General features: G+C 39.9%; 4 protein-coding genes across 5 annotated transcripts; 2 read left to right on the top strand and 2 right to left on the bottom strand.

The window, feature by feature from the left end:
* Window positions 1-23978: 23978 nt before the first annotated feature.
* On the bottom strand, window positions 23979-30233 carry creld2 (cysteine-rich with EGF-like domains 2). Its single transcript, XM_079551391.1, has 10 exons — window positions 29904-30233; window positions 29710-29792; window positions 27987-28097; window positions 27311-27402; window positions 27072-27248; window positions 26881-26979; window positions 26718-26801; window positions 24695-24790; window positions 24421-24561; window positions 23979-24286 (listed from the first exon to the last, which is right to left on the bottom strand). The coding sequence occupies exons 1-10, from the start codon at window positions 30039-30041 to the stop codon at window positions 24225-24227; spliced, it is 1083 nt and encodes a 360-aa protein (XP_079407517.1). The 5' UTR covers window positions 30042-30233; the 3' UTR covers window positions 23979-24224.
* Window positions 30234-30468: 235 nt separating this feature from the next.
* Window positions 30469-33268, top strand: alg12 (ALG12 alpha-1,6-mannosyltransferase). Its single transcript, XM_079551781.1, has 9 exons — window positions 30469-30742; window positions 30930-31062; window positions 31151-31324; window positions 31399-31593; window positions 31732-31836; window positions 31921-32143; window positions 32285-32454; window positions 32525-32600; window positions 32670-33268. Exons 1-9 carry the CDS (start codon window positions 30584-30586, stop codon window positions 32896-32898), a joined length of 1464 nt encoding a protein of 487 aa, XP_079407907.1. The 5' UTR covers window positions 30469-30583; the 3' UTR covers window positions 32899-33268.
* Window positions 33269-33856: 588 nt separating this feature from the next.
* Window positions 33857-41355, bottom strand: zbed4 (zinc finger, BED-type containing 4). The gene is made up of 3 exons (XM_079552102.1): window positions 41337-41355; window positions 40448-40572; window positions 33857-38501 (listed from the first exon to the last, which is right to left on the bottom strand). The coding sequence occupies exon 3, from the start codon at window positions 38333-38335 to the stop codon at window positions 34655-34657; it is 3681 nt and encodes a 1226-aa protein (XP_079408228.1). The 5' UTR covers window positions 38336-38501; window positions 40448-40572; window positions 41337-41355; the 3' UTR covers window positions 33857-34654.
* A 23-nt stretch (window positions 41356-41378) lies between these two features.
* Window positions 41379-53838, top strand: brd1a (bromodomain containing 1a). Of its 2 annotated transcripts, none has more exons than XM_079552101.1 (13): window positions 41379-41866; window positions 43166-44576; window positions 44686-44842; window positions 45508-45639; window positions 45723-45851; window positions 46115-46427; window positions 46750-47037; window positions 47504-48055; window positions 49366-49507; window positions 49581-49714; window positions 50779-50888; window positions 52146-52300; window positions 53525-53838. In XM_079552101.1, exons 2-13 carry the CDS (start codon window positions 43183-43185, stop codon window positions 53706-53708), a joined length of 3690 nt encoding a protein of 1229 aa, XP_079408227.1. In that variant the 5' UTR covers window positions 41379-41866; window positions 43166-43182; the 3' UTR covers window positions 53709-53838. The 2 variants fall into 2 exon arrangements, with proteins under 2 accessions (XP_079408227.1, XP_079408226.1); XM_079552100.1 differs by having other exon boundaries at window positions 44686-44854.
* Window positions 53839-65515: the final 11677 nt, after the last annotated feature.

Raw genomic sequence — 65515 nt, 5'->3', positions numbered from 1 at the left:
TTTCTTTCCTTCTACTGCTCCTATCCCTGTCTGCTTTCCCGTACCCTTGCAGCCCCTCCTCTTTGCTGTTTACCTGGAGCAACGTAGCCAGAGCAATGGTTGTCACGGTGATCGTGTTACAACTAGGACAGCCAGTTCTGAGAATGAGCAGGAGGCAAGGGACTCCCGATAATAAGCATCCATTGTTCCCAAAAGGCCCTCTCATCTCACCCACAGCGCATAGCAGGAGTGTGTATGTGCCTGGTTCCCAGAAACACAAACACGCGGACTCACACCTGATACTACAACCACACAACAAGAGAAAAACACACGGGTCACTCTGATGCAGATACAGGAGAGTTTGTTTTCAAAACACGGATTCATCTTATGTCGCACTAGGTGAAGTATTACTAAATTAAAAGACTTTTAATTCCATTTTACTGCATTACAATTCATTAATTTCCATTGTCATCATTATTTCCCCTAAACTAAAGAACTTTTCAAGAGGGAGGTGACGGGAACTTGGGCCTATTTGTTTGTTTTTGTGTTTGTTTTGTATTTTCTCCTGTAAAGCCATCTTGCTTATCTATTTTTGTGAGCTGCTAAAACCTAAATAAATCAACATTACCTTACACTCTATGAAACAACAGTTATCTTTGGTATCATTTCACTTTGTAGTAAAGAGTGACTCGTGACACTGGAGTATGTAATTGACACACACAATTGAGTCTTGGCCTGATTCATAGTGGACTATTTCATGCCCCTCTCGCTGCAGATACGAGCACGTGAAAGGTTAATTTGGGTCCTGACTCTTTTGGGGGGGTCTCAATTGTGGATACATATGTGTGGATCTGAGCACTAGTTTGCAAAAGTGGTATAATCTCTTCATCAAACTCAGACACAGGTAATTTACAATCATTTGGCAATCATCATGACACAGTGTGTGTTTACGAAGCATCTAATAAAACCATCCATTTTAGGGTTTCTCCCTCTCTGATTGAAGTATGCTGTATCTTTGAGCAGTCCCGATATGGTATTTCCACTGCATGATGCTGTTGTCTCCACTGCAGCTCATAAAACTTTCCCACCAGACATTTTTTTTTATATTACTATCCTGCAGTCGGACCTTAGGAAGACAGGACGGGGCTACAGTTTCATTGGAGAGAAGGAGGAGTGCAGTGGGAACTCAGGCTGAAGTAGGTCAAAGCCTGCATCACAACAGCAAAAGAGAAAATGCAGACAATGATTACGACCTAGATTTCTGCCTCATTCCTGCAATGGGAACGTTTTATAAAGATGTATGACACACAAACTAGCCTGACTCAGAATGGGCTTACTTATATGAACTCTCCACATTAGGCACTCAAAACACATTACATCAAGGAACCACTCATCTCACACTCACAAGGTGGGTGAAGTGTCTTACCAAAGGGCACAGTGACAGTGTGCACCTACGGGATATGAACCGCCGACACTCCAGTCCTACTATCTACGACCCTCTCTACTATTTCTAAGTGCTGTGTTCCCAATCATCGTTTGTATCAAAGAATGACCATGTTGCTACCCAATAAACAGAGTTGATGTAAATGTGGAAAGATATCATACTGAAAACATTAAAGAGGCTCCAAGTTGTTTTCATAGAATCTGTTAAATTGGTCAAATAATGCATAATAACAACAGTCGTAAACTAAGAGCAAAACCCAATAAAAAATATCTACACTACACAAAAGGAAAGGCAAGAGAGGCAAAAGAACCCACAATCAAAACTGACTTTTCACTTCCCATTGAGGGAGATTCCTCATGGCTGGTGTGGGTTACAGCTCAGACACATGGGTGGAGACTAATGGGCGAGGAAAGTTCATAGCGGGGAGCCGACATTCCTGCAATAGCACCCCCTGGTGGACACAGGCGACTCCAAAAGAAGCTTTTTAAAATGGATTGAAATGGAGTCTTTACACCTCCCAAACACAGCTTAACAGCCTGGCTTCAAAAACATTCTTTTTTGGTTAAAAAAAAAAAAATCCATGTGACAACCCGAACCATGCTGTTTTTTGTTCTGTAGACTTAAAAAGTTTTAGCCTGGCCTTAGCTATCCGTAAATCCCGGTCAATTATAATTCCCCACATGTATGTCTGGGTCTGATCTCAGTGGCCGCGTTACGTCATTTGAATTTAAACCTGGCTCCCAAATATCCAGAAATTAAAATTGAAGCCTTGGAATGCGCAAGAAATACCCCCAAGAGTTAGAGATAGAGTTATGATAGAGTTATGATAGAGCTATGATAGAGTTATGATAGAGCTATGATAGAGTTGTGATAGAGTTATGATAGAGTTATGATAGAGCTATGATAGAGTTATGATAGAGTTATGATAGAGTTATGATAGAGTTATGATAGAGCTATGATAGAGCTATAATAGAGTTGTGACAGAGTTATGATAGAGTTATGATAGAGCTATGATAGAGCTATGATAGAGTTATGATAGAGTTATGATAGAGTTATGATAGAGCTATGATAGAGCTAGTTATGATAGAGTTGTGACATAATTATGATAGAGTTATGATAGAGCTATGATAGAGCTATGATAGAGTTATGATAGAGTTATGATAGAGCTATGATAGAGCTATGATAGAGCTATGATAGAGCTATGATAGAGTTGTGACATAATTATGATAGAGCTATGATAGAGCTATGATAGAGCTATGATAGAGTTATGATAGAGTTATGATAGAGTTATGATAGAGCTATGATAGAGTTATGATAGAGTTATGATAGAGTTATGATAGAGCTATGATAGAGCGATGATAGAGTTATGATAGAGTTATGATAGAGCTATGATAGAGTTATGATAGAGTTATGATAGAGTTATGATAGAGCTATGATAGAGCTATGATAGAGTTATGATAGAGCTATGATAGAGCTATGATAGAGTTATGATAGAGTTATGATAGAGCTATGATAGAGTTATGATAGAGTTATGATAGAGCTATGATATAGCTATGATAGAGTTATGATAGAGTTGTGACAGAGTTATGACAGAGTTATGATAGAGTTATGATAGAGCTATGATAGAGCTATGATAGAGTTATGATAGAGTTATGATAGAGTTATGATAGAGCTATGATAGAGTTATGATAGAGTTGTGACAGAGTTATGATAGAGTTATGATAGTTATGATAGAGCTATTATAGAGTTATGATAGAGTTATGATAGAGTTATGATAGAGCTATGATAGAGTTATGATAGAGTTATGATAGAGTTATGATAGAGCTATGATAGAGTTATGATAGAGTTATGATAGAGTTATGATAGAGCTATGATAGAGTTATGATAGAGTTATGATAGAGTTATGATAGAGCTATGATAGAGCTATGATAGAGTTATGATAGAGTTATGATAGAGTTATGATAGAGTTATGATAGAGTTGTGACAGAGTTATGACAGAGCTATGATAGAGTTATGATAGAGTTGTGACAGAGTTATTATAGAGCTATGATAGAGTTATGATAGAGTTATGATAGAGCTATGATAGAGTTATGATAGAGTTATGATAGAGCTATGATAGAGTTATGATAGAGTTATGACAGAGTTATGATAGAGTTATGATAGAGTTGTGACAGAGTTATTATAGAGCTATGATAGAGTTATGATAGAGTTATGATAGAGCTATGATAGAGTTATGATAGAGTTATGATAGAGCTATGATAGAGTTATGATAGAGTTATGACAGAGTTATGATAGAGTTATGATAGAGTTGTGACAGAGTTATGATGGAGTTATGATAAAGTTATGATAGAGTTATGATAGAGCTATGATAGAGTTATGATAGAGTTATGATAGAGTTATGATAGAGTTATGATAGAGCTATGATAGAGTTATGATAGAGAGTTATGATAGAGTTATGATAGAGTTATGATAGAGCTATGATAGAGTTATGATACAGTTGTGATAGAGTTATGATAGAGTTATGATAGAGTTATGATAGAGCTATGATAGAGTTATGATAGAGTTATGATAGAGTTATGATAGAGCTATGATAGAGTTATGATAGAGAGTTATGATAGAGTTATGATAGAGTTATGATAAAGCTATGATAGAGTTATGATAGAGCTATGATAGAGTTATGATAGAGTTATGATAGAGCTATGATAGAGTTATGATAGAGTTGTGATAGAGTTATGATAGAGTTATGATGGCTGCTTCACTCACTCGGGTGCATTACATATGTCACGACCAAACGCTAGCGAAAATCAGATACAATCATTTCAAAGGAGTTCACCCCTCGCACCTGACAATGGAGCTCAATTGTGAAGGTCCTGACCCTTGTAGGAAACACAATGAGTATGAGGGTATGGTAAAACCAGGCTAAAAAGGTTTAAGCCTGAGACGTTGCTTAACAGGCCTTGGACTACTGTGGAGGCTTGTTACTGCTCAGCCCACCTCACGGGGCGGAGTTTCATGCCTTTTTTGGAACCTGCTCTGTTGGAGGAGAGCTGCCATCATGGCTTCTCTCTCGAATGGAGTAATTAATGTAAATGAGGAGGAGTGAGCACAAGATGTCTACCAATATTAAGTCTATGGTTGAGACATGCCATGTCTCCAAACCATGTTCGGGGCATCGTCAGGGCTCTATCCCAGGTGTGGCATGGAAACACTGTCCTCCATATGTTTGAGGGCCCCGCGACGTGCAGGTTGATCTTCCATACACTGTCGCTTCACCCCTTTTTCAAACCTTTACCCAGCTGGAACATGGGATGTCACCAGTCACAGCCACAAGGAAGCTCCCTAGATGGAGGGTGAAACCTCGGCTTCTCCTTTAAGTAAGTTCAGTTGTTTTGTTTTAAAGAGGGGGTATTATGCTTTTTTCAATCACATAGCACCAGTCTATATCACACTACAATGATGAGGAAACCTTCTGTTGGTCTGTAAATGCAGTAAATTAAAATAACTGCCTTGAATAAAATTGCTCTCTCAAAATGGCTGTAGCGAATGTCTTGAAATAGGCCTCTGTCTCTTTAAGAACCTCTGACCCTTTCCGACACGCCCCCTCCACACGCTGTCTGTGGCATCAGTGGGGGGGAGGGGGTTCTGCTGAGGAGCAGTGATTGGTTACTCGGCTGGTGACGAAAGGTCGGAGGCGTCTCCAGGAGGTGGAGGCGTTCCTAGGAGGACTCAGGCAAACCTATCCCTAAAATGGCTGCCATCAGAGTTTTTACAGATTACTCAAAAATACGTGAATGTGCCAAGGCAACACTTCAAGCATGTTTTTAATGAGGGAATGACATAATAACATGATGTAAAGCTTGAAAAAGTGGATTTTGCATAATACCCCCCTTTAATGTTAGAGGGTCATAGTGCCATAGAAACATTTCAGCTATTGTCAGATTGAGCCAAATATTTGTTCTCCAAAACACTACCCAACTATTTATACTATGTTTTTTCTTTTTTTCTTCCCAGAAGCAAGAAAGATTGGCATGTACAGGGTTGAGTACACATGGCCACATTAAAAATATCCTCACTACCATGTGAGTTATAAAAAAAAGTGGGTGTATGGACTCAGGTGCATGACTCCGTTACCCAACAGTGTATGACGATGCCAAAGACACTTCAAGAGCCAACTCTGTTTAGTATGAGACCAAGAACAGGAAGTACTGAGCTGGTTATATCAGCAGATAGAAGGGCTTTATACAGTGGGAATATCCCGTCATTGTTTGTGCTTCAGGGACTAGATGGCTGTGCTCCTTTTCAGATTAGGAAGGGCAAAAATAGAGCCATGGAGCAAATGAATATCACAAAAATCTCGCAGGCCGTCATGCAGTGTGTATGTCTTGTGCCTATTTAGCAGGATGCAGCAGTATGTTTGGATTTGAGCTCATTTCTGCATACTGTACTCTAGTGTGACAATGTTACCAGTTAAGCGCCATATAAAAACTACCAAGTTGCAGTAAACCTCAGTGATTGACACAAAAATACATGCTAAATGAATTGAAGCTTTATTTAGTGTTTTTTCCCCTCCACTATATGGGCTTGTCATGAATTCCCCATTTTATATTATAGAAATGTACCTTTGTAGGTTTAAAATTGCTTTGGGGCAAGTGTAAAGGATATTGCCTTTACCGCCTGCAGTTAGTCATGAATTCTGCGCCACAGATTTTAACAGGAACTAAAAAAGTATGAGCACATTTCTTCCATTCTTCCATTCTTGCATCTCTTGCATCTCTTGCATCGCTGGCTTCCTCATCATTTTAGAATTGATTTAAAGATTTCACTGTTTGTTTTTAAAGCTTGGAATGGATTGGCCCCTCAGTACATTGTGGGCCTCCTTCAGATGTGAGCGCGTGCACTAGAGCCAGGAAATCAGGGGGGACAGAGCGTTCCACCACCTTGGGTGGACAACGGAGAACGCTCCGTAATGTACTGAGGGGCCAATCCATGTCCAAACAGCCCCGACTGTGGATACTGTCAGTCTTGTGATCCTCTTTAATTCTCTGGCTTTAAACACTGTGTGACTTGTGTGGTTCACTGTTCTCTTTTATTTATTTGATCTAATTTCATTGTTTTAATGATTTTTTTTTTTTAGTTTAAGTATTTCCGTGTGTTTTTTAGAAGAAGAAGAGCTTTATTTGAATAGATCCAGAGTTAATTCATTTAAAGGCACAGGTTGCAAAACGTTTAAAGCAGGAAAAAAAAGGAAATGAGTTGCATATCAGGGAAAAATAATATGCGAAGTTCTAACATTAGCTGAAGGTTTCATAGAGCTTACCTTCTCAGCGCAAAAATCTTCGTCTACTGCCTGCATTTAGAAACATGCTGCTGATTCTTTCTACTCAGCAAGCAGTGGGGTTCATCTACAGGACACAAAGTACAACTATTGGTCAGGAGAAGCTGGAGGGGGAATTTAAAGATAGGATATATACATCATCTCCACAATCAGGGCCATAATATGTCTTTCAAAATTGGTCAACAGAGCATGAACAGACCAGGCAGAAGGGGTATACGGGGGTGAGGAGTGGGACTGTAAGGGACATGGATTGACCCTGGGCTATACTGATCATGATATAATTGGTAATGACAGCACATTAGGTGTTGATATGAGATAATACCTGAGAGACAGGAGACAGTACATCCTGTATACAGTACAGCACATTTGAAATACATTTGATATGCCTAAATGCTGCACAAGTTTCAAAAAAAGAAATAGACAATCAATAAATAATAAATGATTGAATAAGCATGATTGAAATCAATACAAAATTCAATTAAATATACAATGGAACAAAATATATACATATATAAAGAAGCTAAAAAATAAGAGCAATGAAATGCAATATTCAGCTCTGTTTGTGTTGAAAGCCAACATGACTTAAAACTCTTTCATAAAGGCCAGATTTGTGCAGTGTACGACGAATAGTTGCTCTGTGGACAGTTTCCCCCACCTGAGCTGTAGCTCTCTGCAGTTCATCCAGGGTCATCATAGGCTTCATTTCACTTTACGATTGTGTGTCACTTAGTGTGTGTCTTTCACATAAAAATTCAATTAAATATATTTATGTTTATGGTCCATAGCGTGGCAAAATGTCCAAATGTCGAAGATCATATACTGTACATCAAAAAGAAGTAGTTCTATGTGTCTACGTTTTTAAAGTTTAGTGATGTTATGGCCGTTAAAAGTAATTGATGATACTGTTCCATACTGATCACCTGTTTCTTCCTTCCCGGAGCGTCTCCATTGAGCCAATGAGCTGTGCATGTGTGGTCCTTTGGTGCATTTCATTTCATTTCATTTTCAAAGAGCCTTTGATAAGAAATTAAGATTTCCTTTTCCGTTGCTTTCTTTGTGAGCACATTATGCAGATCTTATACACCAGCGTCCAATTTGATCCGGCATGCTGCATTATATTGGGTGGAGTTTGGCATTTAAATGTTATGGTAACTCAAGTTACTTGAAATGTAATGACTAATATAGTCACATATTTTGTGTAAGTAATATGATATATTCCTTAGTTGCTGAAAAACTTGTTTTAATACATTACCCCCAGTGCTTTATTTGATCCCCCGTTTATTTGATCCCCCTCAGTTTTTCAGGGCAAATGATCCAAGAAATATTTAGGAGGATCTGGCAAAGATTTGATCTGATATAATGGTTTTTAATGAGAGTATTCCGGCAAATGTTTTGGCTTGTTTCCCGAATCCATCACATCGGACCAAAAGTGTTCCTGAAAATACTTATTTACAAATTAAACACTGGTTACCCCCAACACTGGTGACAGGTTAAATGTACTGGAGCATGTTCTGTACTGCTCCACAGATACAGACGGCATCGCGTCATAGAAGGGGGCGTGGCCTCGCCCAGGGGGAAAGTAGAATCTTTTGGGAAACACAATTGTTCACTCCTTTTAGCCATTTTCTGGCTAAATATGAACTTATTTATCACATACAAATAAAGTCAAGCCTAAATCGGGTCCACATGGATGTTTATTCACAGCAGATTGTTCAGTAGTAGCAGAAAAAATGGCAGTTGTAGCTAGCGCAAGCGTTAGCATTAGCACACATCATCATTCTTATATTTTTTATGTATTTATGGGCTGTTGAACCACTTTGCTCCTCTCAATGTCTTTGTATCTTTATTTAGTAGAAAACTATATTCATAATTCAGCATTTGTTAAAGTAGTTTTTGAATAATTAGAGAAAGCTTAGATTTTTCTCCCCCTTAACTGTTCGGCTATTTGTACAGCCATTGCTATTTCAACTTGTAAATTGATGTTTGTCTTTTGGTAGATTTTGTTTGGCCACTCTTGTTTTTGTTTGAATCTTAAGATTGTTTTTCATTTCAGTCTGTTGTGTCACTTAGTATTATTTACCTTTTACATGACCTTTTCTTGGTTTTCCTATATATTTTAAATACAATATTTCTAAGTTGCTCACTGCCTCTCATTTGACCACCCATGAGCTTTAAATGGGTTTTTGGTTGCAAAATTAATTCAGGTATGGTCTGCTCGGTTACATATGGAATTTTAGTCCATGGTGAATGATGAGTCAGAGCGGCATGTACAGGATGAACAGCAAGGGGTGAAGCAGAGCACAGAGCCTTGAGAGACTCCGCGGTTTACGGGAAGGGTGTGGGATTTGCAAATGATGGAGATTGATCTGTCAGTGAGGTAAGAACCAGGAAAGAGTCACATGTAACACGATTTGCAAGGGAAACCTTCAGAGCAGATCTTAGCATACACATCATGAAAATAATCACTCTATTGAGAAAGATTTATAGTTCCTGTTTTGTTCAGAGTTCCTCTACGTGACTGTAACTCATCATTCAACCATTAGACAGAGACTGTGCTTTCTTTTTATATCAGTGCACAATGCGCATATTTATCAAGTATATGATTTTCTATTTGTTTATATGAACCCTGTGTACTGACTCACTGCAGAGAAGCTAGTGATCAGCCCACTGAACTGCTCAACATTGCTTTAATTATTCAAGAGCTGGAAAGAGCAGGGGTGTGCCCTCTCTCTCTCTCCCTGGTGTGTTTTTTTCCGGGATGTGACGAGGAGGAGACTGATTCTGCGTCACTGATCGCTCCGCGTCACGGTTTGCTCACTGGCCACAAGCAGTTCCTGTGGTGGGAAGGGTAAGTCACAAGATCACACTGATATGCATTAGAGGAAGTCTATTTGATAATCATTTATTTTCCACTCAGTTGGTAGGCCTACAGCGCTATGCTTTGTTCATATTGTAAGATACAATAAGTCATGTAGATATTCCTCTGCTTCAACACAGGTTGAGGATTCTGTGAATTTTTATCATCAATCATTTTCAAATCATTTTAAGTCATTTTTTTAAATGACAAGACAAAATGTAATGAATGCATTTAAGTTTTCTTAGAACAATCGTGAAGCCGTCCTTCCGTGGACCCACCACCTGCAGGAGGAGCCATAAGGGGCTGGTGCAATGTGACTTGGGCAGCTCCAACAGCCCCATGACCCGGAAACGGAAAAGTGGAAGAAAATGGATGGATGGATAGAACTATTAACTAACATGACTACTGTCGATATTCTTTAAACCTCACATAAATTTAATCGTCATCATCATCTAACTATCACAGATATATATTGTTGTTAAAGTAGTTCTTTATGGTTTTTTTTTTATTCTTTAAAATATTTATATTATAAATATAAATAATATATTTTGAATTAAATATCAAAATGATAACACATCAAAACAGTCATTTCATCACATTTATAGGAAGGCACTAACTAACTAACCATCCATCCATCCATCCATCCATCCATCCACTGTATCTATAGATGGAAGGACACAGGGTGCTGCTTCTGAGTTACAAACTTTGATATCCCCCCAAAAGAGCTTTTGCATATTAATATTACTGTGCTAGTGAATTTTGCACCGTAATACCAATCTGGCGTTCATTGGGGCCCAATCCATTCTCCAGCATATTCTGTATCGTATGGCCCTCGTGAGTATTTTGAGAAATACAGCAGACAAAAGAGCCACCAAAACCTGCCACCAAGCTTTTTTGTTTTGTATTAATCAATCTACCAAAAGGAATTCTACCAAATCACCAGATAAAATGCAGACTGAGAGTGAGTTGTCATTATATGCTGGTGACCGTAGAAGGTGTTAACAGAGGTTTTGACGTGTCCATTCTGCAGAGGTGGTCAGTATGCGTGCAAAATACACGTTTTCGAGCTATTGCTATTACATTATTGGGGAACTCTTATTTTACATTACCTTTGATACATTGTACCTAACTAACCAACTAGTACAATGTAATCTGCTTTTAAACAATCTGTAATAACTTATACCTATGTCCTACATACAGAATGGAATAAAAAGCATTTGTACTTTGGAGATACATAATGTAATAAGACCCTTAGGGTTAAGGCTTAAGATTAGGGTAAAGCAGTTTTAGTACAAACATCCATGTTTACAGTGGGACTGGTCTTTACCCTATATGAAACACAATGAAATGTGTGCCTCAGTGAAAGACAACATGCTACAAATGTGTTGTCAAATAATGTATTGGACAAATATTGCTTCTGGCTGCTGCCTGCTCTGATGTTGTATGTATGGAGTTAAATCACACACATTTTATTTAGTCTTAGAAGTGTCATATTTTCGAAGTATGGAGCTGATTTATGGTTTGTATGTGTTATTCCTAGGCCTATCTACAGGAAACAAAAACTGACACAAAGTTATGTGTCTTCTGTCTGTGTATTTCCTCATAATATTATCAATACATATTCCTCAAAGTCGCTTTACAATTTCATGCATCACTCAGTGCCATGTTAGTTGTATATATTGTCCTATGGGTTTGCCCTCAATCCCCTCTGAACCCCACTGAACCCCAAACAAACAGACAGGCATGAAAGGAATGCCTACATGTGGCACTCATCATGTTTGTGCAACAGTCACATTTGGAGCATTTGTTTGGTTAATCATCCATGTACATGCACAGCACTCTTTTGTTATTGGCTTGGGGCTCAGGGCGGGGCTTGTGAACTATAAAGATCCTATGGGCCTCAGCAACATCCTGGTCTTTTCAAATGTCTAATACAAAGATGCATACCAAACCATTGTGTTTCCACACAATACTGCAGTGAACTGGGGGAGAGGCCATTTGTCACTGTCATGCATACAGACCTTCATATTCAATCCAACTGAAGATACCATCGATGTAAGTGCTTTCTTGTCAGTAAAATGTACTTGTGTGTTATTGACGTTCACTTATGGGAGGAGTGGATTCTGGATTGTCCATGCCATCTGGCATGTGTCAATGAGTGAACGTCAGGCTGCACTGATGGGTGGTTACTTGTATTTCATGTGGATAGATAGTCAGTCAAATTGTAATACAATGAAAACAAACAGTGCTTCTATTTTTGCTTTACATTCTCTGTGACATTTGGGTTTGGGCAATACTTGGTCTTGTTTTGTAAACAATGAGAAAATAAAACATGTTTCTGTGTATTAAGTCACAGTAGTTTTACCTTTATTCCTGTTTGTGATTGAATCGTCTCATCATTTGAATCTATGAACACAACCTCTACCTCTGTACCACATTTTGATATGTCAAATGCAAAGATATGTGTATAATGGAGACTCTAAACCAATAGTGCCCAAAAAGAGGCCCAAGCCAATTTTTCTCATTGATTTGGCACACATCGCTCGAGATGGTACTTTTTACCTTAAGTTTAATGATTCCACTCAATTAAAATATCAAAAACATGTTTTGGTGCAACAGAGTTGCGTTAAGGCTCTAAGCCTTGTTATTAACATAACAGTGAATCTCTAAAGCAGCATGGAAAAGGTTAAATGCCATAATAAAGTACAGAACTCGTCCATCCTTTCATCAATCTGAAATTACTTTGGAGCACTTTTGTGATCAATGACTTTGACATTATATACATTGACACTTTACTGGCTTCAGATTTGTTTTGAGTTTAACTACATCGAGCAGTGAAAGGTAATGAAATGTGTTTTTGCCATGTGCTGTTAAACCTTCATTTCAGAGAGTGGCTTTTTGCTTCAGCAGAGTCATATGCTGGGAGTATGTCATGTCACTTTGGATGCCAGCTTGCCTTTTGTGAGAATGCCAGAACACTGTGTTCTTGAACATTTTTTGCTGTTTTCAGTTTTGTATAATTAGAAGTGAAGCTGCGAGAGATACTGGTGGATCAAATGCCGACTATTGAGTTTTGAGTAAAAGTGGTTTCAAACTAGGAAAAAGTGCCACCTTGTTTCACAACTTGCAAATTGACTCAGAAAAGCATTCATTTATCCTAAAAGTAGCTGTCCCACAATGAAAATGAAGATAGAACTAAGTAATTCATGAAAAGCAAAAAGCGGGTGGTAGTAGTGCAATGGTCTAAGTATTCTTCTGGAAATCAGAAGGTCATGCCCAGGTGAAAACTTGCAGTCAGAGGCTATGGCCTATCTGGTTCCATCCTCAGGCCTGCAGTGATAGCACCAGCGCTGTGAAGAGCAAGAGCAGCACAAAGTATCTGATGGTGCACATCAAACCTACTGCTTCTCAAACATTGCATCACTCACCATGATATCAATGTTCTGACTTCCTCTATGAACTGAAAACAGTCCCAGTCCTTCGACAACCTTCTACCGAAAGAACATCGAGATCAGCACTGCATCACTGCATCAGTGAAATGAATGACGGGAAGGGTGAATCTCCCACTTACTCTGTCTAGGAAGGGATTTCCAAACCCACACAAACCCAGGAAGTCTGATAAGGGGAGTCATTTGACTTTCACCTGAGTTGATCAGCGACTGGCCTGGGCCGATTGTAGTCAGACTAGAGCAGCATGTAATAGCCTATAGCCAAATGAAAGTGTATTAGTTTAGTTCAAAGTTACTGGATAGCGGCTGGATTAGTGCTGAGAATGTGTCTGGGGCCATGAGACAGACAGACGGTTCTCATCAGAGCTATACAGCTAGCTCCGATCGATCATGTGAAAACGAGTAATAAGCACCAATGAAGTCAATACATCAACTTCATATAAAGTGGTCTTTAAAATGACCGAAAATGAGTTGTGCTTGTTTATTTCATGGTTTATTGCACATTTCTCATCAACAAAGAGCCGTAGCCTAACACTGAGGTTAAACACTGGGGGAGATCCTGGCATAGACCATGGGAATAAACTTGACATTGTTTTCTGTTGTGGAATGAGCTGCGCCTGTTTGATAGACTGGCTGATTCCTTTCTTGTTTTTAAATCACATCTTATGACATACATGTTCTCCTTGGCGTTTACCTAGTTTGGAGAAGTGACCTTTTTTGTCAACATTTTTGTGCCACTGTATCGCTCAGAGAATGAGTAGTGCATCTTTATTTTAATCACGGCTTGATTTTTAATCCAACAAAAATGACGGCCTAAGCTAAGCAAGGCTAACTGTCAAGACATGAGTTAGACAAAGGTCTTTGTGCCTGGCCTCTCCTTTTCCTTTACTCCCTTCCTTCTTACCTATGCTGCCTCCTGCATTCACAAACTATGAGTGCCTGAGTGTAAGACAATGTTGTTTATTGAAATAACATCTTAGTTTATTAATTAACTCACTGATGTATAAGTAGTAAGTGGTACCTATAAGGATTGCATATATGGTCGATAAATGTGAAAACCGATGAAAACTTCTGCGTTTAAACCCGTCTTGTAATCAGTAAAGACCTTGTGCACAGTTAAAATTAAAGTTCCCAAAGGGTACAGTATGTATTATTCTCACGTTCTTCCCACACGTCAGCTGCTCAGATTCTTGTGTTTGTAGCTGTGAGTGGACGTGGCAGCCTCTACATCTGCACTCTGTGTTTCTCCCTCTGTCTCACACCCGGGTCTTTTGCTAGAGCCTTGTAAATGGAAGTCACACTGTGAGTGAATTTAGACCAATGAGGCCTGTGTGCCCTGAGGTGGTAGACACATATTTAACAGGTCAGGCTTATCTGTGTTTTGCAACCAAATCCATAATGAGGGTGATTTTATGGTAATTGTAAATGGATGAAGAAGACTCCACTGGTAATGAGTCAAGGAAGCTGTGGCTAATAGCTCATTTATGACGGATCAAGAGTGACTCAACCTGGGAGCAGGGACAAATGACTGTCTGAAAAGTTCACATCCACTTATTAACAGCTCAAGGTTCCCTTGGTTAAAGAAATTCTACTGTTTGGGGGACGTTTTCAAGGTTGCCTCACTTTTGCACGTGCTACTTGTTTTTCGCCAACCTTTGTTTCATTCATTATAAAAACGCCATAAGACCAGATGTGGTCAGTAACAAAGTAAATTTACCTAAGCACTTGCTAGTATTTTTACTCCAGTACATTGGAAAGACAAACATAATGCTTTCTACTCCTCTGCATTTCTTCAAAGGCTCCAAAGGATAAAATAAATGTGACGTTTGTGTGTTGTTTTGTTTATTTCATAAGCTCAATAATGCACACTAATGATTGCATAAGTGCAATATTCATAGCACTATTATATAAAAGCACTGTATATAATGTTGCTCTGTTGTAGTAATCATTTTGGATGATATTCTAAATAGGATCTGCAGTAGCAGTGCGGAAATTTTAATTATAACATTTGACAATAATTGCTTTAAAGCCGGTAATGTAATTAAGGTAAAAAGTAGCATTTAAACAAAAATGTTATAAACATACATTGAGATATGGGACTACAGTTTACTGTAGAAATCTGACAATGGAGGGCTGTTTTAAAGTTGGAGCTCGGTTTGAACAGGTCCTGGTTACATAAGTCTCTGTAGTAGTCCATCTGGGATTGCTCTGCTGGCTCGTACCAACATGTGAGCGTGTGTGAGTGGGAGGTGACGGCGAGATGGAAACAGTGATGAGTACTGGAGTATCTAGAAGAGCCATCCATTCAAAACACTCTTTAGTGTGTGCTTTGATTCAGTCACTCATTTTTACACCTGATAATTGCACATGCAGGCTAGTAAAGACCCCACACTGCTAAACTTTCTATTCAAAAGAACAACAAAAAAGGACATTAACAGACATCGATGGAGCTGTCAACAGCAATACCATAAGGACGGTGGTTTTGACGCCAAATACCACCTCATAAGATGATAGACCTTTCGAACAACACCAGAACTTTCAAACACCAGACTAATGTGTAAAATGGATTAAGCCTTAAGTTGTAGATGACCCTGTGTACCACCTGAAGAACCCATGTGTATTTTTGATTGACTCAGTATTATACAAAATGAAAGGTTGAACATACTGATCCCGCTCTTCCGCCTGGCGCAACAAAAACGTTGCTCACGACGAAGTTGGTATCTTGCCTACAAACAACAGTGCTCCAGTGCCTTCGCCAGTAGCCTCAGGCGTCACTTAGAGAAATAAAGGGGTCGGCTGAGGCATGGTGTGCTAGAAACAGTGCAGATTGCAATAAATGCTTCCTCTTTGCTCTCCACAAATCCCTCTGTTGCAACCTTGATATTAAGCGCTTGGGACCAAAAATGTATCCAGAAATAATTTTTTAACCGCGTGTTCTCACAGGCCAAACCTTTGTTGTGTTTTTTATTTAGTTATTATTTTAGTTTGCTCAATTGACAATTTCCTCACCAACCCTTTCACAAATCCATTGCCAAACCTGCTAATAATGCCAGAGCTCCATGCCATTGTATGTTTCTCTGTGTGTGTCTGTGTGGGGCTTGTAGTGCAGGCTGGTGTGTGGGTGTCCAGTCGCCACATTGTGAAGAATTAAGATCCGTGGCTAAAGACTCCCAGGAACAGGATGGAGTCCAGGCGCTAGTTGGAGAGAAGAATACCTCTCCATTCCAGCGCTATTATGTAAAGCAGCAACGTCAAGCTGTGTAGTCATTTGGTCACACACTTCATTTACATCTTCAGCACAGATGAATGAATGAAACACTTCGATTCATGGCTGTGGGGCAATTCAGACAGCAAAGACCAATAAGCATGTTACACCTATTGTAGGCCTCGTTATACATGTTTTAAGATCAATTTCAACATAATTTAATCGTACATTTTATTTCAATTTATTGCACATTTAATTATCAAGCCATGAAAACGTAGTAACAAGCAACATTTTGCTTTGTCCATGTTTAAGGATGACGGACACAACCAGAAATAAAATATTCAGTCATGGCAAGATCTCGCACAATGGTAATCGTACACAGGACCTTTTGATTGTAGTAACTTGTGAGCAGAGAATCCGACCACAAGCTCTTGACTGACTAGATACCTAGTGTAACATGTACTATAATGGGTTAGTAATATAGCACAAGAAGTTGCACTTAACTGTATTCAGAAGAACCGCCTTATTAGTGTGAATGATGACCAGAAGACACCACAAAAAATAATCGACAATGCAATATCTTCACTGCATGTCCAAGTCATTTCATCTGAATAGTTCATTCAGTTTAGTTTATATCCTTTTGTTGTTAAGCATCTACTATCCCTAAGTATTTCTGCAGGGCACAGAGTTCACTCAGTTAGTGTAAAATCCAGCTCTAAAATGTGAATTAGACAGAGGTGTTTGCTGATGTCCCCTGCAGAGTGGGAGGGGGAGCAGTGCTGGGTCAGCTAAGACCTGCCTCTGTCCGCTCAGCACTTTTGGGTGTATATCTGCCATTAGAGCGGCAGGTCTGGGACATGCCACTCATTCTCCACTCAAGCCCACGGTTCAGCCGTCTTACGTACATATAATGCAGACACTTGCAACAAACAATATGCTGTCATGTTCTAACCAAGCACTATATAGAAGTGGAAAGATTTTACTTTTATTACACTTAGTTAGAAAATGCAATATTGATCTAAAACCGCTACAAACAAATATCACTTGCTGATCCTTCAGGCAAACATAACTCCACACCCTCCTCTTGTTCCCCTTCAGTGCACTGCTGTTTCAAGAAAAAGAAAAGGGGAGTCTCAGTCTGAACGACCCTACTTAGTTGATTGCTGCTAATTACTTGCCTATTGATCTGTCTTGGGCTGAGTTTCAGACCATTAGCATTAGCATTAGCATTAGCATTAGCATTAGCATTAGCATGACAGAGCCCTCCAGGCCTGGGGCACAGGAGGCTACTGTACACAGGAGACAGCCTGGTGAATTCTCAGACTTCCACTCCCTCCATGAGCAGGAATGGAGGTCTGAGATCACAGGGGACATGACATGGCTCTGTCATGCTAATGCTAATGAGGCTGAAACTCAGCCCAAGACAGATCAATAGGCAGGTAAGTAGCAGTGATCAACTAAGTAGGGTTGTTCAGACTGAAACTCCGCTTTATCTTGTCCACGATCTGAGCTAGATCTGAGCTTCAACAGTACAAAAGTACAGAAAATAAAGTAAATGCTTATTTTTTGTCTCTTTTTTCCCCCCTGTAGCGCCTCTTGTGACGCCTCCGCTGTGCTGCTTGTGTGGGGGGCACTTGGTGCCACTCCGGTGTTTTAGAAGAAGAAATTTGTCTCAAATGTCAGCTTATTAGCTGTGTTTGTTTACTTTATAAAACTGCTTTCTTAAGGACCATTATTGCCTTTTTACTGAATAAAATAAAAAAAAGTCTGCCAAACCCCACAAAAACATTTCAAAGATGTACAAAAGCGTCCAGTACAAGGATGTGGAATGAAGAAACCACAAATGCAGTTAGCAGAAAAAGGCAAAAAACGCAGCTGTACCACGAGAGAGGGAGGTTGCTGTTGTCTTGGTAGGCTAGCTCTCAGTCGAATAGGAGTCAACTTGAGTCATCTTCTGTACTCTATAGTTGCATTTTTTCTAATTGATTTAAAACAAAATAAGTAAATCATTCATTGTAAATTATTGTCTTACTTAATACTTAATAGTAAATAAAGAAAATTAATTATGACATCATTATCATGATGATACCTTCGTATTCATCAGCTTCTTGTGCCAATCAGTTAAACCCCAATTAGTGCCAGTTCCTGGTTATATTCAGCCGACAGGGCGACACTATATCGGAACGCAAAAGCACCACACTGTGTCAATCGAGTGCCGATTGGGTGTCGATAGGCGTCACATGACTCGGCCCCAAAATGGCAATTATCGTTTGCAGAAGACCCATGGCATCCACCCCGGGTTTGGTTACATACTCCCACTTGGTCATTTTGCTGTGTTTTATTTTTAGTTGTATTGGTTCTTACTACGTGTACAATTAGTTTGCCTTAATGGTTTGGTGGTCGGCCAGCCTGCTATAAGGAAAGCAGGGTTGACCGCATCAGAGCTGGCAATTTAGGACATCTTTCGGCAGTGCAAGCTGCTGACATCTCAACAAAAGAAAGTGGTGTCACATCTGGTTTCTAAAGTTTCAAAATTCATTTTCCTTCTCTGTTTAACTCTGCCATTGTGATTATCTCAGCCCCACAATGGAACAAAGAGCAGTTGTGGGAAGATAGCGATGGGAAAAAGGAGCAGTGAGATTTGACTGTCAGTGAGTGAAGTAAAGGAAGAGACAGGGTAACAATTTGATGCAAGAAAAGTACAGGGTGCCGTGACCTGCAAAAATAAACAGCAGCCAAATTGAATAAACCAGCAACCAAGAGTGAGCATGAAGGTCACTTGGTAACTGAAAAAATTTGCAATAAAGAAGTGAATGTGAATGAAAAACAGATTAATACTTTACTTTTATTTGTTTGTTCAGTTAACTCTGGGGTATTTGACTTGTCAAATTGTAAAAAAAATATATATAAAAATTGTTGTTGCAGTATGTAAGTACATAAAGACAGTTGCTACAGGTCAGAAATGTAAGTACACACTAATTTTTCCAGATTTCTTTAGAAATTATAGTTTAATGCCTCATATGCCGACTGAGGGGTTTATGTATTTAAACAATAAAGTGTGGATCTCCTTTAGATATTTGCGTCCTCTACAGGAGGAGCTGAAGAGTCACCCCTCTTGAGTCTTGCCTGTCCATGAGCAGCACAGCTGAATTTTTACTGGCGCGAGAAACCCACAACAAAGTGAAGCTGAAAGAGCACTGTGCCATACCAAACAGGGAGGCCTCCACAAAGCCTAACATTATACTCTTGCAAGTGTGTCGGTTGGATGAGCTATCTTCAAAATAGATTTTTTTTCTAAGAAGAGTGTTCCTGTTAATTTAGTCTTACCAACACTGTGCTGACAAATATGCTACTGATTCATCTTTGCCATTGAGTCATCCTGCAGACTTTAGTTACAAGCTTGTCTGTCTTCCTATTGTCAAGAGTGAACCAAAATAAAGCCGTATTTTATCAATGATTTGAGCTAAAACTTCACCAGCTGTTTGATGCCATTTAAACCAACATTATACAAAATAATTGGGTTTGTAAAGTGAGTAGGGAGACCGGAGTTGGTTGTCCGCCGTTCATCAAGTGAATATCCAATAGTCATACAGTTCGATTCCCCGGTTCTCATCGATAAAGAGTTCTGCTGTGACACTTCTCTATCAGGGCCAGGGGCTGGCGAAGGGGCTCTTGTAATCATCGAAAGCATTAAGCATTCACTCACAGACTCCTCTCTTCATGAACGTTCCCACACACTACACATGAAAACATAGAACACAGAGTTTAGATAAAAATAAGCTATACAACTTTAAACTATAAGGCTTTAGGGGCATGCATAAGCATATTAAAATAAATAAGATAACAAATAAGAGGTAACATGTGGTAAGACACACACAATTGACATAGAACAACAACGGGATTGGATTTACATATGGTGTATAAAGTGATAGCAGTGGATCTAAGTGTGGACATACCACATAGTGCAATAGAGCAGATTACAGTCTGTACTGAGTTATTAGGTCTCTTTATCGTTCATGAGTCTGACGGTGGTGGGGAAAAAACTGTTCAAGTGGCGGGATCTATGGATCTTGATAGACCGAAGGCTCCTGCCTGAGGGGAGATGGGTGAATAGTCAGTGTCCAGGGTGAGAAGGGTCAGCTGGGATCCGACCCACACGCCTCCGAGTCTTGGAGGTGAACAGGACTTGGAGAGAGATGGGAGCTCGCAGCCCTTCACCCTCTCAGCAGCAGGGGTGACTGCGCTGCAGTCGATGCTTTTCCCGGTCTGTAGCGCTGGGATACCACACGGTGATGGAGGAGGAGAGGATGGACTCGATGATGGCTGTGTAGACCTGCCCAGCATCAAGGTCGGCAGCTTAAGTTTTCTCAGCTGCCGTAGGGATAACATCCTCTGCTGGGCCTTCTTGATGAGGGAGCTGATGGTTGGCTCTCATTTGAGGTCCTGGGTAATGGTGGTGCCCAGAAAACGGAAGGAGTCCACGATGGAGATGGGGGTGGGAGAGTCTGTCCGGGCGAGGGGTGACGGTGGGGCTGTGTCTTTCCTGATGTCCATGACCATCTCCACTGTCTTCTGGGCGTTCAGCTCCAGGTTGTTGTGGCTGCACCAGGACGCCAGCCGGTCCACCTCTCTCCTGTAGGCGGACTCATCGCCATCCAAGATGAGCCCGATGAGGGTAGTGTCGTCCGCAAACTTGATCAGTTTAACGGACTGGTGACTGGAGGTGCAGCAGTTTGTGTACAGGGAGAAGAGTCAGGGGGAAGTACACAGCCCTGAGGAGTTCCAGTGTTTGTCCGAGTGTCAGAGACGATCTTCCCCAGCCACACGTGCTGTCTCCGGTCCGTCAGGAAGTCAGTGATCCACCTGCAGAGGGAGTTGGGCACACTGAGCTGGTAGAGCTTGTCTCGTAGCAGTCCAGGGAGGATGGTGTTAAAGGCAGAGCTGAAATCCACAAACAGGATCCTGGCGGAGGGAGTTCAGATGCTAACCACCGTGGCAACTTTCCTTGGCACCATCTTGGAATTTAAGCACTTCTGTTGACCTTTCTGGTAGAGTGTGAAGTGTGATCACTAAGTGGAGACGAAGGAAAATGTTTGATGTACAGCATATTTGTGTCCAATGTTCAACAAGTCAACGCTGCACTGTTTCTCTGGGCGAAAATAATAATTTTGTGCAATGGCCATAATATAGTATTCCAAGACTCCTGATAAAATAAGTAAGTGCTTTATTTTTATTGTGTCCGCTGCGACTGAGCGTGCCATCACTGCGGGCGCACCTGACCAGCATATTTTTGGAGGGGAAACCGTAGTACCCGTAGGAAACCTGGCTTGAGTGCTCCTTTGATCCTCTGAAAAGGTGCATCACCTCCAGGGTTTGTCCCTGTTTAACTGGTCAGCTCCTTCACCTCCTTCACCTCCTCCTTCTTCATCCTCCTGCGCAGCTCCCTCTGCTCCACAACAGTCTTTCACCATCTTCTTGTTTGTCCCTTCCTTGTCTCCTGTAGCGCCTCTTGTGACGCCTCCACTGTGCTGCAGCTGTGGGGGGCTCTTGGTGCCTTTTCAGTGTTTCAGAAGAAGAAATGTGTAGGTCTTAAATGTGTTAAGCTCATAAGCGGTTTGTTTGCTTTTAAAAAGCTGCTTTCTTCAGGACAATTATGGACTCAGCAGTAAAAAAATCAGCCGAACCCCACAATACACGGCAAAGACGTACAAAAGTATCTCGCAAAACAGTGTGTAACACAGAAACCACAAATGCAGTTAGCAGAAAAAGGCAAAAAAGCTGTACCAAGAGAGAGGAAGTTGCTGCTTGTTTACGCGTACATTAAAGCAGTAGGAATAATATTGCAATATAAGATTGAGGGAGAAAAAGGGTGCCCCCTTGCTCTGGGCAGGGCGGCCGGCTAGGGCCGATAATAACCGTTTTGCGGCTATTATTATTTTGCAAAGAGGTGACTCTCTTGTTACAAAACGATCAATTCACATCCATTATGTGAGTCTTCAAGTAAAGGCTGCAGCTGAGTCATGCCTTAGTCATTGTGCTGAGTCATGCTAAGAGTAGCTGCTGCTGATTTTGCTCTGGTCCAGTCCAAAGGCACACAAACAGCTTCTCCCTTGAGCCTGGCATGACACATTGTACTTACTGATGACTGATGGGTCTTTAAAATGAGTGTTTGTGATATTGCAATGCTGTTAGTCCTGGTACTATATCCCACACACGGTAAAGCATTTGTGCTCTAATAAGTTTATGTTTATTGATGTGATCCCAATTAGTGCATTCGAGTTGTGGCAATTCCTCCTGGGGTCGAAGAAAATGAAGCTATTTTTGGGGCTAGGAGCGTCGTCTAAATGCCTTTTATAAAACGTTGCACTACTCAGTGGTGTTATGACTGTCCAAGGATTATTATCTGTGCACTCAGTCACCCACTCATGCATCAGTATAGCCTACTGGGGAAATAAATAGAAGGCATGTTACACAAAAGTGAGAGAGTTTATATCATTATTCCTTACTACGATTTTTCTGACCCCTGAAAGCTTTTTAGACCTAGTTTATCCAATGAATGACTGGATTATTATGAAGAGGAATAGTCCCAGGAGATGATTTTATTTATTTTGAATGCTATTAGCCGTATCTACCGTAGTCCTTATTCTAGCCATAGACGTCACATTATTTGTACGTTATATATCAGGGTAGTTTGATGGACGCACCATTCTGGATTGGCTGACAGCATGCTATTTCCCATCCATTGTACAACAATTGCGCTCACAAGAAACTTGAGCCATGTGAAGTGACTTGCCCAAGGACACAACAGTCTGTACTGCACCACTGCCTCCTCAACATTTCTGAAACAAATGCTCCTGTGTTAAACCAACTTCCGTTATGTAATATGCTTTACTAAACATCCTGTAACTATTACCACAGCTCCACCTTTTATTTCAGACTTCACTCTTCAAATTGCTTGGTCGGCATTTTCATACCCTGTATGACAAATAAACACAGATTATGCCTCTATCGTTTGTTAGCTATCCTCACTGCATATAGGATAATTTAGCACAGGAACAGAGGTGTAAGTGTGTGACCGTCTCTCAGCTACTTCACCTCCAGTTCAGGCAGGTCTGGACTGGCACGAGCACCTCCAAAGACCCTGTAACATCCACATTGCTGCCATCACCGCACAGGAAGCTGCGGGTTGATGACAAGGTGAGACGGGATAGGGGAATATGCTTTGATTCCAATCAGGGCCACAAGAAATTTTCACAAACAGGATAATTAAAAGGACGAGCAAGTCACGTTATTCAATTCCCCACCTTTGGCCAGAGTAAAATGGGGTGAAGAGCAGGAAGGGACATTCCGGAAATTGTCAACACTGGGACTTGAACCCACAATGCTACAAGGGTATAATGGCAGCAGTCCTGACCACTCCAACACCGGCTGTGGCAGAATTTCATCCTTTTTAATAGAGACACACTGCACTTTCATATCCTACTGAAATATGGCAATCAACTGTAATTAATGTCTTTAATTTAATGCAGTTGTGAAAAGGCAAAAGCCTGTATAATTAAACCAAGCCTGAGCTTGTACTGCCATCTAGTGGTCATGTATATTTACTACCACATTCTAGTATGCATATTTAAGTTATTACACCTCAGAAATGTCTCAAAAAACGTACCCAACTGTTAAATTAACAATTCATCTTTATTTAATACTTTGTTTTAAAAAAGATCATATGACACAACATGGTGTAAAACAGGAGAGAAACTGCAAAACAAAAGAAATCAGAGCATAAAATGTCTCTCATATGATCCACAAATCCATGATCTCAAAGGAGATAAATACTTTTAACTGCTGTTGTTGTTGTCTGAGTGCAGAGGGTGTGCCAAGTGCTGAAGTCAAGTTTAAAATGAGCAGATTCGAACTTGCATCCTTTTTGTTTCACTGGATGCAACTGGTCCAGGACATCAAAGCTCCACATGTTCAGTTGTCATAGTTTCTTCTGTTGTTGTTTCTGATGGTGCCTCTTCTGTAATGATAATTAAAACATCATAAAAACAGACACTGATTGGTGAGCAATGCCAGTTAAACAAACCACTTTCAGTAGAGATACGACAGAGTTAATTTTAAAACGATTAATTTGGTCTATTTATTAGCCCTCACCTTGCAGTGGCTTTTGCACACACTCTTCATTCTCCTCTTCATATCCATATGCGCAGATACACAGGAAACTGCCTTGAGTGTTGATGCACTCCTGATGCTCCTTGGTGCAGACTGGCTCATGCTGAGCACACTCATCTACATCTGTCCATAAAAACAACAAAAGTTAGAAAATGTATTTATACCAGCAATAAAATAGCAAACACTGTCCGAGATGAGAAATACACAGGAGTGCATGAATATATTGCATTTTCATAGAAAATAAGAAGATATATACCAGAGCATTTGCCTTCTATTTCTTGGTACCCACTGGCACAAGCCTTGCAGTTTTCGGGACCTGGACCACTGCAGCCAGTGCACACCTTGTCACACGCTATTAAACAAAGGCATACGATACACTTTATATAGAGACAGTGCTGTAATGCATCAAAAAGTCAAGGTGTAGTATACACACCTAGTTTGTGAACCTGTTCTTAAACAATGGCAATAAAAAATATTCTGATTCGGAAATATTGGCACCCCTGGTTAATATGAGAAAACAATGCTGTGAAAAACTACAACACCATAGTTTTAAATGCAAAGATGAAAATGAGAAAATTAATGTCACAATTATTAGCACAACAGTGAATGTAAAATATATATTTTTTTTTATATGTTCTTGTTGTCTCCAATACACCTGGGTGGCAAACTGGCCCTGAAGTCTCTATAAATCACTGCTCAAGAACTGCACAAGTTATTTTTGTGTCCTGAGGTTAAAAAAAGCAGAAAAGCACAAACCAGCCTTTTCTTCAGTTTTTTTCTCCGATACCAAGTTTTGATGCCTATGGGTCCAGACACAGCACTTCAGAAAGTTACTCTGTTGCTTCAGTTTAAATAAATAATTCAAATTTAAAGCCAAACCATGTAATATTTAGCCAATATATAGAATAAAATACTAGCATTGACTTAATTACTGATATTTAAAAAGATCAAAAATGTGTTTGCTGTTAGCAGCTCACCTCTCCTAAGACCTGACCATAACTTTACTGGGGGCGGGACGTCTCTAGCTCATCTCCATGGAGATGTTGAGTAAACGCAGCCAAGTATGAGCTTTGAAGAGCATTTTCTGTATTGAGCTGGTCATTAGGAGCATGTGTTGCATTGCTGAGAACAGTAACATCCAAAATGTTACGCAGTTTGCCCCGAAGTCTTTCATGGTATAAATGAACATTATTGTTCTGTTTTGTGGTTCTCGGTGACAAATATTTTAGTATGGGTATCAAGAAAAGTGTCATTCAGGTATCGGTATTGTGAATCAAGTATCGTTTAAATACTGGTATAGAGAAAAAAACAGTACAATGACATAATCAGAGGTCAACTTTAGCATCACCATTTATTTGTAAAAACCACCATAAAAAAAAAACCTGTTCTCAGCCTAACACAAACTGAAGCGTTTAGAGTTTGCCAAAAAAAATCTGCCTCTGGAAATCCTGCCTTTCAGAGAAAATGAAAACAAACACCTGAGTGTGTGTTTTTCATAAACGCAGAGATGATCCTTTGGAAAAGTACTCCATACACCAAGTCAGCAATGGTGGTGGGACTTGCATCATTTGGGGTGAGTCGGAACCGAGAACTTAATAACAGCCAATAATGGAATAACGGTCGATAATGTAATACATTTGGCCCATTTAAAAATGTAATAAGCCAATAACATAATAACACTGGGGAGCCAATAACATAATGTAATAAGTTATTACATTATTGGCCTGATGTATGTAATGCAATAAATTCATCCAATAAAGTAAAGTAAAATAAAGTAGTTTACTGTGAGGTTAGTTCGTTTTGGGGAAAAAAAAGTGCTCAGGAAGTCAATGATAGAATTAGTAATTGGGGGGAAGGTTTCTTTGGTGTTTGGGGACTCAAAAGGAAAGCAAAAAAAACAATTCACTCCTCCACGTTATAATTCTTTATTTACATTTAAAAAGCCTTTATTGTGCAGGGCTGATGAGTGTAAAAAATTTGAAAACATGTTTTAATTTATGTTTTAAAGATTTGAACACTCATCAGCCCAGCACAATAAAGGCTTTTTAAATGTAAATAGAGTATTATAACGTGAAGGAGTGGATTTTGTATTTTATTGTTAATTTGTTTTGTGTTTCTGGACGTTTGGTGAAATATGCCTTCAGCTTATGAGTTTACCCTGTTTTTTTTTTTCTTTGACAAACTGAAGAAGCCTCTGAAGAAAGAGGCATCAATCTAGTCCAATCAAAAATAGTTGAAAAAACAATTTAGTTTTTACACATTGTGACGCGCTACCAAACCTTTGCAGGAGAAGGAGCCCTCGGAGTTCAGACAGTGCTCATCCTCTTTACAAACTGAAGGGTCTTTCGTGCACTCATTCACATCTGTAAACATTATTTTCATATATGAGATTTAATTTGGAATCATTCAAGCACAGTATTAGATAATAAAATCATCCCTTACCGACACATGCTTCATTATCATCTTCCTCCCAGCCGTCCTTGCACTCGTCACAGTCCTGGTGAGTCGGTCCATTGCAAGTTTTACAGGACGTATGGCATTCTTTCATAGACAGATGGATCATTAGAAGCCATTTCAAAGTAGAAATGACAACAGCAGGTATACAAGTATAAATATAAGGACACATACAGTACCTGTGCACAGGGAAAATGTGTCATTCCTCTCCTCGTTGAAGTATCCATCACTACAGTCCAGGCAGAACTCTCCTTTATATCCAGAGTCACAGCTGCACTTCCCATTTCCTCCTCGAGTCCCTTCACCGTCACATTGTCCATTTCCGTGACACGGCCTCTCAGAGCCGCCAAAACAGGCTGAAAAAGGAAAATAATTCAAAATACATTTCCAAGTACATAAAAAATACAATCGGTCTTACCATTGCAATCTGGACCAAATGTTCCCTTTGGACAGCATACATTGATGGTCTCAATGCAAAACCACTTGTGGAGATCAGGGTTTTTTTCTTTCCTGCATAGCAATAAAGAGGCTTCAATATACAAAAGTCAGATTTTATAAAGGTAGAATACAAAATTAAGATGAGCCGAGTTGCCTCAACATGCCATTCATCGAGTTTATTGACAACTTTTTGGCAATAAACCTATAGTTGGATGTAACCCCCCAAACTTTTGGTTCTCTGGACTTTCAGATTGGACAAATAGTGAGCACGAGAAACAAAATACACTTTTATTTTATGTGAAATGTCTTTGTAGTTGGGAATCACGGACATAAAATATCCAATTGTAATCAGTAAAATCAATATTAGTGTTGAATGTTTGTACTTCAGTTCATTTTTATTAAATATTTGAAAACAATTCCTTTACACCTCCCTCTATCTATTTGCAGAACATGTCACCAAACCTGAAAGGCAGGAACAGTCCGAACACAATGCAGATGTGACACACATGCAGGTGGAAAACATTCAACTTCAAACCAATTTTCATTTGACTAATTCAACATTTTCTTGTTGTCAGTGTTTTATTCAGCTTCGATAAATGGCACTAGTAAGTCGAAATGTAATTCAAGTAATGTTTTTTGCAATGATCCACTCTTACCTTTTGAACCACCAACTTTCAAAATGCTCTTCGTGTTCCTCTAACATGTGGTTGCACTCAAAACTGCTGCTATCACACAGTCCCTCGATAATCTCCATCAGACGAATCTCACTGAAACACAACATTGATTGGAGCAAAAACAGCAGATGCACTAAATGCAAGCGGAGAGTCTTCCAATGAATGAATAAATACAGTAATAGAAATAAATGTGATTCATTCAACTGAAGTCGTGATTGATTAATAATATCTCTATGCTGAATGTTCTCTAATAAAAGGGTGACCTGTAACATAATGCATTTTCAGTTCAGTTAGCTTTAAAAGGTACACTGTGTAAAATTGTGGATTACACTGATGCTCCTAATGATCATGCTAGACGTAGCGATTTTTGCAGTAGGTGATCAAAAAAACGTGTATGAGTACCTAACCTAATTAAGTCCCATATTTGCACTTCAGTCAAAATGAAGATGAGCTCAAGAAGTCCCAACCCCCAGTAAAGTTACTATTACAAACCAGGTCTTAGAAGAGCAAAGACACATGTTTATTGGTTAATTGTAGGTATTAAAAAAAAAATATTGGGTGATATGTTACGCAGTGTGGCTTTAATTTAAAATGTACTGTACAGTGGGAACCAGATGTTTACATGCACTTTAAAAAAATACACCTTTGCATTATTTTCCTTACTGACATGAAAGCAGAATTAACTTTTTATGGTCAATTAGAATATTTTTTTCCTATTTCTATTTGCGAAATGCCAGATGGATGAGAGATAGAATCTTTTATTGTTACGTTTTACAAAGTCAGAAGTTTACATACACTAAAATTACTATACCTTTAAACAATTTGGGACAGCCCAGATAACGATGTCATGTCCTTGAAACTAAGCACAAGTCTGGTTCATCCTTGGGTTGCAATTTCGAGACGCCTGAAGGTGCCACGTTCATTTAGCCAGGAAGTGTGGGTCTTCCACATGGACGATGACCCAAAGCACACTGCCACACTGGTTACAAAGTGGCTTAAGGATAACAAAGTCACAAAGTCCTGATCTCAATCCAGTTGTAAATGTATGCAAAGCTGAAAAAGGCATGTGCACGCAAGGTGGCTGACAAATTTAGCCCAGTTACACCAGTTCTGTTTGAGGAATGGACCAACATTTCTGCCAACTACTGTGAGAAGCTTGTGGAAGGAAATCCAAAACGTTTGACCCAAGTTATACAGTTTACAAAGTCAATGCTACTAAATATTAATGAAATGTATGTACAAATTTGGCTTGGAAAAAGTCATATAAAACCGTGTAGAAAATTCTATCTCTCATTCTTCTGGGATATAGCAAATACAAATAATTTTGAAAACTCTAATTGACTTAAAAAAGTAAAAGTGAATTCTGGTTTCATGTCAGACAGTGAGAAAAAAATGCATATGTGTCTTTTAATATGGCGTATTTAAACATCTAGTTACTACTGTATGTAAAAAGAATTAGAAATGTTACTCTCAAACACTTGTCATTGATAGTCAGATATATCAAAAATCTGCACAGTGGGGACAAAAGAAAAGACTACTATTAATCCAGAGTGATTTCAGTATTTACATGTAAACTCTTCACATTAATCGCTTTCCCCAAAACTTATATTTAATCTGGCCAGTGATCCAAACGGATAAATAAGTAGGACAATTATAAAGTGTGTAGTCTTTAGCCTGCATTTGCATGATTTAATTCTGCACTCACCTCGTTTCATATTTAGACAGAGTCCTTTCCTCCCAGGCTGTGTTGCCACCCCCAAAGTTCTGCTTTGCTGTCCTCTCAAAGCCCTGAAAACAGAGAGACTGATTATGATAAGACTCGTATATAATATGCTCATGTATATTAATCAACAACAGTCAACATGACACATAGGCTACATGCAACAGACTGACTCCCACCTTATTGAAGTTATCAGTGATTTGTCGGCAGGTAGAACACGCACTTTTCAAGTCCTTCTTGCATTCAGCGGCTTGATATTCAAAAACAAGAAATATACAAGACAATAGCCGCAGCAGTCGCAGATCTATGGACAGCATTTCAGCTCAGATCGCGTGCAGCTTCACATCAGAACACAATCATACGAAGCACTTCAGCCGCTAAGCGTAGCAAACCCCAGAAACCTACGCCAGAAGCATCTGAACTATTGTTTGCAACCGTTCATATTAAATCAACGTTATCAATGCAAAGCACAAAAAGTTGTATTTACATGCCGGTTTAGAAAAAAATGGGATGCGGTTTGTTTTCCGCGTCAGTCTCTAAAGCGAATTGTGGCTAGAGGTGATTGGCCGCGGTTGACTATCAATCAAAAAGTGACCAATCAGGAGCCGCCACGCCCGGGACAAACGGAGCATTTCTCACGTGGAAAATTCAGGAAGCTTATCGAAATGTTTATTTTTTATTTTTTTTGTTTTTATTTTTTGGTTGTTATTCATTGTAATTACACATATTTGAATGGAATGCGGACTTTATATATTTTTTTTAAATACCTGATGCAAATACAACCTTATTTTTGTAGGTTCCACGATTCACTTCCGGTTAATGGCGGAAGTGTCAGTGGCGCTGGAGCGCTGGAGCTGTCATGGCGGAAAAGAAGAATGTTTGGGGGCTCTCCCTGCTCTTTTTGTTATTTTCTGTCTCTTTCATTCACTTATTAATATGTCCTTTCACAAAAGTAGAAGAGAGCTTTAATTTACAAGCGACACATGATATTCTTTTCCACAGACTTGAGTTTAATAAGGTAAGAAAAGCATGAAAGCCAAAAGTACCATACAATTCATTCAATGTAATAACACAGTTTATGTATACACTACTGTAAGTTCCAATAAAAGGTTCGGTGAAAAACATCAATTTCAAACAATAATCTGGTCTGGATATTTATTGTCAGACTTTATAAATGGGCTGTACTTCTTTTAATGTGTTTTCAGTATGACCATCTGGAGTTTCCAGGTGTAGTCCCTAGAACCTTCCTTGGACCACTGTTTTTGTCTGCACTCAGTTCCCCTTTTGTATTTCTGTGTTATCAAATGGATGTCTCAAAGTTCTATGCACAATTAATCGGTAAATCCATATATTATCATTATCTTAGCATACATTTTGTTGTAGTTTTTATTTTGCTTTATGTTAAATGGTCTTGTGTCTTTTGCAGTCCGTGCATCTTTGGGAGTGTGTGTCATCGGTGCACTTTGGCATATGCAGAAAGAAGTAAGGAGACAGTTTGGCTCCACAGTGGCAGGGCTCTTCTGCCTAACATGCGCCTCCCAGTTTCACATCATGTTTTACAGCACACGGACCCTCCCCAATGTCTTTGCACTGCCTCTTGGTACATTTTTTTCAATTGTTTATATACATTTTTATTCTTTCTGGTGCACTAACTCAATTGTGTTTATTTCACAGTCCTGGTTGCCTTCACATCTTGGATGGCCCAAAAATATGGGCGCTTTATTTGCCTCTCTGCTTTTGTCATCATTGTTTTCCGTGCAGAGCTTTGCATCCTAATGGGTCTGATGTTATTGATGTCCTTAAGGAGCGGAAGACTTGGATTTGTGAAGCTAATTTACTTTGCCCTTCCTGCTGGTGTCCTGTCTTTATGTAAGATATGTATTGAATGTAATATTTACTTTAAAATAGCACTGTTGCAGCAATGTAAAGCAGTTTGATTGCCTTATGTACAAAGAAAAGCACTGTAAATATGACCATTTCAAATAATTTATATTTTTGCTTTTAAAGGTGCCACTGTTGCAGTTGATACCTTCTTTTGGGCAAAGCCTTTGTGGCCCGAGGGGCAGGTTCTGTGGTTCAACACTGTCCTGAACAAAAGTTCAAATTGGGGAATATCCTTTTATTTAATTTTTTTGTCTCGTGAATGTTTTGAAATGTTTTCATACTTTAATGTCCTTGACTGTTTTCTCCAGTAAACCTCTCCCTTTCTGTGGTATTTTTACTCTGCTGTACCCCGAGCTCTGGGATGCACGCTACTTTTTGTCCCCCTTGGCCTCCTTGATCGGCGCATGAGGGTTATTCTCCTTCCTACAGTGGGATTTATCCTTCTATATTCAGTACTGCCTCATAAAGAGCTGCGCTTTATAATGTACACCTTCCCAATTCTCAGTATGGTGGCTGCTCGAGGATGTACGTTCATGTAAGTATCTTTTTGCAGCTGCCTGATGATTTGTGTACTTACAGTATAGCGTGTAAACATGTACCTTCTATGATTTAACATCTGAATCATCCTTGACATTTGAGCATGTTATTATCACAATGCCTTTGCCATCTCTTTCAGTTTATCAAACTATCAAAAGTCATGGATGTACAAACTAGGATCAGCAATTGTTGTTGGCCACCTACTGGTCAACACTGCATACTCTACTTTCTGCCTGTATGTGTCCCATCACAACTATCCTGGAGCAAAGGGGATGCTAGAATTGCACAGATTACTGCCACATAAAACGGGTAAAACAATCACATGTTCCTCTCATTAGCAAGCATAGTTGTTTTCACAGTTTTACTTATCCCCGCATAGATGTCTTTGTACATATTGATACATTCCCTGCTGAAACTGGGGTATCACGATTCTTGGAGCTTAACAAAAATTGGAGGTTAGTAACGTGGATATATAACATATATCATTCATTATACTGATCTTTTTTTTTTTTTTTTTTTTTCAGATATGACAAACGTGAAGACATGAGTCCAACAAATCCAGACATCAAACTGTATACACACCTATTAATTGAGGCAAATGTTACAAAGATACATCAACTACAAGGCACTCACAAACCAATGGTCTTTATAGAGGGCTACAGTGGAGCAGCCCTGAAATGGTTTGACTTTCCACCTGTAAATGTGCTGTTTCAACAAAAAATTGTACTGATGGAGCTGGCAAAAGAAGGCTGAGAATATTTTTGTATATATATGGACAAAATACTGCTAATCTTTGATCAAACTACAAGAATATTTGTTTTTTAATTTTTTTGTTATAGTTTACAATTGATTTGAAGAATGCGTCCAATGGCCAGATTTGTATTTTCTTAGGTTATTATGGAGCTCAATAGTCTAGGCCTCGTGGTGCCGGAAGTAAAAATCCCATTCAAAATCTTCATAGACTTAAAGAAATTAAAAAATAAGGGTTTAAGAGAACAATAGCAGCTAATCCGCTATCTCAGGGACATGAAACGTAATTGCAAATTAAAGATTTATCCAAACAATTATTCCAAAGTTATACAAGCATTTCACTGTAAATAGGCTATGTGGTATCTTTCTTGTGAAATACATCATTAGCTGAGCCTGTCATCATGCATACTTATTTTTTTCATGAAAGACAGGTCATTTCTAATTCTAATTTTACTTAATGGCACTGGGCTGAGCCTGGACTATTGAGCTCAAATTTGTAAGTCAAAAGTAAGTCTTCTAATAAATTTGCAAAATGTAAATGTGTAGAACAATAAATCACAAGATCACTTAAAGGCCCTATACCTGATTATTTTTGATTACCAACAATGAAAGGGGAAGCCACTAGATTAATATAGTAGTTGTGGTCCAAACTCATTCCTAACTTTCCTAATATCTTTGTAGCATCCAAATTCTTTACAGGGGCATGTAGTTAAATTTCACAACTTGCAGGGTCACGTTCACAAAAATGCTAGAAAAATAGCCTGTAAGTTCATGAAATGTATACACTTGTTCTATAATTTGATACACAGCGTTTTCCCTACAAGCATTTGAGTTTGCAATATACTAAATGCAGGATAAAAATAATCTGCATTCCATTTCTAGAAGTAAAATCAGGTATAGCTCCTTTAAGATACATATTGGTCTGTAGCATACAAATAATACCTTTGTGTGCATAAGGAAAACCTTTATTTACAAACAACCATAAAATTTGCATGGTTCCAGTCTCAAAGCTAAAACATCAAATTAGGTTCAGAAGTAATTTATTACAAAATATTACAGTACATTGTTTACTCAATATTAAACCCATAATTTAGATCCCACACATATACTTAAATTGTGCTTAAGAGACAACAGTTTACTCTCAGAATACAGCAATATACAAGATCTTATCAAAACATTTCAGCAAGTAAAAAAAAAAACAAATAAACAATCTACTTCTAAACAACAGTACCACGAGCCACAAATTCACAATGGAATTAAATAACATTAACTTAACACATCTTTCAGTCACAGCATTTGTTTTTGGGCCAAGATTAATTCAGAAAGACAATCTTCCAAAGAAGATTATTCCATAAAAAAAAACACAAAAAAAAAAAAGCATCCTGATGTGATTCAACCAAAAACATAATATATGTACAGCATTTTGACCTGAAGTAGTATTTTTGGTAAGGCACAAAGAGAAGGACACAAGACAAAAAAAAAAAAGTTAACAAGCGACACATAACCAACCCCTACAGCTAGAAAACCCAGCCCTAACTCCCTCCCTGATCAGTACACTTTTCACTTGTGCAAGTTTCAAAGTGTTTAACAGTAGTACAATACAGTTAAGCGTCCAGGTCTGGCATTTTGCATTGAAAGAGAAAGAAACAAACAAAAAAATCAGTGTATAAATTGATATTGTACAATTAACAAATACCTTAACGTCACAGCTACGAGGCTTGGTCCTGAATTTTAAAGGGTTGGTAATGCTATAATCTGATCAGTATTTAAAGTAAATCAATGGCAGGTTAACTTTGAGGAAGAGTAGACCCTCCATATTTTGCAATAAGGGCCTGGATTGATTGAGAGCACAGTTGACACTAGCTGTGCTGAACAATGTCTCAGCTGGGATAATGCTAGGGGGACAGCCAACATATCGAGCTGCTACTTTGGCTAAATTGGGCCATAGAAACTTTTTAAGGTTCCAATAATCAAGTGGATCACAGTTTTGATCAAGTATGTCTTCCTCAAGGTACTCTAGCACTGCCAACTCTGAAGACTTTGGTTTCTCCTCGTGTTTGTTTTGCCTTACATCATTCATGAGAGACCAAAGGTTGTCTTTGTTTGAGTTTGATGCCTTGTAAGACTCACCGCAACCATTGGCCAAATGGGAATTAATTTCATCTGAGGTAGTGCAGTCCAGCTCACGTATTAAATCTTGCTTACAACACTCGGCCTCTTCCTCTGTGAAAAGGGAGGTTTTGTATCGAGGATCTAACATGGTGGCCCAGGTATAGCGTGGGTCATGCAGCATTGAGGACATCCTACTGACCATGGCCTCTTTGAAAGATTTTAGCATGTTGTCAATACCCACGGTCTCATCAAACAGTAGGTCTATTTTTCGATTCAGGATGTGTATGAGTGGTATGACTTGTCCCAGAGTAGCAGTGCGGGTGCTCATCTCCCTGCAGGCAACTTCAAAAGGTTTCAGTGCATTGCAAACTGACAGCATCACCTCCCACTGGTCACAACTGATAATTTCCCTGAAATTGCACTCAATGGACAGTTCATCAATGGCTTTCCTCTGCTCCACCATCCGCTCCAGCATAAAGAATGATGTCCGCCATTTTGAGGGGACATCCTGGATTAGCTCATTTTCAGGCAGCTCATGCAACCTCTGGAGTTCAGCCAGTTTTTCTTTGGCTTTTGCCGAGCGATGCACACGTTCACAGATCTTTCTGGCAATGCTCAGGAGGTTTTGAACCATTCTCTGACTCTTTATGGCTTCATTAACAATAAGATCAACAGTATGTCCAAAACACTGCATGGTACCATGCCCATGGCCCTCCAAGGTGTTTCTAATTGTGCTGTTGTCAGTTACAATGAGCCCCCTTTTCAGCCCTGATGAGGTGATCCAGAAGTCCCACAGATACTCCAGCTGCTTTGGGATGTCCTGCATATCAGTATCACAGTCTATTTGTGAGACACTGAGGAGCGCAGAACAGTGGAAGTCCTGACCCTGAGGCTTGATTCTGGACTCGTATGATGCCCAGTGGGCAGTGAGGGTCAGGTATTCCCTTGTTTGGCTACTGACCCAAATACTGGTGGTGAAGTGCACTACCCCACCTTCAGCTTCTTTTAGGTGTGTCAGCACCACATCCTTGACCTTTTCATACATGTCTGGTATGGCAGTGCTGGTAAAGTAAGAGGAGGATGGTAAAGAATACTGGGGCTGGAGGTACTCTAGTAATCTATTTAGTCCAGTATTCTCCACAATAGCTGATGGCTGCAGATCCAGTGCAAGCATTTCTGCTAATAGTTTGGTGATTTTTTTGGCAACCGGGTGATTTTCATCATACACGTCATTGTTCTGTTCAAATGTTAGCACTTGCTTTACATCTGTCTCAGCCAACGGCACAGCACCTGAGATAGAAGTATTTTTATTTTCAAGGACATGTCCGTGAAATCTCTGCATGTGCCTGAACAGACAGCTTGTGCCGAGGTTAGTCGTTTTTTTCCCTCTGCTCATAGTGCGGTTACAGTGCAAACAAACCACTTTTGTAGGGTCAGCAGCCGAAATGGAGAAATGGTTCCACAGCTTTGATGTCTTTTTACTTAATGAAGGTGTTTTTTTCTCAATTTCAGGAGGGGCCTCTGTTTCTTGTGAAGTAAGTTCATCTGTTGGAATGAGGCTTGTAAATGGAAGCGGGGAAGTATCTTTGTCTTCAACTTTTGTGTTTTTGAGGACATCTGGATGACGTCTCATAAGATGTCTCATTAAGCAGCTTGTGCCAAAATCACCCCGCTTCCCCCGACTGATGACACATGGACAATATCTACACAGTGCTTTTAACTGGTCAACTGGGGACACGATAAAATGATGCCAGACTTCAGATTTTACCCTTTTCATTATCTTTTTGTTTTGCTGAAACACTGAATGTTCCTCCTGAGTGGTACTGGGCCCCTCTGTCAAATCACAGGGTGAAGGATGAATGGATGTGTCGTCTTCTTGAGCGTTTAAAGACAGATTTAGAGAGGACTCTTGCTCTGAGAGAGCCAGTATTTCATCACATTCATCTTTGATACTGAAACTTTGGGGGACATCATCCGATACTGTTTCTGGTGAGGATGGAAGCAAAGGTGATTCTTTTTTAATGTCCACAGCATCGTGTAGCTGTGTTCGAGACAAAAGGGAGGGTGGGGTTGTGTAAGGAGGAGGAATGTGATTTCCCTGTCCATTTTCCTCAATTACAACCTCTTTATGGGCCCTCCACATGTGACGGATAAGACAACTTGTTCCAAGATCTTTACCATTTTTCCCCCTGCTGAATTCATTCATGCAGTGGATGCACACTGCTTTAGAACTGTCTGCAGGTGACAGGTAAAAGTGCTTCCATACAGCAGACCTGCGACGTGAGCTTGCACTTTTGGGGGTCTCAGGAAGTCGCTCTGATCCTCCATCCAGCAGCTCTTCACCATTGTTGTCAGTGGAATGTGAGTTTGAGAGTAGGAGGCCAAAAGAGTCTGCATTGGCAAAAGGTTCTTGTTTTGGTTCAACTTTGGGTAACACTTCTTTGGACGACAGATCTAAAGTTTCAGTTATAGAAGTGGACAGTGAAGTGATCTTTGAGGCGGGAGGAATGACATTTGTCAAGTCTCCATTTTTTGGCGAGTTCGGAGAGAGAGGTATCAAGGGTGAGGCGACAGGGTTGGCGAAACTAGCCGAGGAGGAGTCTGTACTCTCCTGTAAAAGCACAGTGGGATGAGCCCTTCGTACGTGTCTCATCAAACAACTTGTACTCAGGTCTTTCTCATTTTTACCTCGGCTAAACTCTTTCATGCAGTATAAACAGATTGCTTTGGTACCGTCTCGTGGAGATATGCAAAAGTGATTCCAGGCTGGAGACTTTTTTCTTGGATTTGAATGACTTCTTACAGATGACAAAAGACTCTGTGTTACAGCATCCATTGCGACATCATACAGCGTACTTGAGTAGCCACTTAGTAAACTTGTATAATCCTCACAATCTTTAGTAACAAATGGGCCAACTGAGCTGCCAAATGCTAAACCTTCATCATCAGGAATGTCCTCTATGCCATTGAGATCATCACCATCGCCATCACCGTCACCTTTGATATGTAGATTTTCTTCACTTCCGTTATCATTGTTTTCACACACCATATTTTCATTTTCAGTGTCGTCATTATGAGAATCTGATTTATTAACCTGAGATAAATTAGTAGACTTGGCAGCGTTTATATTCAGTGTTTGACAAGAAGGTGCTTTCTTTGTTACTGGGCTACCATGCGCGTGCAAGCTGTAGGATTTGAACACATAGCCGTCCTCACCCTGAATTTTTAAGCACCTCCCTTTTGCTTCCCTTTTTTTTCTTTCGATGGAGCTGTTGAAGTCACTGTCCACATCGTCGCTCATATGAGAAGTCTCCTCCTCCACTTCCATCGTATCAGCCCAAAGGTTTATGGTAAACAGTGAGGCCGGCGTGGTCAGATGAAGCAAGTTTCTATGGGTGTCGTCATGGATACAGCAGTATTACTCAGGCGATGTCGTTTGGATGAAACTGTCAGGGGTACAGTAGGTCTGCCTGTCCCTTTCCATTTATGGAGTCCTGAGGCAGAAAGAGTAGAAACACAAAATGGGTTAGACTTTTGGATGCAACAAACCTGAATTATATAAAGCATGTTATGGGCATGGAGTGAATGAATAATCTTGGAAAGGTGCGATGTTTGCACACTTGAATAATTAATGTAATTTGATTTATGCCTAATGATAACTCAGGAAAACAAAGGCCAGAATTGCCCAAAATGCATCCCTCACACAGGAATGTAGTTTCACTGGTGTCTCGGTGTACAATATGTGCCATGATGAAAAAGGTTTGAACATCCCTGATATTAGGGCTGCAACTAACGATTATTTTGGTAATCAATTAATCTACCGATTATTTTTACGATTAATCGATTAATCGCTTGGCTGTGAACAGTGCATGGAAATTGTATTTTTTCCATTTTTTTATCACATAGAGCTAAAGTGACGCCGCTTGAGGACATGTTGATGGAGTAAACTTAAAGTAAACGTTTGTACAAGGCTATTTGTGCTAATTCTGCTTTCTGATTGGACGAGACAAAGACAGATATTTATGAAATTTACAACGTACAAAACACTGCAGACCCCAACTTTAAAAACAAAGTAGGTTTTCATCCAAAATACATAATTTTCATGTCTTTTTTGCTCTACTTTATTCTGTGTTTACTAGAAAACGATTAATCGATTACTGAAATGGTTGACAACTATTTTAGTAATTGATTAGTTGTCGATTAATCGATTAGTTGTTTCAGCCCTACCTGATATAGGCCAATGATTCTCACACTTTTCACACACCAAGTAGGAAATACAATCTTATAAAATATTGACTTGAAAGTACCACCTCAGAAAAAAAAAAATTGATCTATGAGTACCACCACTTAAATGTTTGGCCCTATAAGTATCACCAAGCCCAGGACAAGATCAATTAAGGACAAAAACTGACCTAAATTGGACCAAATTATGCCCATATTGGAAGTAAACGACATCTAAACCAGAAAACAAATACACATTATTAATAAACATCATTAAAACAAAAATGATAATTGAAATTAATTGTGCAAAATTGCAGAAACCCAGGTATCACCAGTGGTAAATGTTTGAGAACCACTAATAAAAGGTAATATTATCCAGTAAATTAGTACTACATTAAACTTATAAAAGTAATTATACACCTTCAGTAATATTTTTTAAGATATCATTCATTCATATTTTTTGTCCTAACAACGCTGCTAAATTAATATAAATTAATTAATAAGGAATCTTAAGTGAGTGTAGACAACTCCATGTAACATAGCTTTACCTGTTTACAGGACAAAGCATACTTTCCATTGCCAAACCATTTAAATACATATGGACCTTTAAACAAACGACAGTACGTGGACTTATCTCTTTGGCCATCTTAGAAACACCGGTTTTCCGGGTTGAATTCAGTGCTAGTCAGGAAGACATGAAGGGCCAATACAATTAGACATCTCTTAGCTTTCATCATCATTCACTAAAGGTTTACATCATTGTATAAGCTTCCTCATACAACAGTAACCGCTCAAACGAACTCAGGGGAAGTGTTAATGAATCAATCTGATGAGAAACACTGGTGGCTTCGGCTACAATACAGAAAATACAGCTATGCTAATGCTAGTTGTCTATGCTAATGTACACAGATACAGTTATCCAGACACGGACACAAAACTTGAGTCACATGGCTCTGAATCACAAAATAATCCACACACTGCAACTTGACCAAATACACTATGATGAAATTCCGCACCAGACTCAAAACCGTACCCCTGGACTGCTAGCTGGTTAGCAGCCAGCTAGGCCACACTCAGGACACAAGCTAACCTGGCAAGGCAGAACCAGCCGTGGCCACATTCGAACCACTCGGATCTGGATCTGACCATGAAACACCTCGACGTCCTGGCCACATTTAACCTAATTTGAGACCCGCATTTATGATCATAGGGTACTTACTTTGCTGTGCAGCAATCTCAGCACTTGGTTTCGGCTCCTAAACAGTTAAATATGTCACATTTGATTGATCCGGAGGGGTCTCACTTTGTTGCTTTTGTCTTCTGCTTTGCTTGGTTTATGCTCGGCTGCAGCAGGACAGCGCCACACAGTGGCAAACGGAAAAGACAACAGCGTTAGTGATGTCACACTACCAAACATTCATTTATTTATGTCACTGTTCCAACGACATACTCCTTAAATCTGACTTTAATTACTAAGCAGTTCGCCATGTGAATGAGACTTTATTTTTTATTTTTTTATTTTATTTTAAAGCTTAACACGTTACATGACTGTTAAAGCGTAGTAAAGTGAGGTTACGCTCAATTCAACTGTCAAAATCTTTTGTTTTTCCATGTATATTTAATCTCTTTAATACTGAAACAAGACTGCATGGCACAACATTCAGTTCATTATATTCTGTCTTCTCAATTTCTTCTTAGGAAAAAACGTTTCTCCAAACTCCATTTTGAGTTTTTAAGATCATACAATATTACACTCGGATTTCCTGCAACTTTGCCATTTTTGAAAGGTCGTCTCAAGTGATTACAAACATAGGCGCACAACGGGGGAAATAAAGGTTTCACAGACAAAGCTATTTATCCAATAAAGAATAATTATCGAAATCAACCCATCTCGTCATTCCAAACGCATTTTCGGGTTTGCACTTAACATCGCCGAGCTGGCTACGAAGAAGAAGCATCTCGCGCAGCAGCGACTTTGTTGTTATGGCAACGTACATATCCTTTCCCGTGTCTTCACATTTTAGCGTCTTTTTCATTTTAATGTTACCCACAAACCTATAGCCTATACTTATTCCCTCATAAGGAAACACCGAGCGCGCGTGTCTTACACTTGCTTATTCTGTTAAGCAGACCCAGCCTTTGTTTGAAGCTTTGTCACTAAAAGGATACAGGACTGACAAAGGGCGACGCATTGATTCTGTGGCAGATGGGCTTTTGTGAGCGCTACAGCTGAACACCATCATGACCTCCTCCGCGGTCACTGGTCTGGCAGCTGTATATGTCGTGAGCGTGGCGCTGCTGCTGCTGCTGCGGGTGGGAGTTGTCTGGTCTGAAAGCATTGTTGTTGGGGGGATGAACCTCTGTGTTTCTGCAGCGACTATTGGCTCCAGCTCGGGAAAAGCTATCAGGGGCTTGTTGTTGTAGCCTTAATGTTTTACACTGCACAAAAGATTAGCCTTCACCCTAAAGAAAGCGTATTTCTTGGTTTCCGCTATCGCAAGGAGTGCATTTTTTGCTTTTGGATGAGGACATACTGCACGGATTGTGAGCCGCTGAGGAGCAGGCCCTATCGCCGTGGCTTTGTACAGCTGACGCCAAGCTACCGTCTCCATCAACCGACACAACCGCACAGTCACAGGTAACAACGACGTTTTGTTTCTCACTCAACGCATTGCGACCCGATTTATCCATCGTGTTTGTGTGTCTCTTACGAACACGGCAGCGCGAAGGCTTTTAACGGGCTTTGTTATGACACCTTTTGCTCAGTTTTAGGGGGTGGCTAGCTAAACCATATTGCTAGCTTTTGGCTATGTTATTGTTAGCAAGTTGGCTAATTTGACTACAAGTGAGACAAAAAGGCCATTTGCCTCCAATCGCCAAACAGGCATGCGCTCGCTTTGCAGTAGTTAAACACCAACAGACACCAACAATGGAGTGACCGCCTCCCATACGGTTTAAATGCCCCAGCTGACCAAACCCCCTACAACAGCTTAAAGGAGCACTATGCAACTTTTTAAGTGAAAGAAAAATCTTTAATATTTGTGCATATTTGACCTTTTAGTGACTCAGTGGCATTATGGCTACAGCTTAGCACCTTTGTTTCCCTCAAAGTGGACTTTATGACGCTCCAGGGTCAATTGTTTCAGGGGTTCGTACCAGAAACTTGCCAGAAACTCAAATACAATTGATTCTGGAGCATCTTAGAGGTCACAGTGAGGGGAAGCAAAAGTGCCAAGCTGCACCTATATAGTCACTGAATCACTAAAAGGTCAAATATGCACAAATATCAAGTTTTTCCCCCAAATATAAACAACTTTAGTCGTTTTCTCTAAAAAAAACGTTGTCATTTTTATTTATATCCACAGAAATTGGTTCTCCTCACCTTAGTTCAACACCACACTGCGCATTAGCCAAGATTATGACTGAAACAACTAATTGATTAATTGACAACTTATCGATTATTGAAATAGTCGACAACTTAAGTAATCGATTAATCGTCTTCTTGTAAACACAAGCTGAAATAGAGCAAAATTACATGAAAATTGTGTCTTTTTTTAATGAAAACCTACTTTGTTTTTATATTTAGGGTATGCAGTGTTTTGTACATTGAAAATTTCATAAATATCTTGTCTGTGTCTCATCCAATTAGAAAGCAGAATTGGCGCCAAAAGCAACAAACATTCACTAAGTTTACAACATGTCCTCAAGTGATGCCACTTTAGCGTTATGTGTTAAAAAAAAAACCCTGAATACAATTTTCATACACCATTCATAGCCAAGCGATTAATCGAGTAATCGTAGATAAATCGGTAGATAAATCGATTACCAAATAATCGTTAGTTGCAGCCCTAGCCATGATGTTTGTGTCAACATAGATTCTGACGTATTATCTATTTTCCTGTCTTACATTCTGTCTCTTTGCCCTGTGCGTTTGCAGCAACACGGAACATCAAGATGAGGAGGAGAGTGCGGCCTCCTCGGGCTGCGGCGCTGCAGAGGCCACCATCTCCCATCAAACCTTCTCCCAACAAGCAGATCCTCACATACGAACAAGCCCAGCGCATGGTCGAGTTTGAGACCGACGGCCGCATTCACCGAATAAGCATATTTGACAAGCTGGAGATTATCAGAAACGATGACTCGATGGCGCAAGAGATGATGGAGTGCACAAGTAATAAAGAGAACGCAGATGGGTCACAACAAGTCCTTTTGCGGTCTGCGAGGTTAAAAAACAACCAGGAGAAAAAAAACGCGGCTTTAGGAATCAACGGTCACGGAGATGCACTTGAACAACCGTCCCCACCTCCCGGTCCCAAACTTCCTGAGCCAACATTTCGTACAATCGAATATAACCTTCCAGCAGTACGACAGCGCCCTGTAGATTTTTATAAATACACAGAGAAAACTGAAGAAGAGTTAGATGAGGAGACTGAATATGACATGGATGAAGAAGATTACGCTTGGCTGGATTTGGTCAATGAGAAACGTCGAAGCGAAGGCATAAGTCAAGTGTCCTCCAATGTGTTTGAGTTTTTAGTTGACCGTTTTGAGAAAGAGCTGTACCTAGAAAGTTTAGATCAGAGCAGTGAAAACCTCACCCCTTTAGAAAATGATTCCGTGTGTTCTATTTGTATGGTTGGAGAGACTCAGAACAGCAATACCATTCTCTTTTGCGACATGTGTAACATAGCTGTTCACCAAGAATGCTATGGTGTTCCCTATATCCCAGAGGGCCAGTGGTTGTGCCGCCACTGCCTGATGTCTCCTAACCAGCCTGCAGACTGTATCTTATGCCCCAACACTGGTGGAGCAGTGAAAAAGACGGATGACAACCGTTGGGGGCATGTAGTTTGTGCACTTTGGGTTCCGGAAGTGGGATTTTCCAACACCACCTTGATTGAACCTATAGATGGAGTGAACCAAATTCCCTCCACTCGTTGGAAGCTTACATGCTACCTCTGTAAAGAAAAAAATGTTGGAGCGTGCATCCAGTGCCACAAAGCAAACTGTTACACAGCCTTTCATGTGAGCTGTGCCCAAACGGCCGGTCTCTATTTGAGGATTGATCCAGTCAAAGAGGTGACAGAACCAAAAGAGACCTATTTCTATGTGAAGAAAACTGCCTACTGTGGTTCACACACCCCTCCTGGATGTGTAAGGCGGCCACTCAATATCTACAACAATGCCAAACCGAAAAATGGATTATGTAAGCAAAATGGCCTTGGAAAAGTTGCTCAAGGTCACTCTAAAGGAAACCAAAAGGATAAAAAGAGCAGAATGCCACAGCCTGAATTGGAAAATGAAATGGAAACTTCTACCCCTTCTGTGCCTTTGTTTCCTGCTCACAGGTACAACAATCTGACAAAAACAGCATAGGCTACACGCAAAACGGATGCAGTGATGGCTATGACTTATCAGTGTCCCTTCAGCTTATGTTTATCTCATGTTTTACTCCAGGTTACAGACTATTTGCAACCAAGTGTCTGTGCAGAAGAAGAGAGCATTTGTTGAACTCGCCCTAAATTACTGGACTCTGAAGCGAAAGTTCAGAAACAACCTCCCCCTCATCCAACGACTTCAGACAAGCTTGCAGTCCAAGAGGAATGCACAACCGGTTTGTTCCTCTGTCAGTCAACAACTGAGAAGCTTCAGTTTCTTTCCTATTACAGTAGTTTGTAGAATACACACTGAGGTAAAACATTATAACCTGCAAAACAGAAAACATTTCATACACTTCGACTCTCAAAATGTCATGCATTTCCATGTCTTCTATGATTGTAGAGTATTGTTTTTAAAATATTTAGCCTGTTATGCATGTTTAAAAGAGTATTTTTATTTTTATATTTTAAAGGATTAAAAAGGGAGCCACTAAATTAAAATGTTAGTTGTGCTCCAATCTCATTCATAACTTTAACATATTTGCATCATCTAATTCATCACAGGGAAGAGTTTATTGGCACATTTCACAACTTTTCAGGGTCGCTGACATAGAAATGCCACAAAACACACTTGAAACGTCCTTAAATTGATACAAAGGCTTGAAATTGTGTATTTTTCCCACAAATGTCTGAGTTTACAATATACTAAAGGAGGGCAAAACAAATATTGTTTGACTACGAGAACATATAGGTATAGTGTCTTTAACTTGTACTGCTATACCTAAACTAACTAATACAATATGCAGCACTCAACCTAACTGACCAAATGAACATAAAATAAACATATCTTTGAATATTTCATTATAGTGTTTTTTTTATAACAAATGAATTGCATTTGCAGAAACCGAATGATGAGGAGTGTCAAGCACTTAGGGAACAACTTAAAGAATGGCACCGGCTCAGACATGACCTGGAGAGAACACGGCTGCTACTGGAGCTGATACGAAAGAGGGAGAAGATCAAGAGAGAAGAGGTTTGACAGTCAGGAGTACATGCTAAATTTTGTAGTATTCCACAAGGAGATCAAACATAAGCAACATTTTTGCATTTTTCTAGATCAAGCTACATGAGACCCTACTTGAGATGCAGTTGATGCCCTTTACTATTGTGCTCAGAGCTGTTTTGGACCAACTACAGGCGAAAGATCAAACACGGATTTTTGCCCAACCAGTCGATGTCTCTGAGGTAATCCTAAAACATGCATTTAAAGAATGCCTCTATATGGAATTTTAGTGTTTAAACTGTGTTTAGGTAGGGCACATAACTCTTTAGCTCCACTTTATGTGGCAGTTTTTCTTTTTGTATTTGTTGTGGGGCATAGCTGTGGACCTTATGGGCCTTTTGATTTACTCATTCATCATCCTATCCATGTCTCTCTGTTTCATGCTAACAATATCAATCTGTCTTTATGGGCTGGGGTAAATGATATAGATTTTTTTTTGGTCTAGGTGCCTGACTACCATGACCACATTAAACTTCCAATGGACTTCTCTACCATAAGGCAGCGCATTGATGCTCAATTCTACCGAAGCTTTGACCAGTTTGAAAATGACTTTAACCTCATCATTGACAACTGCATGAAGTACAACTCAAAAGACACTTACTTTCATCGTGCTGCTATTCGGCTGAGGGATCAGGGTGGCATCTTGCTGAGAAAAGCCCGGCGGGAAATAGAAGTAATTGGCTTTGATGCTGAAAGTGGCCTGCATTTAGATGAAGCTCCTGAACAAAAACCTGCTCCTGTATTTTCCTGGGAAGATGGTAAGTCATCACATGACAATAAATGTATTATAATCCACAAATAAGTATTTGTAATATAGTTAATAAAAGCTAGCAGTCTATAAAATTATAAAATCGCAGAAATTGCTATTGAAAATAGACAGTTGCTAGTTGCTTTGGAGATAAATTGGCCACTGTTTTTTTCCCCCTACATAAAAATAAGTTCTCTCCTTGTAAAGACGTAAAAAGATTAAAACTAGATCTTTTCATTTCATTGACTTGTAGCATATCAGTTTTGTTCAAACCTGCCTAAACATTTAGAATACAACTGTAAGTTGGCCTCTTGTGTACTTTGTCTTTATAGTTGACCGTCTGCTGGTCCCAGCCAATCGATCCCACCTCCCTCTGGACAAGCAGCTACAGCACTTACTGGAGAAATTTGATCTCACTTGTGCCATGAAGTCCAGTCCCAGTCGCAGCAAACGGCTCAAACTTCTCAAAAAAAACATCAATGATGTTCGAAATGAAATCAGTCTGAACAGAGTCCAGCCCTATCATCGCTTATGTTATTCCAACTCGATATCCTCAAGCCATCCTGAAAAACCTCAAGAAGACAGATTTACAATGAATGGGCATTATACAGATGATGAAGGTATGTATGGTCATATGACTGGTGTCTGATAGGACAATAGGACGGGGTGAAGATCTCCCTTAGCCACAGTGACTATTATTCAATCATTAATTGGGCAATATATCATTGTACATGGACAATACATCTGAAAAATAAGTCAATGCACAGTACAAAGTGGAGGATGCCAATTAGACCTCTGGCAACAAGGGGCTATGGAGTTGTTCAAGAAGATGTCACATACTTCCTGTAAAAGGATGACAATTTTCTACACTGTGTGTTCTAAATTGTTAGATTCAGAAACCTTTAGTTTGTACTCACTTGGCACAGAGAAACAATTGCAGCACTTGCGTTCGAACTAGCATACCTTTAAGCCTTTGGATGAATAATGAGCGTTGTACAGTACTTTAAAGCTACAGCTGAGATGACTAATACTACTTCCTAACAACTAAAACTGTTGTGTCTGTGTTTTAATTTCCCTTTCTCATAGGTGATAAATCTCTTCCTCCAAAACTAGAACCCTCAAACTCCATACCTCCCCTCATCCACTTAGACGCGGATCCTGAGCCCCCTACACTGAAGCCAATTGACTTAGCACATGACCGTGAAGACAAAAGAGACCGCACGTCTTTATTGTTTGATGAGGAAATACCAGACTTGCTCTCTGCCCCCTGCCTAAATGGTCACTTCCTTGAAAGTTCACTAATAGACGGACATGTGGATGTTTTGGCTACATCTACAGTAGCAGAACACCTGTGTGCAGTCAATCGTCGGACTGCGGTTTTGTTTAAAAAATCTAAAGTTACCAGTCCTCAAAAGCTTCTTCAAATTGGAGAGGTGATGTCTGAGAAAACCATGGAGAATGAGGGCGAGGATGAGTCTGAAGATGATACAGGCTCTAAATCAATATTGTCAATGGTTATCCCCAGACTGGAAAAAATACTTCATAGAAAGAGGAAACACAGTGGAAAGAGGTGTGGCGAAGAGGAGGAAGGAGAGGAAGAGCGGGAAGATGAGTCTCCTGTTAAACGACTTGACGCAGGTAAGTTATGGCCATAGTAAATAGAGAAAAAGACTAACAACGTTAATCATGTACAGCCAACTTAATACTTAGATACTAAGGATTATCCTAGACACATTTTATTGATCCACAACAGTGGAATCTCAATAAGTTACTCAATAATACACTGAACAATGATGATGATGATGGCTTACACTTGTATTGCACTTTACCAGCCTGTATTACCAAGTTTCTCAAAGCACTACATAGTCGTCATTTTTCAGTCACTCCATACTCAGTTTTGGTAAGCAACTGTTGTAGCCACAGCTGCCCAGGGATCGACTGACGGAAGAAAGTCACAACACTGAATTAGGGGCTGGATGATTTGGCTAAAAAATAAAATCTAATTTTTTTATCGTGGAGGCAGCAGTCTGAACAGAGATGCCCAGACTCACACCTCATCCAGCTGTTCTGGGGGGACCCTGAGGCCAGGGCAGACACTAGGCCAGCTCAGAGACATAGTCCCTCCGCGTGTCCTGGATCTTCCACGAGGTCTCCTCCCAATAGGACATGCCTGGAACACCTCCCAAGGGAGGCGACCAGGAGGCATCCGGAACAGATGCCCTAGCTGGCCACCCTGCGAAGGAAAGTCATTTTGGCCGCTTGTATCTGTGATCCTGTCATTTCGGTCATTACCCAGACCTCGTGACCATGGGAAGAGGTCTGCGGAACAGAGATCAATCGGTAAATCAAGAGCTTTGCCCCCTGACTCAGCTCCCTCTTAATCACAACAGTTCGGTCTGTCTATCGATCGAAGACATAAAACATTTTCTATATACACAATAGACCCACTTCTCTCAAATATTGTTCATAAATCTGTCTAAATCTGTTGTGAGCAGTTCTCTTTTGTTGAGAAAATCCATCCCACCTGTGTGGCATATCAAGATACTGATTAGACAGCATGCATATTGCACAGGTGCGCCTTAGGCTAGCACCAATAAAAGTCCACTCTGAAATGTTCAGTTGTGCTTTATTTCAGGTTTCTGGGAAGACCAGATAGTGCCTCACACAGTGCAACACATCTCTTTTGATTTGATTTGAGTACAAACTACACAGTTTGTAATAAATGTTGCCACAGGCCGTTTTCATCCGCTCGCCCTTCCCAAAGTCCAGCATGTAGACGCTTGTCAATCCAGAGATCCCACAGGGCCCTCCCATATTATGAATTCAATTATTTCAAAGAATACGTCATGTTTTTCCTCAGTGATAGTTTTACCAATTCACAAATAATAGAGATTATAGGCTAAACACTTCAATTTGATTGCGATTAATCTTGCTGCCCTATGTTCCAGGCTTGTCCTGTGGTTTTGTGGAGATGAAGCATGTGAAGCAGCGTGCAGATCCCAGCAGAGCCAATCAAAGTGTGCAGCCACGAAGACGATGTGCCTCAGAGTCTTCCATCTCCTCCTGCAATAGTCTACCAGGAAACACCAGGTAAATGTTAACATTGTTTTTCATTCATCCAATCAAGAAATGATTTCCTTTTTTTTTTTCCTTTTCTTTTTAGCACTGTTCTTAGGCTTCCGAAATGTGGAAAGGGAAAACCCGCCTTGGTCAGGAGACACACTGTGGATGATAAAAGTGAATTAATCACCTGCATAGAAAATGGGAATTTTGCAAAAGCTGCACGTTTATCCGCAGGTATGTTCCTCTCAAGCAAAGATCACAACTTTGCAAGAATTAGTCTAAAAGCATGTTTCACATCTTAAAGGGTGCAGCGTGACCCAATAACTTTCTGCGAGTCATTAAAAATTAAAAGTCATTAAGGTAAAATTAAGGCATTCAAATATAATGGTCCCTTACAGTGACGACATCATTGTTCAACTATTTAACAAAAGTCAAAAACACAAAAACTATGGTCTAAAACAAAATCAGCTGCAGTTCTGACTGAAATTTGGTACACTGTAGCTCAAAAGTTTCCCGTTGTGTCCAATTTGGTTTTAAATATCAAAAGTTCCCCTCATTTTGTTGTTGACCGAATGTAATATGCCAAGAGCTTTTGCATTTGTGGCATTAATATTTTAGTATTTAGACATTAAAGAGCATTAAATTGGACTTGCTGTCATCCGTAGAAATATAATATATAATATAATGAATAATGTTAACAAAATGTGCCTCCACAAATGTCAGCAAAGGGGTATTTTTTGGATTTTCCTCTGCTCAGTGTGAAAAAAAATAGGCCCTTTAAAACAAGTGTGTTTCTTATGTTTTCTCTTAGACTCTCCTTTTCTATGTTTATAGCTGATTTGGGTACATTAGTTGAGGTATTAGAGAAAATGTCTTTAGTAAAGCGCATTTACAATTTAGTTCTGGTGAAGTAGACATTGCTTTGGCTCCATTATAAATATAAAGATTGATGTTGATTAGCACACACACAATAAACTGGGTTGTAAATTAACTGCTACAATTAGGCAATGGTTGTGACTTTGGCTGAGCTTGAGGGGCTTAATAATGACTACGCGCATATTAGCTTTGAACCAGTCGCTGTCTGGAGAGGCTCCGTTCATCTAATATTCATGGCAAAAGTGGCTAGAAATATTTGTCATTTCCACTTGCGCATAAAGGGGTATGTTAATTCCCTCTCTCTGATTATGTTGTGACTCGGCTTTGTTCTTCTTGCAGTCTCCCTTTTGGAGAGAAGCCTATACTTTGTGTGTAGTTTAATCTCACACTTTACTTGTCCTGTGTTGTTTTTGCTTCTACAGAGGTTGGCAACAGTAATATTTGGATGCCCGCTAGCGCTGTAACAGTTGCACTGGAACCCCTAAAGCTAGTTTGGGCCAAATGCAGTGGATACCCTTCCTATCCAGCCCTGGTGAGTATTTGTGGAGTAAATGCATGACAGCAAATCAATTATTATTATCTCTGGAGACTTTTCACCTCTTCACAAGGTTTACAAGGAGCCGCTTTGAAACGCAAACATGACATTTCAGTCCTACAGTTTTCAGAATAAAACGACCGCCCACAGTGCAATTCATCAACCTATCCTCCATTATGTTATCATTTATTTCAGCATGTAACAAGGAGGAAGCAAAATACAAATGGTGCAGTTCAAGTGATAGGCATTTTTAAATTACAAAGTATGGAGCATAACTTCATATGTTGTTTCTTTGTGTCCAGCCCAAGCTTAAAAAATACATTTTCAAATCATGCAGGATGAAGCAACTATACAGTCAAAAGGACATCACAGCTTTTGCCTTGCTGTGAACCATTTCGAATCAAATGTATTGCAGAAACACAAAACAATGAAACTAGACCAGGGGGGGTCAAACTCATTTTGGGTCGTGGGCCGAAATTCGGCTCCCACAGCGAATCGCGGGCCACATATAATGTAAACAGGAAAATACTATTGAGAATTTACCAATGAATTAATAATAATAATGAGCTGTGATTTGGTCAAAGCCCCAACTTGACTGTAGCCTAATCAATAACACCGACTTACACTTGTATTGCACTTTACAAGCCTGTGTCACAAGTTTGTCAAAGTGCTACATAGTAGTTATTATTCATTGACTCCACACTCGGTGGTGGTAAGCTGTTATTGAAGCCACAGCCGCCCTGAGGCAGACTGTTCATTTACCATGTGACTATAATGTGTTGTTTATATCCTGATCTATTATTATATCAGTTCACTCTGCTGGACATGTGTGAAAAACTTTCCCTTTTTTAAATTTAAGCTGCCTCTAGTGGCTGGAATGAGCATTCTGGTTATTCTTTAAAAAATCATAACTCCACACAGGGATGGGCTAGAGAAATAGTTTTTTTTTACATTCTCTACAAGGCAAGGACCGGATTAACTCATGGGCCGTATGTTTGACACCCCTGAACTAGACAAAATTAGTTTAGTCCAAATGGCAGCTGTGATAAAAAGCTTTCTTTGGCCTTGCTGATGAGGTATATGCTAATCTTTTGAGATGATATTCTTTTCTGTTTTTCCAAACTGAAAGTAGCTCATGGGATTAACTGCCAGACTTTATTGAACCAGATATTGCATGCATTACAAAATTCCTTTTTCAGTTCTTTTAAGTGCATTTTTTCTGACCCTCCTCCTCCCCTGTCCGACCCTCCTCAGATAATCGACCCTCACATGCCTCGCGTGAGCTTTCAGCACAACGGGGTGTCCATCCCACAGCCTCCGTCAGACGTGCTGCGGATCGGGGAGCAGATGCAGTACAAGGCCGAAGAAAAACTCTACCTCGTACTTTTCTTCGACAACAAGCGCAGCTGGTGAGTGCTGTCGTGTGCAAGAGTGATTTAAGTGCACACTACTCTGCAAGGGTAAACATGTCAGCTGACCATTATTCTTTACTGGCAAGTGGTGTAAATTGTCAAGCTTTGGCTTGAAGAGAAGATGATTATTTGATTCTAGTGCAGCAGAAACCAAAAGCTTTGCTTTTTATTTGAACATGTATTATTGTGATTCTATTTGTTTAGTTTCATAATCCTATAAGGAATGGCTATAGTTTACTTTACCGCTTGCCTACTATATTTTACGCTCAAGCTAACACTTTGGCAAAGGTCTACATGCTAGTGCTTGCAGTTTTCTTAAACAGTGGTTCTCAAACTTTTTCCGCTGGGACCTCCCTATCCGTGCCTCTCCCAGTCCGTGGCACCCATCCATATTATTATGTTATATCAGCACTTTAACCCTAATGCCTTTATAATGTGTCAAAGATAGCTGTTTTTATACTAATTCAGGAATATTGAAAGGATGATGCAGGTTATTTTGACCCCAATAACCTTTAAAAAAAATGATTTAACAATCCATGTAGCCTGTAATTCTTGTCAAAGGCCAGATTCTATTCTTATTTTAGCACTGGCTGGTGAGGAAACCTACCACAGGCTTAAATCACACCGTTTTGACTTTGAATAAGTAAAACTGTTTACTTCCAACATAAATAGAACATATTTTGCTTGAAGTCAATATAATAATTGTCAGTATGTTACAACATATGCAAAAAAGTGCAAAGCAATAAAAACAAACTCCTGTATCAATCTCATGCGCTCTCCTGTCTGCCTCCTCACTCCTCCGTCTGCCTGTAGCCCCTGCTCCTCTCACCTCTCTCAGGACAAACGTTATGGGAAGAGGCTAAATGTCTAAGTACCTCTTTTTCAACTCAAATATCATGCAAAACATGGTTGACACGTTTTGAAACACAGCGTGTTTTTAAACAGCCTGGTTCTCGGATTGAAGACTTTAACAGGACGTTTTTTAATACGTGATTTTAGCCAAATAAAATAAAACTCAGAGAAATGTTAAAATGTCAACTGTTTTAGTTTATTTAGTTCTCATACATTCTTCTCCATGATTTTGTCACAATATATTTCAGGTAAGTTAAGGTAGTAGACCAGATCCACGTGGACTTATACCTACCTGCATTTGCCCTTTCCTCATCCTTAAAAAGCCCGTGAAAAAAAAATCAATGTGTTCATGATATTTTCTCGCTTCAGGCAATGGCTTCCTCGATCCAAAATGGTTCCCCTCGGGATAGACAAGACCATAGACAAGATCAAAATGATGGAAGGTCGCACATCGAGCATTCGTAAAGCTGTCCAGATCGCCTTCAACCGCGCCATGAGCCACCTGAGCATTGTACAGGACGAGCCAGTCAGCGACCTCAGTGACATGGACTGATGTCCCAAACCAGTACCTCACCGCTACCAAATATCTTTCATCTATATTTCTATAGCTTTGGGAAAACAAGGGACCAGTACAGATGAATCTGGCTTTTTTTCTATAATAGATGTACAGGAGTATATGGAACAGAACACTGGTGATTCACAGGCCAAATCTGTTCTGATTTGAAAGCAAAATAGTCAAGGTTTGAATTGGAAAACACTTGCATACAGATGATTTTAAAGAAATAAATACAGAAAAAACAAAGAGGTTTAACTTCTAAAGATGCACCAAAATGATGAGAATAATTGGTAAGATAGCCTTTATTGATCTCACAATAGAGAAATGTAAGGGTATTTGACATACGTCGACTCTAGCTCTGAATGGTTGAGAGCTTCAGAGAGGCTAAGTGTAAATGGCAGTGGTCTCTTTTTGCCCAGATCTGTCCATTGGAGTTTACTGAACACCTGCTGAACCAGGTGCTTGCTCTCCACATCAATTCTCCCTCATGCACACACCTTACTGTTTGCCAATGTGGCTGCTGCTGAAATGAATGTGTCCTCTGTCTCAGTAAATCCGGGCTGGTAACTGTGCTTCAACTATACCCTCAATGGCATTATGCTGTTTTTAATAGGTGCATATAAGTAAAACAGACATAATAAGCTTGAATCTGAGGTTTTCATCAATTATCCCTTGATGAATGGCCACTCAATATTTCTTAGCCTAAACTCTGACTGAAACCTAACACTTTTGTTAGGCTTTTGGCACACACTTGAAATTTTTAAAACATTTCTTTTTACAGAGTGTAAATAATGTATACATGTCCCAGCGCTAACTTATTTTGTATTTTCACAGATTTGGTACTGTACAGGATTTTGTTTTTACTATTTATAATTAATGCATTTTTGGCATTACAACTTTTGTGTACTGGTTACGGAAAAAAGAGCCTTATAATCAAAACTAGGGCTAAAGCATTGTCTAAAATCCTTTATGCATTTAAGTTATTGCTTCTGTTTGATATGAATGGCTTTTGTACTCAAATGTAATACATAAAAGTGTCCTATTTTGTATTTCTTTGTATGTTTGTTTATTTTGAATACCTACAGTCAGTGTTGTTGACACATGACATATTGTTCTCAAGAAACCAAAAAGGTTGATATATTTTGATATTTTGTTTTCTGTGATGTTTGAAACTTGCCAAAAAATGCCAAAATGTTTTGACCCATATGACTGTTACTTAATTTTGCTGTTAGGAGGATGTGCCTGTGTTAACTTATTGTAAGTATTTGCATTATTTTATTCCCCCGGAACAACGAGAGTGCTGGTAATGGATTTTTATTACATTGTGGCTGTAGATATTTTGTTTCTGGATAATAGTTTTGGTATATTCATTTGTATTTAACTAGTGTTTTAACCAGGTCTAACAGTTGTACTTGGACTGTTTTGTATTAAGAATAAAAGCGCCAAATCCATTGTAAAATTGTGTGACATATTGTGGGTGACAACGCAATAGGAGATTAAGCCTCCACACCTACTTCAATATATTTCTCTGCTTCCTTAAAGGAACAGGCTACTGTTTTGCCATACTGAGATATGTTCTTACCCGAGCTTAGACGAGTTGATACGTACCTGTCTGGTCTTTGTGTGCGCCCGTGGAGGAGCGTGGTCGCTTCTAACTTCACCCTGTTTGGAGCTATCGGAATACATTAGGAGAGGCCAAATGCTAACAACATCTCTAGTCGTATTGCGTGACTGAGGGTACACACAAAGACCAGACAGGTACGTATCAACTTGTCTAAGCTCAGGTAAGAACATATGTCAATATGTAAAAAAGGTGGTCTGTTCCTTTAACTTGAGCAACAAATATGTACTCATACATGAACACAACCTGTGTGGAAGTCAGATTGCCTTCCTCAGAGAGTTATAGGCCTATTTAAGTTTTTAGTTATAAATCAATAGTCGCAAACTCTTCGTGGCAGTTTTTGGTGTGGCCACGAAGAGGCGCTGTGGCACTTCCAACAGGACGCTGCCTGGTTTTCCCTCTTCGAGAGTCCGGAGCCCCGCAGATTGCTCCGCTCATGTCACACCTCTCAGGTCCCCGCCGTATGGTCCCAGCCCGGGCCTCCTGCTCAGGTGACTATCATAAACTACTCCGTTTGTGGATTATTGTGTTCAAATGGTAAAAATGCCAAGATCGTAAACGAATGCTAAATGAGTTTGATGAAACTCCAAATGATGCTAAAAGTCAGCTTGCCTCGGACAAAATCCATCGCTCGCTACTTTTCATAGCAGTAGTTTCACACACTACAAACATCAGCAATATGTGGTTTCAAAAAAAAAAAAAAAATGGGGATTGCCAGAGAGTAATTTGCCAACTTGCCAAGTGGCTCCCCAAAGGCTTTCTCTATTTCTGCAAAATAATACGCTTTACTAAGACACATTTTAGCTTTTTCTTATTGTTCACTCACCAATAGCTCTACAAAATTTAGGTGAGTGTGCACAAAGAAGAGGAAATTCATTATCTTTTTTTGATCTTGGGTGCAGGTGAACTCCACTTAAGCTGCATTATTACAGGAGTTTTTTTCAAAGTGTAGGGGCCGAGCTCTCTGCTGTTACTGTCATGAAAAAGTAACTTAAAAAAGAAAAAAGTGCCTCCTGTTTTATACAGTATGAATCTCAATTTAACCTTTCGAATGTTGTGAACTTGTGATGTCACGTGAACGCAACCTGTTGCCTGTCCCAGGTCATTTACCCCCAAAAAATTGAGAGATGAGGGACTCTCTGCAAATGGGTGCGCCACATTAAGCATAGTTCTCAAGCCACATGTGCATGTTTCTTTTTCTTTCTCTGTTTTTCCGTAATTGATTACATTTATTTGGGTTTAAGGCTGTTGGTTCCAGCTTTACTTGATACAGACGGGTTGTGACGCAGGTTGTTTGGTCCACGCATAATACAGCGAGATTTGCTGCATAAGTAGAGTATGCAAAGGAAGGGACTTCAGAGAAATGTTATTATTTCATGTTAGTAATTTTACATCAAAATGCAATCCCAGAAGGTCAATTATACAGCAAAGGGACAAGTTTTCCAGAATTGGATGTTGTGGTGCTTGGCGTGAGTTTGCTAAGCCTTAATAGTTTAATGTTGGAGGAAATAAAAATGAGTGGAGACGAGAAACCTCCTCGTCTCCTTTTTCTATAACCTCCAAGCTCTTCCACGTTTTCCCTGTTTAAATATGGTTACATGAGCCTGTACACAATCCAAGTAAAGTCACACAAAATGAAACATGTCGATTTTCTAAGCAGATAAAAGGGGAACTATATTGCAGTTGTAATATTACTACGCCTTGCAATATAGCTCCCCTTTTCCATAGATGATCCATACACTGCGTACCAAATTATTATGCAAATGACATTTTTCTAAGATTTTCTAAATTGTCAACTCAAATGAGAGTCAGCAAAATTGTCAAGTTTTTAACTGTTAAAGGATAATAGGAATGTGGTTGAAAAAACCTCCCAACGATAACAGTATTTGTTTTCAAAAAGAAATATAGTAAAAAACTCAAAATCTACTGTTCCAAATTATTATGCAACTCATAGTTTCAATACATTTTAAAGCTTGTGATTGACTAAATATGGTCATTTGTTGAATTTGCAGCATTAGGAGGTCATTTTTACTGAAATCAAAAGCAATTTCAATCAAAAACATCTTAACAGGTCAAGTTGTATTTTAACATAGGAGCCCTTCTTTGATAGCAGCTTCAAAATTCTTAAATCCATTAAACTTGTGAGATTTTGGAGAGTTTCTTGGATTTCTTTGCAGGATGTTAGAACAGCCTCCCAGAGCTGTTGTTTGGATGAAAACTGCCTGGCTCCAAAGGTTCTCAATAGGGTTGAGGTCAGGGGAGGAGGGGGTCCACGTCATGAGTTTCTCTCCTTTTATGCCCATATCAGCCAGTGATGCAGAGGTATTCTTTACAGCATGACATGGTGCGTTGTCGTGCATGAAGAGGATCTTGTTTGGGAAAGCACGGCTCTTCTTTTTGTGCCATAGAAGACAGTGGTCAATCAGAAACTCCACATATTTTTTTTCATTTTCACACCTTCAGGGAGCCTAAAGGGGCCGACCAGCTCTCTCCTCATGATTCTGGCCCAAAACATGACTCCGCCACCTCCTTTCTGACGTCGCAGCCATGTTGGGACATGGTGGCCATTCACCAACTATCCACTACTCCATTGATCTGACCATCCAGGGTTACACGGCCTCATCAGTGAACAAGACTGTTTTAAAATGAGTCTTCATGTATTTCTGAGCCACTGCAGCCGTTTCTGTTCATCAGCTTTAATAACAGTTTAGGGGAGGCCGGGGAGGCTGCACAACTGCAGCCTCTGGAGGGTCCTATAGCTTCATGTTCGGGAGACTCCAGAGGCACCAGCAGCTTCAATTACCTGTTTGCTGCCTTGTAGCAGCTGTTCTATTAATCGGATGTGTTTGGCTGAAACCCTCCTCATTGTGCCTTTATCTGCACAAACCCGTGTGTGCTCTGAATCAGCCACAAATCTCTTAACAGTACGATGATTACGCTTGATCTTTCATGAAATATCGAAGGTTTTCATACCTAGACCAAGGCATTCAACTATTTCATGCTTTTCATCAGCAAAGAGATCCTTTTTCTTTCCCATATTGCTTGAAAATGGTGGTCTGCTTCATAATGGAACACCCTTTTTCAGTAGTTTTTCCCTTAAGTGGGCTCAGTTGACAACTAATCATCCCAGCATCTGAGATTGATGTCAGTGAGTCAAAGAGCCCTGAGACACAATACCATCCAGGAGTTTCATTGAAAAACTTATTTTTTTTTACCTTTTTGACACTGAAATACAATTTGCATAATAATTTGGAACCCAGTGTAGATGAGAAGAGGAGAGGCTATATGCTAACGCTGTCTGTGCTCTGATTATGTTATTGAGAGCATGCGTAAAGACCAGACAGACATCAACTCGTCTAAGCTAAGGTAAGAACATAAAAACGGTGGCCTATTCCTTTAAGTGTAAAAAACAATAGTGTGAAGATAATCAATCAATACCAAACGCCCAAATTACAATGCATTTTTTTAAATGCTTTTTTACATTTTCTTTGTAAGCTGCAGTAAACTGGTGAGGAGCTGCTGTCGTCACTGTGGAGTGCTGTGGAGGTTTGTGCAATGTTTCTTTGTGCTAAAGTAGAGACCAAAGCTAGGCACGTCTTTGATGCAAATTTAGATGAAAACTGTTGAAATATGCATTCGCCTTAAGCCAATCTAGCTATTGTTATTTGAAGCTTACTGCCTTTCACAAAGGTAAAAAGGCTTCATAGTGATTAAATGAGCTAGTAATGGCCCCTTGATAGAGAAAGCCACCTTCAGCCTCAGTGAAAGACATCTCCCATCTTCATAAACAATTGGCACTAATGCAGTCACTCAAACTCGCAGCAGCACCTCACGCCTCTTCTCTCTCCTGGCTCTCTGTCTGTCTGTCTTGCGCAGATACTAATTGTGCTGGGAGGTAAACATGGCAGTCAAGTGGAGCGGGCGGCGAGTCAAGCGTGAATATCAATCTCCCCACATCAGTGTCGTCAGATGACTTTGACGGAGTTCAGGCCTGAATCATTAGTGTGCGGAGGATTACTGGTAGGCAAAAGCTGCTGCACCCAGGTGAGCTGCTGCAGGTCTAGAGGTGGGTTTAAGTTCTGTGTGACAAGCTATGTGTATATGCCATATGCCGCTCCAACTCTGCCTGTTCAACTTTTCGTATACTTTTCGTATATATTTCAATACAGTTGTTTGATCTTTCTAAGTTTATTTTTATGCAGGTTAGTTTGATGTGTTGATCTCACATTCTCTTTCCTTCAGAAACATAAGCATTAGAGTTAGTGTTAATTGTTAGTCAAGACATGGAAATATTCACCTTATTAAACATAGACATGACAAGTTTTCACATCTTGGGAAGGTTTTCATGTCCTGTCAGTATATCCCCCAAAATAGGAATGCACCAATATAAGGGTGTTGAAAAAAATGGTTTTGTTGATATATTGCGATTCTCATATTGAAGCAAAAAGCATCTGAATCGATATTTTTGGGAGAAATATTCATTGCAGTGTCTCTCTTTGGTCCTGAACTTTTACCCTCCGCCTGTGGCGGTCCTGAACTTTTTGCCCTCCGCCAAGTCCTGAACTCCGCCAAGTCCTGAACTTTTTACCCTCCGCCAAGTGGCAGCACACTTGAGAAACAATAGAATCTCGTGGGAGTTATCTATGGATGGCTTTTTACAGTGCAGTCTTGCGGAGTTTAGAGAAACACAGCAAAAGTTGTACTATGGAGGAGAAGGGGTTATGAGATGCTCCAGGACACTTTTAAAACTCTCAATTTGACCTCACTTTGGCTTTTACAGCAAAGACAGAGACCTGGATCATTATGAGAGCCGCACACCTTTGTGCACATGTTGCTTTTGCTCTGCATCGCTGCGATCCTCTCACTTTCTCCACTTCACCATTGTCGTGTTTTGGTGTGTTTTTTTACCACACAACACAGCAAAATGGATTTATCCTCAGAACATTTTATTACGATAAAACAAAGCCAAGGGGAAACTAAATACAGCAGGCTCATGTTAAACTTGTGTCGCAGTGGTGAAGTGGCGAGAAGTGCATCCAGTTTGTGCTAAAACATAAAGATAATAAAGAGATGAGCTCTATACTTCGTAGTCACGGTAATATAAGTGCCTATGTTGTCAAACTAGCTGGGCTGGGTTTTGTTTGTGTGTGTCTTGTCTTGCAAACCAACTGTAGGCACCTTAAATTGTAGTTATTAGTAGTAGTTGTAGTTAGCAATTATTCCACTGCTACACTGTTATCTTAACTAGAAATTGCTATCTTTTTAACTTCTGAACCCCCACCTGAACTGAGCCCATTTTCTCCAGTTTGGTGTTACCCAAAAGAGCACGCTGTAGAGATCGTCATAAAAAGTTTTGTAAGCCGCGATGAGAACAATGTGGACAAATGCTGCCTTCTGGTGGGAGTTATGGATTCATTCAGAGGTGCCAAGCTGTATTAAAATAGAAAAAAACCCCGCTAAATACAACTATGAAGGCACGCTACATGCAAATGCTATGCTAACACCAGCTAAAGCTGTGCTAACAGTGACTAAATGCTAATATCAGCAAAATCCCCTTTTAGAACAGCCATATTATGTTGTGAAATACTAAATCCGTTTGACCTGCGTGTCAGTAGTGAGGGGTGTTCACTCTCTCGTTGCCAGTCAGAGGCCAGCATCTGTTAACGTCACATCAGACACGGGGTAGGTCGGTCCCAAAACCTATACCTGGTCAGACCGGCTGATACGCGCCTGCATGTGGAAAGACACCTTTAGTGTGTATTGGGACCTCCGGGTCGGAGCAGGGAAAGCTGATAGACCGCCCAATCATTCCATTAACACTTATATTACCCCCAGAGGGACTACGAAAAGGATTTATTAAGGTAGAGATTCTTAAACTGAAAACCGTGAATAAAAAGATCATTTTTCTACCACTGTTGCCGGACCTACCTGTAACTTCTAAAGGGGCCTTACCGCTCCGGTTATACATGGATAATGGATTTTGTTTGAAATACTGGGCCCACTCTAACTACAATGGCTACAGCAGATCCCAGGGGAAAAAAATCAGACATCTCAGTGCAAAAAAGTGCAGTTCAAACACACAAAGATACCTTGATACTTTTTTCTTTGTGTTTTGAATTAGTACATTTCTGAAGTTCTAACAGCATTAAACATCATTCATTTTTCGTTATGACAGTTGGACTGAAAAATTATCTTTTAGCCACCCGTTCATTCTCCTAGTCTCCCTACCTCTCTTCTCAGCATTTTTGTTTCGTTCGAGTCTCTGATAGGCGCAATCTCCAGTGGTTATGTTCAAAAAGAGCGGGCCAGAATAGCACACGCCCTGGGTAGATAAATATTTATGCGCTGCGTTTACTTCCTGCCACAGAGGGGAAGTAAAAATAATGTGTTTCCAAGGTGAACCAAACAAACAACTTCAAAGGAATTTAAATGTATGTAAATGTCCTTCAGTCACATGTTTCTCTTTAGTTTATTAGAAACGCCAAATGACACAGTTATTTGCAAGAATAAGCAGGCCATGATTTAGAGATTGAGATAAACAAAAGCACTTTAAAAAGTTTAAATAGTGGATGAATGCAGTTAAGGGTATGAGTGAACAAAGTGTGAGTGACCAATGTGATTTTAACTGTAAATTCAATAAATATATTTGGATAAAAAGTTTAAATGATGCTCCATTATACCCAAGCTTACCTCAAGGTTGTAGATTCCAGGTCTAGTCATGCATTAGTCAGGCTTTTTAAAACACTGTGGAGGGGGATCATTCGCCTAGATATGATTCACGCACAAACCACTTCACATTTCTCCCCTTGCTCTGATGCTGAGCCGCAGTCAGCTGTTTGTCCAAAACAACAGTCCGGGGTAAAGCAGCGTGAGGTGTTTCTATGGTTACAAGCTGAGCTGGGTCTTTCATACAGTGCATTTTAAATTTATTTCGCCTACTCAAATACATTAATACGATTTATATTACATTTTTTGTAACTAAAAGTATCAATCATTTCTCACATGGGCTATATGCACAGTTTCCCCACGTGACTTCTTCCTGGATAATAAGCCATGCACTGTACTTCCTGTCGCCGATCGTTTACATTCACAATTAGCAGGGTCCCACACGAATAAAGAGATACCTAACCCCGGGATTCCACATCATCCGCCTGTGCGCTCAGCTCCACTCCCCCGCCCCACCAAACGTATCTGCACCGATGACAAACCTCTCTCAACAGCACGTTTTTCCAAGCTCTCATTTGTGAACTCGTTCCTCTAGCCGTGGCCATATATAGCTTTAAGCCCATGATTATCTTTGTTTTGTTTTCCTCTCTAAGAGTAACCTCTCTCACACCAAACTTTCTTTTTGCTGCTCGATTAGCCTGCAGTGCCCTCTAGCGGCATGTCAAATTATATATGGTCACTCCGGAGTATAAGACGCAACCCCTGCCAAACTATGAAAAAAAAAAAGTGCGGCTTATAGTCCGAACAGGCTGATTCATTTTTGCGCAGGCTCGTTCAAAACTTTGCGCTAGTTTTAATTTTTATTGTGTTAGCCTCAAGACATAAAGATCCACCGTTATAGAGCTCAACAGCCCCACCCACTCCCGGTCACATGTCGGGGTCCGACGTAAAAAAAATCCCATGTATTTTTAACACTGACTTTTCGATAAAGGCAACTATTAAGAGTTTAAAGGCACGACACCGGCTAATCAGCTGTGAGCTAACTTCCAACCATTGCACGGGTAATTTACAAGAATGAAGACTTGAAAATACGACTAAATTATTATTATTATTATTATATTATACTTTTTTATATTATACTTTTTCAGTTTACAATGTTTTAGACAAATCAAATCTTATCTTTTTACCTTGTATGTTTCATGTCCATGAGGTTTCCTCCAGTGAAGTCGATAGGTCTCACATAATGTTTTTAACCTGCTCCAGTCACATCCTTTAACTCGCTGTCCTTTACCATATCATGTATTATTCTAATGTTCCAAATTCATCAAAATTATTGACATTGACAATTATTGAGTTGACATGTCTCATTCTGTCATGAGTCATGAGTCTTTATCATATATTAGTTTCACCCTTTAAGTTCCATCCATCCATCTATTTTCTTCCACTTGTCCGTAGCCGGGTCGTGGGGGCAGCTGTTGGAGCTGCCCATATCACAGCCCCTATGGCTCCTCCTGCAGGTGGTGGGTCCATGGAAGGACGGCCTCATGGTTCCAAACCGGGCCTGTTGGTCTCTCATAAGGGGCTTCTGAACCGTTCTTTGTCTGACCCGTCACCTAGGACCTGTTTGCCATGGGAGACCCTACCAGGGGCACGAAGCCCCCGACAACAGAGCTCCCAGGATCATTCGGGTGCTCAATGTTGACTGTGACAAGTGCTATTGCTTTCCACTGCCCTCCTGAGCGAAGTGAGTTCATGCATGTGCCAATTTCACTGCTGTGCCTAAATCCCTATGTCCAGGCTTTTCTGAACTAAGAGACCCCCCCCACACACACACACGCACGCACGCACACACACGCACACGCACACGCTCTCTCATCTCCATTCTGCTGCTTCCCAAGGACACTGTGCTGATTGACGAGCTTAATGTGTATCTCTCCAGAATTGGATTTGATCCTGGTGGCTCTGCGACAGGGCCCTGCTTTAGATTTACACTTTCCCCTTCTTCGCTTCTATCTCTCCTCTCTCAGCTGTTGAACAAAAACATTCAGAATTGCCTCTTGGAAAAGCTTTGTGACGGGATGATGAGGAGATGTGAAGATTGAAGCTGGTTTGTAAATGTTTGTGGCTTTAAGCAGATTCACACAGCCTTTAAGGGTATGAACATATAAATTCAGATTCTGTATATTATTTAGTTTTTTATTTGTTTGCTGCATAAAACCACATTGGAAAAAATGTGGAAGCCGCTCAAAGTGTGCTGTCAACATGACACAAAAACAAACAAATGGCACATAAAAAAAACCGTTGTGCTGGTGTGTGCTTATTTGACAGTTGATGGTTGGAAATGCACCTGCCTCTGCAGAGCTCAGATAAGTTATCTGACTTTCTCTACTGACAAATCTGATCAAATCTGATCAAAGCCAATTTAATCATCTTTTCATCATTTAATCAACACTGAAGTGTCTACCTTGGACTTGTATTTCCATGGCCGGTAGTTTAAGTTTCCGCAGAGAGAGTTAGAGAGTATCTGCCCTCATACTGTAGATTTTTATTGCATTTGCCAGCAGTGCCACACTTCATGTACGTAGGTGTAAACCCTAATGAAAGAACTAAGTATTTTGGAAGTTTGTCAACCCAAAGATGCAGAAAATTTGCCAACCAATGTCTATAAATCACATTTGAATAAGATCTTCTGAATTCTGTCAGAATGAAAAGCTATTACTGGATATTGTAAACACAGTATGTCAGTATAGTGGTGACTGTGTTCAGCCCCTTTCTCCCTCATTGTTTCGGTTAAGTAGATATTCTCCTTTAAGCTGTGTGCATACCTAACATGTCAAATCGTGCTACTCGCATCTATTTGGTCTTCTGAAAAGGTTGCAATCATTCTTTTGGTGCCACGTTTCAATACTTTTTCTCTCCAGACATCAATATATGACCCATAGTGAGTGTAAAAATAACAACATGAACATGTGTGCAGATTAGCCGCTTCAGCGCAAATGGAGGCTGTTTTCTTTAAGCAAAGCAAGGCTATAACTATAACTATAACTAATTAAACTTTTGTAATAGACATGGCAGAGCCGCGGTTTTCGGATGGTCTGAGCCAGGAGTAAACCAGGACTTAGACTACACTGGTTGCAACCTAGGGCTAAACCAGGACTGAATAAGAAAAATAGCGTTTTAGGCAAATTGAAAAGCATAACAGAGCAGTGACAACTTTACCTTTAGCCACAGACCCGGAGGCTGTTGTTTACGATGCAGTGAGGGGAATGTCAAAGATTGTAAGTGGAAAAGTGAGCGCTCACTCTATATTAGACATGTTTGGTTCAATTTTGATAAATCATTAGCGACAGAGTGTGTGCTCACACTGTTTAAAGATCTTAGACGTGTGAAGTACTTTCGCTTTGTCAAAGTGCAGCTCGTGTTTAGAAATGTTTAGCTGAAAGAAAGCTGTGTCACGATGTGGATCTGGCCTGTCCCTGCAGCTCAGGAGGTAATAATGTCATTTTTCTCTGACCCG

Source organism: Gobius niger, assembly GCF_951799975.1.
Source record: "Gobius niger genome assembly, chromosome: 2".
Lineage (NCBI taxonomy): Eukaryota > Metazoa > Chordata > Actinopteri > Gobiiformes > Gobiidae > Gobius > Gobius niger.
The sequence above is the reverse complement of the archived record's forward strand: the minus strand, read 5'-3'. Positions and strand labels throughout refer to the sequence as shown.

What these genes read in the sequence shown, in the direction of transcription:
- creld2 (XM_079551391.1), bottom strand. Translation starts at nt 30,041, where the DNA reads ATGCTGTCCATAGATCTGCGACTGCTGCGGCTATTGTCTTGTATATTT. An exon ending in CTGTCTAAATATGAAACGAG is followed by an intron (nt 28,098 to 29,709) that starts GTGAGTGCAGAA and finishes GTTGTGTTTCAG; the next exon opens with TGAGATTCGTCTGATGGAGA. An exon ending in ATTTGGTCCAGATTGCAATG is followed by an intron (nt 27,249 to 27,310) that starts GTAAGACCGATT and finishes TTCCTTTTTCAG; the next exon opens with CCTGTTTTGGCGGCTCTGAG.
- brd1a (XM_079552100.1), top strand. Translation starts at nt 43,183, where the DNA reads ATGAGGAGGAGAGTGCGGCCTCCTCGGGCTGCGGCGCTGCAGAGGCCA. An exon ending in AGAAGATCAAGAGAGAAGAG is followed by an intron (nt 45,640 to 45,722) that starts GTTTGACAGTCA and finishes GCATTTTTCTAG; the next exon opens with ATCAAGCTACATGAGACCCT. An exon ending in ACCCTTCCTATCCAGCCCTG is followed by an intron (nt 50,889 to 52,145) that starts GTGAGTATTTGT and finishes GACCCTCCTCAG; the next exon opens with ATAATCGACCCTCACATGCC.
- zbed4 (XM_079552102.1), bottom strand. Translation starts at nt 38,335, where the DNA reads ATGGAAGTGGAGGAGGAGACTTCTCATATGAGCGACGATGTGGACAGT.
- alg12 (XM_079551781.1), top strand. Translation starts at nt 30,584, where the DNA reads ATGGCGGAAAAGAAGAATGTTTGGGGGCTCTCCCTGCTCTTTTTGTTA. An exon ending in TGCTGGTGTCCTGTCTTTAT is followed by an intron (nt 31,594 to 31,731) that starts GTAAGATATGTA and finishes TTGCTTTTAAAG; the next exon opens with GTGCCACTGTTGCAGTTGAT. An exon ending in GCTCGAGGATGTACGTTCAT is followed by an intron (nt 32,144 to 32,284) that starts GTAAGTATCTTT and finishes CATCTCTTTCAG; the next exon opens with TTTATCAAACTATCAAAAGT.